This window comes from Equus caballus, chromosome 2, assembly GCF_041296265.1.
Source record: "Equus caballus isolate H_3958 breed thoroughbred chromosome 2, TB-T2T, whole genome shotgun sequence".
Lineage (NCBI taxonomy): Eukaryota > Metazoa > Chordata > Mammalia > Perissodactyla > Equidae > Equus > Equus caballus.
This window is the reverse complement of record NC_091685.1, coordinates 83,808,127-83,874,805: the sequence shown is the minus strand read 5'-3', so window position 1 is coordinate 83,874,805 and position 66,679 is coordinate 83,808,127. Positions and strand designations below refer to the sequence as shown.

General features: G+C 35.8%; 1 long non-coding RNA gene across 1 annotated transcript; it reads right to left on the bottom strand.

Annotated features, from left to right (window-relative positions):
* Positions 1–6,073: 6,073 nt before the first annotated feature.
* LOC138920072 (uncharacterized) lies at positions 6,074–47,638 on the bottom strand. The gene is made up of 3 exons (XR_011430725.1): positions 47,469–47,638; positions 7,590–7,667; positions 6,074–6,228 (listed from the first exon to the last, which is right to left on the bottom strand). It is a non-coding gene; the product is annotated as an uncharacterized lncRNA (long non-coding RNA).
* Between the last annotated feature and the right edge of the window lie 19,041 nt (positions 47,639–66,679).

The window sequence follows — 66,679 nt, the reverse complement described above, 5'->3', positions numbered from 1 at the left end:
GAAAAATGCTTTTAACATCTGGTAGCAACAACAGGTGTAATTTCATGACAATTAGACCACTTGGTTTATGGAGTGACCCTATTTTGCAAATAATTTTCCTTCAAACAGAAAAACGTAGCCACATTTGTCACTGCTGCTGCGTCCCTTTTTTTTTTGCTGTTGTTGTTACTTAGCTTTCCTCTTGCTGTAAGGCTCCCAAGAAGCTGTGAGTTCATTGGTGGCAGATGAAGACTGTTCCAGAATCACATAGAATTCTCACAGTGCTCAATATTCACAACATAGGTGCTCAGTCAACCTCTGTGGTCAACTTTTGATTTAAATGTCTTGCATCACCTATGTAGTGATCCTGACAATACGTTTAACTTGAATTTCTTACTGGGTAGACAATCAGAAGTGTCCTAATTGTGAGAAATTCTGCAAAGCCGCTGTCCCATACACTTCAAAAATACTGATACCGTGAAAAACAAGAAAAAAAAAAAACTGGACATTGTTCTGGATTAAAGGAGATTAAAGAGACATGGTCTCTAAATGTAATCAATGGATAATCTTTGACTGGATTCTTAATTGAAAGAAAAAGCATCCATAAAAGTCATTATTTGGACAATTAGAGAAATTTGAATCCCTATTAGCATATTAGATAATATTGTCATATTTATGTTAAATTTCTTGTATATGATAATTGTATTGTATCTTATTAAGGAAAATATCCTGCCAAATATTTAGGGGTAAAGTTTCGTGTGTCATTATGTCTTCAAACGACTCAAAAGCTTCAACTTATAGGTAGACACACAGAGAGAGAAGACAGAGAGAATCTAGCACATGTTAAAAAGTGATGAATTTTGGTGAATAATATGGATATTCATTGTATATTCTTGCAACATTTCCGTGATTGGAAGTTATTTAAAATAAAAAATTTAAATGGAAAAGTAAATAAATGTAAAAAAAAAAAGAGAAAAATGAAATTGTGTTTTGAAGGTTTTGTTTGTATGTATGCTTTGTTTCTTTTTGGAAGGTAACAAAATATGCAAGAAAAAAGATGATTCATTGTATTTTGTGAGCTAGTAGTCCAATAATTTGAAAATCTCCTTCAGAAGAAAGAACATATATTTCTTTCTTAATATAAATTCCCTAAATGAAGGCATATGGATTAAAGAAGTGTTCCACTTTTGAGAGGGCCAACTCTCAGAAAGTACATATTGAAGGACATAGGCTCATAGCCAGACTCTTCGAGGTCTGGGACTCACTATTTTTTGGGGAAGGGCCTACCATAGAAAAGGTACTTAATAAATATTGTGTGATTCACCTTGAATTAAATACTATTTTAATTATTGTTGTTATAATTTAGTAGAAATTTAAAGCAATTAATAAATAAATATAAAGATAATAACACAGATTTTTTCCCTGTAAAATATGAATACATTTTCAAAATCATTGAGGATATAGCACTGAGAATATGGCAATCAGAAAAGAGCACTTTGATGAAGATGCTCTGGTAGGACCATTAGGTTTTTTTGTTGTTTTTTTGTTTGTTTTGAGGAAGATCAGCCCTGAGCTAACATCTGCTGCCAATCCTCCTCTTTTTGCTGAGGAAGACTGGCCCCGAGCTAACATCCGTGCCCGTCTTCCTCTACTTTATATGTGGGACGCCTGCCACAGCATGGCTTGCCGAGCGGTACCATGTCTGCACCCCGGGATCTGAACCGGCCAACCCCGGGCCTCGGAAGCAGAACGTGTGCACTTAAAAGTGCTGAGCTGCCGCGCCAGCCTCTAGTTTATCTATTTAGTTTATCTATTCAAATAAATCTTCACTGAATGCCCAGTACATCCCAGGTACTTTTAAAAGTTCTGGGGATAAAGCAGGACACGGAAAAGATAAAATCCATGCACTTTTAGGGGATTAAACATATACATGAATTACATCAAAAGTATGTTAGCTGGTGATGTGTTACTGGGAGGGGAGCAGAGAAGCTGGATAGCACCTGGATGGGTGTGGAGAGTAGAGAGGGTGGTCACAATTTTAAATAGAGTTATCAGTAAGGTCTCATGAAAATAATGACATTGCAACCAAAACCTGAAGGAGGTAAAATGTGAGCCGCTTAAGATATGGGAAGAGTATGCTAGGCAGCAAAAAAACAGCAAGTAAGAAGGCCCTGCAGTAAAAACATGGCTGCCTCGTTAGAGCCAAGATGGGAGGCTAGTGAGCCTAAAGAAGAGTGAACCATGAGAGAACCACAGGAGCCGGTGTTGGGAGGTAGTTGGTGGGGTGAGGGAAGGAGGTTGGGCACCTCGCTGAGGTCCTTAGAGACTACCGTAAGGCATCCGGCTTTTAATGCCTATCTCAGTTCTCAGTTTACATACGAAATTGATTACAGAGATTTCTCATTATTTTAACGCCCTTCCCTAGAAGGGGAGTGATATTAATATGCAAAACTATGGATATGAAACAGTGAGTGAAGAACAAAGCCGTTCATAATAAATTCAAACAGATTCAATTTTTATATTGACAAATATTTTTATGAGTAACTTATTCTCAAAGTAATGTCTGTTTCTGTATAAATTAATTACAATATTACTTTAAAAATTTATCTGTTTATCTCTCCCAAGTTATTTTCCCAGGTTGTTTATTTTTCCCAGGTTATTGACAACAATTTTGTGCCAAAAGACTCAAGGAGATTCTCTTATAACTATGATGTGCTTAGTAATGCCAGCGTGCAAAGATCATACATGGAATTCTGTGCATATAAAACCATAAGGATGGCTAATGTTTTCAGGACTTTGAAGAATGAATTTTTCTCCAGTAATTACTAGAACGATGAAACTATCCCTTGCTTTAATAATTCACACACGCTTCATTTACAGTCGTGATCTATTTCTGTTTGCACTGTTTGTGCGGAGAGACAGATAGTAAACTGGAATTATTCTTTTCATTTTGTTGCATTTTTTTGTATATATTTCGCTCACCATACCTTATTTCATCTATTTGTGCAGCTTCTATTTTTCAAAATTAGATTCTCTAGTCATTTTCCTATATTATTGATTTTTTATTATGTATTTATTAATTTTAAATTTTCTGTTCTAACTCATATGTCTTCTAATTTTTCGATTTATTTGTAGATATATTTATAATTTTATTAATCCCTTGACTTCTGTTCTCCTTTAGTTTATTTTGTTCACCTTTTACTAACCTTTCAGTCAGTTTAAATAAGTTGTGCTCGCTTTCTTTTTTACTGATATAAATATATAAAATTATGCACTTTCCAAGTTCAAGTTAATATAAGGAAATAGCTTAGTTATATCTCATTGGTTTTGATATTTTCATTATTATTACATTCTGCAATTTTACTTTATTTTTCCTCTTTGAACCAAGATTTGTTCAAGAAAGAGTTTTCAAGTTCATGTTAGAGGAGATATTATTTTATGATTTTGTCAATAGTTTATTGTTTCATTGGATTTTGATTAGGAAGTATCTTGTGCTATTTTTGACTTCTTTTTGACTTCTTTATGATTTTCTTTATGGCTGAGTATAAGACCAATTTTCATGAGATTTTTGTTTACAGTGTAGAATTAGGTTTTGTCTTGTTATCAGACTTAATCCTTTTTTATTTTAATAGGAGAGTTAAGCTGTTTACATTTATTAATATGGATGATATTTAGTCTTTTGTATTATTTTCTGTTTATTAAACTAATTTTGCTTTGTGGTCTATTTCTTTGCTCTGTGTTTGCATGGTGTATGTGTTTTATTCTGTTTTGAATGGTTTTGATTTATTTTATTCTTTTTCTTAATGATTATACTTTTCTCTTAGATGTCAAAGTCTTTAAAGTTAGTCTCTATTAGTTCCCTATGATGAACAATGTTAAAATAGCATATTTTTTCGATCATTTTTTCATCTCTTGTATCCCCCAATTTTGATAAATATTATTTTTCTTAGTCTTTGACTATTTGTTCTATTCTATTGCTATGCTTGCTCTGGGGCTTAAATTATCCTTATGCTGAATTTCCTTTCCCAATCTTTTACATACATAATTTTCTTTCTAAGTATTCTACTTCTTTTTCATTTCATTTTATTATTTTCATTTCTGGACTCAATATCCTTTATTGTATATTCCACAAAATATATTTTCCTTTGTCTTCTTGCAATATCAACTTTATTTTTATTATGCTTTTTTTCCTCTTAATTTCTTTCCAGAGCCTACCAGCTCACATTTCACCTCCTCTTGATTTCTTCACACCACTCTCTGGAGTTCTTGTGTTTCTGATCAGTGGTCTTCTTCAGTAAACATGATTGATTCATTAAGATGTTTTAATTCATGGCAAAGTGTTTGGCCATAATTTTTAACTGCTCCATGGCAATATTTTTTTTTCCAGTAAATTTTCATCAATTGCTCATTTTTGTGCTCTTTCCCAGTTTCGCCTCCCGCCTTGGTATGTATTTTGGATGTGTCACATGATGTTTTTAAATTCACCATTGAATGAGGTGCATTTCCCAGAGCCAACCACTAGTGAGGGATTCCCATGGAGGGAGAGGGGCCAACGTAGCTGTCCAGGCTTCAGTCTAAAGGCCTCCATACACTCTGTCAGAGTCAGATGGCTTCCTACAGAATTGGCTCCATTGGTAATTCTTCATGCAGCCCTGCCTCTTTTCCCTCTGAATAAAAGCTCTGTCTAGAAGACATTTTCCAATCCTGCTGACCCAGTAGTTTCTTCCCTCATTGTTCCAAAGAATAGATATGGCTTGGCTCTGTAGGATAAGCTATTCACTTTGAAGAAATGGATTTTTTGCTGGCACATGCCTAGATCTGCTGCCTGGAGCCATTGTCCACACTATTTTTCCCTTACTTCTTCCCAAATCACTTCTGTTTCATCACACGTGCTTTTGCAAAACTTCCCACATAGTTTTGCATCTGAAAATATTATCCTTCTCTTAGTTTTGCTGAATATTTGGTTTGGGACATTTAGAAATTCTTGTTATGCAAATTCTAGGAGGAGAACTAGAAAGATAATGATGTATTTTATCTGAAGCCTCTCATATTGACTAAACATAGACCTTAGGGTTAGAATTCCTAAAGAAATTATATTTTAATTTTTTTTAAATCATCCTCGCTTTTTGCTTGGAGAAATATATCTTATAATTTAAAAAATCAATTTCTTTCTCTATTCTGCGATTCTGTTTGGGAAGTAGAAAGTGATTTGTTTTGACCATAGCTTCATATATGCTCATGGCTTCTACCATTTATAAGTGCATGTTGATAGAAATTTGGCATACCAAGGTGAATAGTTATGAAAATATTAAATTACATTCCCTGGGCCACAAAATAATGATCTGATTATGCCAGCTGTCAACAGTATCAATACAAGATTAGAATACAATCTGTGACAATCTGAGTGTGCCTTCCTGGGAATGTGAGAGTTCAGTAACTGAAAATTAAGTCTAGAATTCAGCTGAAGAACCAACTTCCAGTATCTATCTAATTTTCATGATTATAAAAGGCATATTTCAAATTATTGTGTACAATATTGAAGAGAATATATACTTTTAAAAAAACTGTATAATGAAGAGAAAGTGAATGTGTCAATGATCTAGGCTTATGCTAGTCTACGGTTACTGTAACTTACTAAAATGAACCCCAAGTTTACTGGCAGCCTAGAGTAATAACAGAAACATGGATTACACAACAGTAATTATTTGATAAAAGGAGGCTTGCCAGTATTTTAAAAGAGATTAATTTTCTAGGTACTAAAATGGAAGGATATTTTCATGTGGGTCCTTAACCAAAGGACATGGAATAAGCATAGCGGACACTATCTTTGACAGACGATTTTTGGGGTTTTTTTGGCAGTTTGACAATTGTGTTCTTTGATGAAAGCTGAGGGCCTACTGTTGGAATGTGGTTCAGGGAACACATTGCGCAACGGTTTGCTAATGAGGCCCATGAGTGTAACTTTTGAGTGAGTTAGGTTTGGTCATTTTCTGCAGCACATTCCAGGAGACTAGAATCTTCTACTCCGAAGCCTGAGCCTATGAATATGTACTTTAATAACTGAAAGAAAAATTTTTAATAGACTTACCTATAGGAAAGGTTCCCAAACTCTTAATCATTAGCAGTTTTCAGGTCCTTGTGATTTTAATGTTGACACAGTTAGGTTTCTGAGTTAATAATCCATATTTCTTCCATATGAGTCAACTTCAAAGAACATCTTCCACTTAGGCCCCAAGAAACACACAGAAACTGAGGAGAGAATTAATATTTATCAAGTGTACTGGTAACTATGCAAGGTGCTTCACAAATATTAGCTCATTTCATTAACCCAAGGCCTCTGCCACATCTGTGTGATTCCGCTATTGTGCACTTAAGGAAATGTGGGCAGTGGGAAGGTGAGTAAGGATTCCAGGATCTTGACAACAGGAAATGAAGAATAGGGTATCACAAAGGCCTTTCTACTCCAACTCTGCTCACTTTCCAACATACCAGACCACTCTCAAACAGGTTTCCATGTTTTATATATTTGTTAAATAGTGAAAATTCTATTTAAGATTGAGATACATTAAAAACAAAACCTGATGAAGGAGGCACTGGGATTTATTTTTAGGTTATTTCTTTAAGGTCAATCAATATATATTCTAACCATTGCATCCTCATCTTTTTTATTTAGATGAGCCTTATTTTTGGAGGATTAAGTGAGAGAATAAAATTTCAAAGCCCCAATTTTTAAAAACACCAACTTCTGCTCCTGTTAGGTTAATTCGTAAAGGTAACAGAGCTTGTCAATGGGCTAATTTTACACTACCTTTTTAAAAAGTTCAGCCAACCTTTTTTTTTTTTTCCTGGAAAATTTTCCACCTGAGCTAACCTCTGTTGCCAATCTTCTTCTCTCTCTCTCTCTACTTTTTTCCACCCCAAAGTCCCAGTACATAGTTGTATACAACTATGTTGTTGTGTATACAACTATGTTGTGTACAACTAGGGTTTTAAGTCTTTCTAGTTCTTCCATGTGAACTGCCATCACAGTGTGGCTACCGACAGATGAGTGACGTGGTTCTGTGCGAGGCAACTAAATGCAGGGGTGCTGAAGTAGAGAGCACTGAGCTTTAACCACTAGGTCATCAGAGCTGGCTCAATTTTACACTATTTTTTTTGACTTAAGCATCAGAGGACTGAAAACTAAACTGAAAGGTCAGCCATGCTTTTTGTTTTGTTTTGTTTTAAATTGTGGTCTAAAAATGACCACAGAAGACAACAGTGTGCTTTGTTACTTGCTTTTTCTCAATTTGAATTTTTTTTGGAAAGTGATTATGAAGTATGCTATAAAAAAACTCTGGGTCCTCCCCTATCAGGGTCTGGAGGGAAATGTGAAGACAGAACAAGCCCATAAAATTTATCCATGATATGTCGTTACTCTTTAAGTAGCTTACTTTTGGAAACCCACTGATAAGAATGTGTAAAGGCTAAGTGATTAGTATTCACATTGCTAACTATGCCACTGCTCTGACTAGATATGTGATCAAATAATGGATCTCTCAACCTTCTGTTGTTTCTTTATAACATTAACACGTGAATAAGAAGTGAGGACAAGTCAAAATGAGTCTCACTGAAAGGAGTCACATGTGCGCCTTCTAGTGGATTCTTGTGTACTCCATGCCTGCACTCTTCTTATCGCTCTCCTTATTCTACAGTAAAAAAAAAAAAAAAAAAAGGAAGTGGTTTGCAGTTGCACATGTAAGGAGTTTGAAAGTTGCTACTCCATCCTAACAGCAATTAAAACACTGAAGAGACTAAAAAATCAACAGGTCTTGTAGGGTCTTTAAGAGAGGGAGGACACAGGGCAAACTGCTTTCTGCAAGATTGGAGAGACAGACATACAAACGCAGGGGGTCACAGCTTACCGGAGCAGGGACTTTCAAGTAGAAACCACCACAAACAGTGCTGAGGTACGAGAATCTCAACTGTAATTGATGAATTGCTGGAGGCTCGCTGTGCACAAGCCTGAGATATAAAAACTCCAGGGGAACTCAGTTATGAGGGGGGCCCCACATTTTGTGAGATTTACCTCCAGGATATTGATCAAATTCTCATAGTAAATATTGGAGAAAAATCCCCTCATGATTCGGGCAAAGGAAACTTTTTGAAATACAGCAGAGCACTCTGTCCTTCTTAAGAAGATCTGACCTCAGGAAAAACTAGTTAACTAGAGCCTAAACTGCTGGGGTATTATCAGAGCCTAAACGACCTTGAGGAATGGAAATACTCAAATTCAGCTAGCTATAACCATCCTGTCTCACCTAAGCAGGCAGGAAAAACTGAGAAATATTTGTGAAGTTCACAGTTCAGAGACATAGACTCGCTGGAAGACTGACACCTAATCATAGGAATATAGAATACTTCTCCTCCCCCCATACCTCCACACCATATTACTAAAGGCCGGTTTACCATAGTTCCTTTTACCAGGTACATCATGTCCAACAATCAAAACATTACAAGGCACAGCAAAAGGCAAAACCACACTTTGAAGATACAAAGCAAGTATGACAACCATATTTAGGAGAGATGTTGAAATTACCAGACTGGTAATTTAAAACACTATGATCTGGGGCTGGCTCCATGGCTGAGTGGTTAAGTTTGCACACTCCACTGTGGCGGCCCAGGGTTCAGATCCTGGGCACAGACATGGCACCGCTCGTCAGGCCACATTGAAGCGGCGTCCCACATCCCACAACTAGAAGGACCTGCAACTAAGATATACAACTGTGTACAGGGGGTTTTGGGGAGATAAAGCAGAAAAAAAACCCCACTATGATCAATCTGCTTAGGGCTTAAATAAATAAAGTTGACAGCATGCAAGAATAGATGTGCAACATAAGCAGAGATATAAATCTTAAATAAAAAACCAAAAGGGAATGCTAGAGATCAAAAACATTGAACAGAAATGAAGAATCTGGACACAGGTGAAAATAACGCTGAGGTTTATTATCTCAACAGAAACATCCAAAACTGAAAAGCAAAGAGAAAAAAGACTGAGAAAAATGGAACAGCATATCCAAAGACTGTGGGCAACTATGAAAGGTATAACATACACGTAATGGTAATGCCAGAAGGAGAAGAAAGACAGGAAAGAATAGAAGCAATATTTGAAGCAATAATGACTGAGAATATCCCTAAATTAATATAAGACATCAAAGCACAAATGCAGAAAGCTCAGAGAAAACCAAGCAGGTTAAATGCCAAAAAAATATCAGTTTTGAACCACAGAAAATCAAAATAAAGGAAAAAAATTTGAAGGAAGCCAGAGAAAACTATACCTTACCTATAGAGGAGCAGTGGTATGAATTACATCTGATTTCTCCTCAGAAACTATGCAAGAAACAGGTGGAATTAAACATTATACTGTAGAGAGGAAAAAAACCCACCAACCTAGAATTCTGTACCCTGTAAAATTATCTTTTAAGTGAAGAAGAAATAAAGACATTTTTAGACAAAAAAAAAAAAAAAAAATTTAAGGAATTTGTTGCCAGGAGATCTGCTTTGCAAGAAATGTTAAAACAAGTGTTTTAGAAGGAAGGAAAATAGTCTAGGTCAGAAACTCAGATCTCCATAAAGAAAAGAAGAGCATAAAAGAAGTAATAAGTAAATGTAAAGTAAAAACTTATTTTTCTTATTCTTAATTGATCTAAGAATAACGATTTGCCCAAAATAATAGTATCAACAATATATTTGATTATATATGCTTATATATGTATGTGTATATATATATATATACTGGTGCATGCTTATAAATAAATGTAATGAATGACAGCAGTGATACAAAGGATGGGAGTGAGGAATTAGGATTATTTTGTTATCATAAAATATTTACACTACCCATGAACCAATATAGTGTTATTTGAAAATTAACTTGGATTAATTATAAATGTATATTGCAAACTTTAGGGCAACACTAAAAACGGTAAATAAAAGAAGTATTACTGATATGCTAAGAAAGAAGAGCAAATGGAATCATATAAAATTCTCAAAACACAAAAGGCAGAAAAAGAGTGGAAGACAATTATAGAAACAAAGATCAAGGGCGACTAACAGAGGATGATGACAAATATGGTATATATATATATATATTTTTAAAGATTTTATTTTTTTCCTTTTTCTCCCCAAAGCCCCCCAGTACATAGTTGTATATTCCTCGTTGTGGGCCCTTCCAGTTGTGGCATGTGGGACACCGCCTCAACATGGTTTGATGAGCAATGCCATGTCCGCGCCCAAGATTCCAACCAACGAAACACTGGGCCGCCTGCAGCGGAGCTCATGATCCCAACCACTTGACCACGGGGCCAGCCCACAAATATGGTATATATTAACCCAACTATTTAAATAACCACTTTGTGTCAATGGTCTAAATGTGCCAATAAAAGACATAGATTGACAGAGTAAAACCAAGAACAAGACCCAACTATATATTGTCTATGAGAAACCCATGAAATATAAAGACACATATAGATTAAACGTACATGGATGGAGAAAAATATACCATGCTACTAATACTAATAAAAAGAAAGCAAGCATACATATGTGTGTGTGTGTGTGTATATATATATACACACACACACATATATATAATTTTATAATTTTAAACAGAGCAGAAAACATACCAGGGACAAAGAAGGGTATATTACATAATGATAAATGTGTCAATTCTCCAAGAAGACATAATAAACCTTAATGTGTATGCACCTAACAACAGAGCATCAAACTATGTGAGGCAAAAACTGATAGAACTGCAAAGAGAAATAGATAAATTCACAGTCATAGATGGAGACTTCAACACCCTTCTATCAGAAATGGGGAGATCTTGCAGGCAGAAAATCTGTAAGGACGTGGTTGAACACAACAATCCATCAGTAAACTGAATAAATGGACTTCTATAGAATACTTCCTCCTCCTACAGCAGAATGCACATTCTTCTGGAGCTCACATGGAACGTTCACTAGGATTGACCACATTCTGGGCCATAAAACACACCTTCACAAACTTAAAAAAGTAGATGATGGAATGTCTGCTTTCATATCACAATGTAACTAAACTAGAAATAACAGAAATATAACAGGAAAATCCCAAAACACATGGGGATTATGAAGCAACACACTTCTAAATGACACATGGGTCAAAGAAGAAACCTCAGGAACAATTTTAAAATATTTCATACTACATGAAAATGAAAACACAACTTATAAAAATTTGTAGAGTGCAGCAAAAGAAGTGCTTAGACAAAAATTTATAGTGTTGAGTGCATTTATTAAACAAAGAAGAAAGATCTTCAGTCAATCATCTAAGTTTCTAACTTAAGGAAGTAGAAAAAGAAGAGCAAACTCAATCCAAAGCAAACAGAAGAAAAGAATTAATAAGAATTAGAACAGAACTCAAAATTTAAAACAGGAAAGAACAGAGAAAATCAACAAAATCAATAGCTGTTTCTTCAAAAAGATCGATGAAATCAATAAGCCTCTAGCCAGGTTAACTAAGGAAAAGAAAAGAGAGATCACTAATTATTAGTAACAGAAATGAAAGAGGGAACATCATTACAGATCACATGGAAATTAGAAGGATAAATTAAAACAATACTATGAACAACGCTGTGCACACAAATATGATAAGCTAGATGAAATGCATCAATTTCTTGAAAGACACATTTGCCAAAACTCATACAAGAAGAAAGAGACAATCTGAATAGGCCTATATCTGTTAAAAAAATTGAATCAATAATTAATAACCTTCCAAAATAGAAAGCACCAGGCCCAGATGGGTTACTGAATTCTACCAAAATTTTAAGTAAGAAATTTGACCAATTCTCTTCAATCTTTTCCAGAGGATAGAAGCAGAGGGAATTTTTCCTAGCTCATTCTATGAGGTCAGAATCACTCTAATATCAAAATGAGACAAAGATATTATGAAAAAAGAAAACTACAGACTGATACGTCTCATGAACTAGATGCAAAAATCTTCAACAAAATATTGGCAGATTGAATCTAACAATGCACAAAAAGATTATACATCATGACCAGGTGGGATTTATCCCTGGTATGCAAGGCTAGTTCAACATTCAAAAATCAATTAATGTAATCCATCACATCAACAGGCTAAAGAAGAAAAAAACACATGCTCATATCAATAGATACAGAAAAAGCATTTGAAATACTCCAACATTCATTCGTGATAAAATCTCTCAGTAAACTAAGAATAGAAGGGAAGTTCCTCAAACTGATAAAGAAATTCTACAAAAAACCCATAGCTAATATCATACTTGGTAGTGAGAAACTGAAAGCTATTTTACTAAGATCAGATAGAAAGCAAAGATGTTTCCTTTCTGTACTCTTTTTTAACATTGTACTGGAAACTCTAGCTAATATAATAAGAAAAGGAAGTAAAATTATGCAGATTGGAAAAGACAAAATGAAACTTTGCTCTCAGGTGTCATGATTGTCTGTGTAGAAAATCCAAAAGAATTGATGAAAAACTCCTGGAACTAGAAACTGATTACAGTAAGTTTTCAGGTTACAAGTTTAATATACAAAAGTCAAACACTTTCCTAAATACCATCAATGACCAAGTGAAATTTGATACTAAAAACACAAAGCATTTATATTAATACTCCCCCACCAATAAACATTTAGGTATAAATGTAACAAAATATGTACAAGATCTATATGAGAAAAACTACAAAACTCTGATGAAAGATATCAAAGAAGAACTAAATAAATGGAGGGATATTTCATGTTCATGAATAGAAAGATTCAATATTGTTGAGATGTCAGTTCTTCTCAATGTGATTTATAGATACAATGCAATCTCAATCACAATCCTAGAGAGTTATTTTATGGATATAGACAAACTAATTTTAAAGTTTTTATGTACAGACAAAAGACTCAGCATGGCCAACACAATATTGAAGGAGAAGAACTAAGTTGGAAGGCTGACACACTACCCAATTTCAGGACTTACTATAAAGCCACAGTAATCAAGACACTGTGGTATTGGAAAAAAAGACAAATAGATCAATGAAACAGAATAGAGAGCCCAGAAATAGACCCACATGCATATAGTCAACTGATCTTTGACAAAGGGGCAAAGGCAGTACAATGGAGCAAAGTCAGTCTGCAACAAACGGTGCTGGAACAACTGGACATCCACATGCAAAAATGTGCATCTAGAAACAGATCTTTTATCTTTCACAAAAATTAACTCAAAATAGATGATTCACCTAGACATAAAGTGTCAAACTATAAAACTCCTAGAAAATTACACAGGAGAAAATATAGATGATATATGGATATGGATATGGTGTTGACTTGTTAGATACAACACCAAAGACACAATCTCTAAAAGAAATATTGGATAAGCTGGACATCATTAAAAATTATAAACAGGCTCTGCAAAATACAGTGTCAAAAGAATGAGAAGACAAGTTACAGACTGGGAGAAAATATGTGTAAAAGAAACATCTGCTAAATGACCATTATCCAAAATATACAAAGAACAATTAAAACTCATTAATAGGAGAACAAAAAATCCATGCAGAAAATGAGCCAAAGACTTTAACAGACACCTCACCAAAGAAGATATACAAATGGCAAATAAGCTTATGATAGGATGCTCCACATTATGTCATTACAGAAATGCAAATTAAAACAACAATGAGCTAACACTATACACTATCAGAATGGCCAAAATCCAAAGCACTGACAACACCAAATGCTGACAAGGATGTGGAGCAACAGGAACTCTCATCATTGCTAGTGGGAATGCAAAATGGTACATCCACTTTGAAAGACAGTTTGGTGGTTTATTACAAAACTAAATGTTCTGTTATCATATGATCCAGCAATCATGCTTCTTGGTATTTGCTCGTAGGAATTGAAAACTTATGTCCACACAAAAACCTGCACATGGGTGTTTATTGCAGCTTTATTCATAATTGCCAAAACTTGGAAGCTGCCAAGATGTCCTTCAATAGGTAAATGGATAAACTGTGATACATCCAGACAGTGGACTGTTATTCAGCACTGGAAACAAATGAGCTATCAAGCCATGAAAAGACGTGGAGGAAACTTAAATGCATATTACGGAGTGAAAGAAGCCAATCTGAAAAGGCTACATACTACATGATTCCAACTACATGGCATTGTGGAAAAGGCGAAAACTATGCAGACGTTAAAAAGATCAGTGGTTGCCAGGGGTGGTCTTGGGGGAGATAGATGAATAGGCAGAGCAGAGTATTTTTAGGGCAGTGAAAATACTTTGTTTGATATCACAATGATGAATAAATGTCATTATACATTTGAGTAAACCCATAGAAGGTACAGTACCATGAATGAACTCAAACATAAGCTATGGACTTTCTGTGATTATTAGGTGTCAATGTAAGTTCATCAGTTATAAAGGATGTACCATTCTGGTACTCTCAAAAAATAAAATCTTTACTTAAAAAAAGATAAGGAATAGTTTAAACAGTGTTCACCAGATATTGTTGTGTGTTGCTCCAAGGGAAGTGAATGTGGGAGTAGTAGTTCTAGGGACCTGGGCCCTATAGGCAGATGTTCTTGGACAAAGAAAATTAAGATATGGTGGTCTAAAGTTGGAAGATTTAAATGTAATTGATAAGTTATGAAGCATTCTGGTTTCATCTGAGAAAGTACTTTGGTGCTCATTTTGAATTCAAGAAATCTCTTATTTCTTGTTTTCTGTAGTAAAACAAAATTACACAATGATGCAAAATTTTACATCTGTTAAAGGTGCAATATGGTGGCCACTGAATATTATCTCTAAGACACAAATCATTATCTACAAACCACTGACTTAATCACTTAAAACCATCTTGATTGAGGCTTGAGAAGCCACTTAAAATATTGTGGAGCTTAAACACCACCAAAATCATTTATGACTACAGCTGTACTACAATTACGTTTAAAACGGTCCTTGTTATAGAAACAGCAGCTCATCAGCAGAGGAGAATGTTGAGAGAAATGATCTAAATGTGCCAGCAAAAACATCTGGTAAACTCAATTTCATGTGAGACAGTTCAGCTGTATGGAATTAAAATAAGCTTTCATTAATATCTCCTAATAAACTGTAAAATGAATTATATCACAAGTTGTATGGCTTTCTCAGTGAAATAAACATAAAGACTTGCGTTTAATTCAGCGTTATACTTAAATGCGTTATTTTAGGCTTTTGATAATTACAAGACAGCTTATAAACAATCTTGTTGGTTTTACTTTAAACTGAACACGTTTGAGTTTTATTAACAGATTTATGCATAATAAAAGACAGAATACTTTAGAAGTGTTGGTTAAAGGAACATTTCTGACCAACTATTGAGTCAGTCCCCTGTACTCTGCGTGTTACAGAAGGCATTGCAATACAATGGTTTGTATCACTTGGCTTTTCCTATTGCAGATTCTAAAATTAAGGATCAAATTCACCTTATTATTTTTTGATTAAAGATATCTTTTGGTAAGAGATATCTCTGTTGTACAATGAAACTAAAATAAATGGAAGTTGAAAAACTTGAAACAAATTATTCATTTAAAACCCCTCTTTTTCAATAAAAGTAGAACCTTCTGATGGGTAGACTGTTTGTTCCTGATCTGAACTAAGGAAATAATTTAAGTAGTTTGCAATCAAATTTAGGCACTCACAATTATGACAGTTTACTTCCTTTTTTAAAGACTTTATTCTTAAAAGAAGTTTTATGATTACAACAAAATTGTGAGGGAGAGATTTTCCATATATCCTTTGCGCCTATACATGCATAGCCTCCTCCATTATCAACATCACTCATCAGAATGGTACTTTTTTTTTTTAACCAAGGATAAACCTACGTTGACACATCATAATCACCCAAAGTCCATAGTTTCCCTTAAGGTTAACTCACAGTAGTGTACATTCTATGGGTTTGCTCAAATGTGTAATGATGTGTATCCATTATTATAGCATCAAACAAAGTATTTTCACTGCCCTAAAAATACTCTGTATTCTGCCTTTTCATCTTTCCCACCAGTTTTGTCTTTTCCATAATGTCATATAGTTCGAATCAGGCAGTATGTAGCCTTTAAGTTTGGTTTATTTCACTCAGTAATATGCATTGAAGGTTCTTCTGTGTCTTTTCACGGCTTGATAGTTCATTTGTTTCTAGTGCTGCATAATAATCTGTTGTCTCGATGTCCCACAGTTTATTTATCCATTCACTTACTGAAGAAGATCTTGGTGGCTTTTAAGTTTTGGCAATTATGAATAAAGCTGCTACATCCATGTGTAGTTTTTTGTGTGGACATAAGTTTTCAACTCCTATGGGCAAATAACAGGTAATGCGATTCCTGGATCATATCATAAGAGCATGTTTAGTGTTTTTTTGCTTTTTTTGTGGGGATGAGGAAGATTAATCATGATTAACCATTGGCAATCCTTTGCCAATCCTCCTATTTTTGCTGAGGAAGATCGGCCCTCAGCTAACATCTGTGCCCGTCTTCCTCTATTTTATTTGTGGGACACCTGCCACAGCATGATTTGATGAGTGGTGCATAGGTCCCCACCCAGGATCTGAAACAGTGAACCCCACGCTGCTGAAGCAGAGCCCACGAACTTAACATTATACCACCGGGCTGGCCCCAGGAGTACGTTTAGTTTTGTAAGAAACCACCAATCTGTCTTCCACAAGAGCTGTAGCACTTTGCATTGGAAATCAATGAGAGTTCCCCTGCTTCACATCCTTGCCAGTGTTTGGTGTTGTCAATGTTTTGGATTCTAGCCATTCTACTAGGTGTGTAATGAGGTTTATTTCCTTTTAATACTGTTGGGATATTCTTGTCAAACGGCAACCAATTACTTACTTTCTAAGATATTTGTATATTATGGACAGCATTTTATCACTTGTCAAATCTCTTTCTTCTTTTATGAGAATGGAACCAAATTTGAGCTTTACAGGCTCATATTAGACTCCAGACCTTGTGGAAACCACCAGCACAATGTCTCCAAAAGTGTTGCATGTTTGGAAAGTGTGTTTTCAATTGAGTGAGAGAGCTATTTCTTTTCTAAGGAGGACTTTGTGATGGTTCCAAAATAGAAAAGCTGATGCAGTTCGCCAAAAGTTATAGGCAGCAATCCTGCTGTGGAATGGAAAACAAGTTAGGGTAACATGGAGTCCAAAGCAATTCTGTAATGAAGCCTCAAAGGGGCGTGCTTAACCTGAAATTTGCATTTCATTCAGAAGCCAAGGCTCATGGACCACAGTTTTATGAAGATGAATCTAATAATATTTTTAGAAAATGAGTGTATAGATATTTAGAATAATCTGTGTTAGGAGTATAAAGGACACAAAAGAAATCAAAGATGACTCCAGAGTTATGAGTTGAAAATAAGTCCTGTCCCCAGTGGAGAATGGAGTTCCCTAAGTACCCTCGATTCTACCCCCGACTCCACCCTGAGGGACCCATGAACATCCCCGACCCAGTCTTCCCTCTGGAAAGTGGTGCAGAAACACAGAAGGAGTGTGGGTGTGCATTGTGCCTTGAAAGTTAAGGCTCCCTTTGGGGCCAGAGTGGTGTTGTAGAGCCATGTACATTGATGAAATACAGGGAGAAGCTATGGGGGAAAGAAGCAGAAGAATGAAATGGATAATAAAGAAAAAAGATCAGGAAGCCAGACAGAGAAAGAGAGATCCAGAGATGGCACACTCCTTTGGTTTCTGATAATGTTCAACGCCTTAGTTTCAGTCCATCTGTAGCTCTTGTCCTTGGGTTCCATGAGATACTAGTAAATTCTCTAAAAAGATCCTTTTTTCTTACACAAGTTTTAGGGGCTTTATAATTCTTGTAGACAAAGTATTCCCAGAAAAGACAATATGATTTATTTATCTTTATACTAATTCATACATTTTTCTGTCACAGACAATTCTATTATTCTGTGTGTTTTGATGCGAGCTGAGTTAATATTTGGGCAGCCTGTCTGACACTTACAGAGCCAACAGTTTGAAAGATGTCTCAAGAGATCAAGAAATGTAATGTAGTAGTTAAGGATTTTATACTTCAAAGTGTACATCTAGAGTGTTTACTTTCTTATTTATTATTCTATCTAGAAGAATTTGTCTGAGGTTGGACTACTACTTATATCTAAATTAAGATAATAAGCATTAACTATTAGCATGTGCAAGCACTGGGCTCAAAACTAAGCAAACAAAAAAGTGCAAGGTGCAGGGGCTGGCCCCGTGGCCGAGTGGTTAAGTTCGCGTGCTTCGCTGCAGGCGGCCCAGTGTTTCGTTAGTTCGAATCCTGGGCGCGGACATGGCACTGCTCATCAGACCACGCTGAGGCAGCGTCCCACATGCCACAACTAGAAGAACCCACAACGAAGAATACACAACTATGTACCGGGGGGCTTTGGGGAGAAAATGGAAAAAATAAAATCTTTAAAAAAAAAAAAAAAAAAGCGCAAGGTGCAGTGTTTTAACATTAGCAATATACAATCTAGTTTGTAAGCTAGAATATACGCGTCAGACATTATCCACTGTAGTGAGCAACTGACAAAGGAAGGGTATGGAAAATGAGTTTGGAAAAAGATGTCATTTTCAGCAAAGGTGATGAAGAAAGGTTTTATTTGTTCAATAACTTAATTCATACAATATTTATTAAACACTATCAATAGTGAGGAAATGTTAGGACTGGCTGGGTGGCCTACTGGTTAAATTTGCGCTCTCTGCTTTGGCAGCCCTGGGTTCACAGGTTCGGATTCATGGCATGGACCTAGCACCACTCATCAAGCCATGCTGTGGGAGCATCCCACATAAAAAATAGAGGAAGATTGACACAGATGTTAGCTCAGGGCTAATCTTCCTTACACACACACACAAACAATAGTAAGATGTTCCAGACACTAGGAATACCAAAATTAAATGACATAATGTTCTTGAAAGCAAAAATTTATCAGAGAAGAGAACAATTATAACACAATGTGCCAAATACTATCACTAAGGCGTTAATATCATACTGCAGGGCTTCAAAAGAAAAAGCTACAACTCTGCCAAGAGAAGTTAGGAATTGTTTTGAAGTGAAGGAGGTGATAATTTTTGTAAATCAGGAAGCATGAGTGAGACCATGTCAGGTAAAATGGGTGATAAAAAAATGGATTCTCAGCAAAAGGAGATTCTTGGTGTGTGTGTGTGTGTTTAGAGCGGGGAGGGATAAGGTGTTTTGAAATGTAAGTTTTATCTATATTCATGTAGGTTAAACCAGCAGATCGGGAGATGGCTGTCATTGAAAAGATTGTTACGGTTCTCGAGAGTAGGGGACACTGCAGCCATGCAAGGTAAAGCAGGGAGGCACAAGGTTCAGTGAGGGGGCAGAGGGAGAGCGTGGGGAAAGAAGCTCAAGAGTCTTTATCGTGGTTCTTGAGGGAAGGAATGGACAAGACAGGGAAGGCAGACTGACCAGGTTTAGGATTGGCTCCTTTGAATATTTTCAGCAGTCTCTGGGGCATAAGGGCTGTTTCTAGTTGTCTGAGACCTGGCCCTGGGGTGATCAGGGTAGGGCAATAGTGACCCAGGATTGTAAATGCTTGACAAAAGAAACAGTTTGGCTTGGTTGGTTCGTACCTGAAGGCAAGCTTCCTGGAGGGTGTTTGCTATCTCTAGGAATTGGCTAACCTTGGGAGGGGCCATCCTTCCAGTGTCAGCAAGGCCCCAAGGTATGAAAGCATCAGGAAATAAAAATGAATAAATAAAAAACATAATTACTACATAAGGTAAGTAATAAAGTCTGAAGCAACGGCCAAAATGCAAGGGTCTTCTCTGGCCCGGAAGGGGAGCCGCATAACGGAGCAGCCCCAGATGGCGGAGAATATTGGTAGCAACATGCTGAGTTTGGCCATGGACCCAGGAAGAGTTGCTAGGCTCCCCCAGAATCTCCCTCAATTTTCTTATTGTCCTGGATGATGCCTGTTTCCTGGACCCCTTTGATCCCGGTCTGCTCTTCTTCGTGTTGATACTACAAGTTCTATTGGTTAAGGCAGGGAGCGGGAGGGCCAGGCTTTCTCCCACTGTGATTGCTCTGACACGTTCCCACACTGCTCCTCACTCTTCAGTCCCTGAAGAGATAGCCGTTTACTGAAGCTGAAAAATGGAGTTTAAATTTCTTCTGTGGCTCTAGCTTCACATAGAAACTGCAGAACTTGTTTGTTTTTTTTTCTTCTTTTATATAAAAATGCCACCCAAGTAGTTGCTGAATTTCAGGGAAGGGGCTCGGAGAGCTGTTCGTTTGGAATGAACAAATAGTAAAAGAGCCCTTTCAGGAATTTTTGCTTAAAGGCAATTTCTTGCAGGTTTTATAAAACATGTTAATTTGGCATCAAGCAAAAAGATGAAGTGTATACATTTCCATCAAGAATCCTCATGGGCTCCTTGTTAGGTTTCAAGGCTTGACACGTGCTTTCCTTAGCAGTGGCTTTCAACCCAATCTGTAATCACTTTGCGGTTACTGTCACCCGGCAGGTATACTTACTATCTCCCTTTTGCATCTAGAAAACCTGAGACACATGAGTTTCTCCCCTGGAGCGGCGTTAATTTTTAATCTGTAAAAATAGCTAGAATTTACTGGCTGCTTTACATTCTTTATGTCTAAAGAAACCAAGAATTGTAGTTTTGTTCATCACTTCTAGCACCCAAAATTATGGTTCTTATTTCCAGTTTCCAAGTATTATCGACATTACAAGGTCATCTCTAAAAATCTTTATGGAAAGGCCTTCTAAATTTTTTTATCTTTTTTCTTTGAGGAAGATCAACCCTGAGCTAACCGTGGCCAATCCTCCTCTTTTTGCTGAGGAAGACTGGCCCTGAGCTAACATCCGTGCCCATCTTCCTCTACTTTATATATGGGATGCCTACCACAGCATGGCTTTTTGCCAAGCGGTGCCTTGTCTGCACCCGGGATCCAAACCAGGGAACCCCAGGCCACCGAGAAGCAGAACGTGCAAACTTAACCACTGCACCGGCCCCAGGCCTTCTAAATTATTTTAGAGAGCACAAATTTAGTCACAATGAATGTACTATATATTTAAAGGCATTTTTATATCCCTGCGGAATGCTTATATTTTAATATAGTATAAGAATATGGATTTCAATGCAAAGGAATGTGCTCTATTGATTATTATAGCATATCTTCCCTGTTTATTTGAATATGTCCTCTCCTCCTATTTTGAAAATATTCATCAAAAATGTTTTTATTTTTTCCCTTTATATCATGCATTCCTCACCCACCCCGAGCTCTGAAAGACCATCTGCAGCTGCCAGGAGAAGGTGTTAAGGATGGACCGTGAGAATAAGGGCATTTTAATAGAATTTAACAGCTGGAGAGCAGGCACATTTATAAGGGAGTGTTTTTCTAATGAGCTTCGCCTCCTCAGCATCCAGCTGCTTTCCTCAGACCACTGTAAATGGAGAAGGAGAAAGCCAGTGCTATTGCTCAAACCTCGCTCAGATTCTTCTCTCCATCTTCTTTCCTGTCTTCTCTTTCAAGTCTTTTGGACTGTGGGCAGATGGCATACTTGGTGAGCAGTAAACTGTGATAAGTGGCCCTCAGCTGGTTCACCCAAGGTCCATGGCAGTGCCAACTCTACCAGTGGACACTAATTCCATGAAATGGGTCTGTGGCATTTGCATCTCCTTGCACAACTAAACTGAGACTCAAAAATAAAGTAAATTGTAAATATTAGTACATAAGACAGATAGGAAAACAGCAACAAATTTATGAGAGTAAGTGTAACCCATAATAAATCCATGATTTTCTAGGAAAAAGCAATTACTAACATTGATTCAAGAGAGGTAGTTTTATTAGTAGATGATATGAATGTCTACCTCAAAAATCTAGGAGACTCTACTGGAAAATTATTTCAATTAACAAGAGGGTTCACTAATACAAGGTCAACATACATAATAAATAGCTTCCCCATATATCTGTAACGATCACTTAGAAATAAGCAGTGTGGAGAGAATTGGCTATTAACCTATAAAATTAGCTTTCAACATCATTCATGCACATACACAAAAATTCCAAGTAGCCTTAATTGTTAAGTTGTATAAAATTATCAAAGACTCAAAAGAAAATATAGAAAAATATTTTATTGAAATTACAATGGGGATGATTCCTAGCATATTTGCGACTAGGAGAAGAGCATGAGAGAGAGAATTACAATTATTCTTTCATTGCTTTAGGGCAGATTTCAATTTCCCCACATTTTTTGGCTGACACTTCAAACCTGACCTCTGATAGGTGAGTCAAAAAGAAAAACTACAAAAACACCAGCATTAAGGTTAAGTTGCCGAAAGTGAGTGAAATATGGAATTTTATCTGCCAACTTTCACCATTCTCTCATTCAAGCAGCAACATTTTGCAAACAGTAAGATATAAATAGTAGGTTCTAGAGAAAGTTCCATTTGGGTATTTTCTTGGCTAGCTAGTGTTAGAAATTTATTTACCAGTGGATTCTAGAAGAGTAAAAATATTTTTAAAGTTCTGGTTTGCCTTTTGAGCAACATCAAATAGAATTTCATTGACATAGATTTGGCCAAATGAAATTCTAATCTGAGAATGGCCATTAAGATTACAATCATTTGTTTTCCTTTTGTAAATTCTGCCTATTGTTTTTAACCAAAAATCAAACAGAAGGTGAATTTCCAAATCTGCTGTCTAATTTCGGAGTTCTTTTGTTTGTTTCTTTTGCCGTGAGGGATCCTTGGTCACTAGCCACCACAAATACAGCCTTCTATTTCAAATTGAACCTCTTGAAGTATGAGAAAATAATTCTGCCTCAAGGTGGAGCTCTTATATTTTCAGAAGTGAAAAGGACTTGCAGTGCTTTTGCCTTATTCTAGAATTTTTTATAATCCTGAGGGAAAGTTTCTGCTATTTTTAATAAGAGATGACAGACGATTACCATTTCTCCTTCTCTTCTTTTTCTCTGTTATTCTAGAAGACAGTGATTAATGTTAAAGTTACAGTAGACTGTGACCGTCAGGAGTCACTGTCTGTCACTGCATTGTTCGTTCAAGCTGGCACAGGCTTCCCAGGATATTTGGCAAGGAGCATCTTCTGGTGCAGCAGGCTGCATAAAGTGTAAACAAGCATGTACGTAAAGTTGTCGAAACCACAGCTTCTCTTTATCAGGCCTTCTAAACACATGATATGTTATAAACGGAGTTTTGAACATATATTCTCTGTTGGCCTAATTAGAGCTATTTTAGACAATTATGGCAGATTTCCAAATCAATGTGATCCTAGAAATATTAAACTCTGATATGATAGTTTTGTTTTTTGGTTATTTGGACTAGACAGAACCAGTCTTATCAGTGGATATCAGCAGCTGAGGTAAAGAATGTCAGCCGAGTGAAATTAAGCCCGATACAGCTTAACTCATTGGATAAAAAAAAAAGCAGTCATGGTAATTCTGGGAACAAAGAGTCTTTGAGGGATTTTTGTATTCTCCTTACATTTATTTTGAACTATTGAATATAAAATGTAATTTCTACTCAAGATGTATAAATACCACACAATATATTTCTTTGCCATGATATTTTGTGGCCGTTCTCAGCTGATGGAAAAGTCTCATTGAGCAACTTTCAGATGCTTTTTACTTCAGAGAATATTCTCTTTTTTACTGAGGACTGCATAGATTTCTCATCCATCCCCCTCCTTTTTTTTAATAGAGAAAAATATCTTTTGAAAGGTTTTTGTAAACTATAAAGGGCTACGTACTGCCTTACCATTACACTGCAGTAGAATTAGACGTGCTGCTGCATGGAAGAGGGCAGCCGTAAGGATCATCGTTAATATGTCTAATATATTGTCATAACATGCCAAACTGTAGAAGAATTTGAGTATTTTGCTCATAATAAAATGACATTTATTGAAGAGAGTATGTTATTAAAAACAAGGATTTTTAGATGTTATGTGACATCGTGAAACTCCAATACACATATAATGTTCATGTTTTTGAAGAACAGCTAGATGTCAAAACATAGTCCCCAAAACCCTAATTGCAAAGCTCCTCAATCTGCCCTGTGTGGACCATGGGTTAGAGGCAGTGGGAAAGGGACAGAGCAGAGGGAAATGGAAGAGGAATAGAGCTTTTCATTATTTCTCACCTGCCTCATGCTGGTCCTTTCCCAAATAAAACATGTTTGCTCCAAAATTGAGTCCGAATGTAACCTGATCTACGTCTTACCCTTATACTCATTATGCTTTTATTCTATTTTGGTTACTAAAGGAAAGGTCTTAAAAATTAAACTGGATTCCAATATCTATCTCCCTAATGAGGTTATTCTAGTTTTAGTTGTGTAGAATTACCCTCACAAGAACAAAATATCTAAATCAAACTATGCAAATTAAAGTCCAAACTATTGCACTGCTTCTTAGCTTAAGGTTGCTGAGTCACTCATGATGATGTCTGTGGTATTTCTATTACAAGGCTCTTTGTCAAACCAGAAATCCCCCAAAATTCTGTGCCAATGTCTGAGGAAGCCTTCAGTTTTAAGGAAAATAAGAAGTCTATTACCAGATTCCATAGAACTTGAAATTTCACACTGATTCAATGAACTTATAATTTAAAAAAACATCCTGGTGTTTGGTTTTCTATAAAACAGAATAGGTACTCTTTTAAACTCTAATAGAGCACAGATAACTTTCCTATTCCAAACCAAACTATTCTGTTTGTGCTTTTATATTCTTTGCTATACTCTATAGCCACACCATCCAAAAGAACTTTCTTAAATATAGGAAATATTTCTGTTCTGTCCCAAAATTAAGCCACTAGCTGCATGTGGCTATTGATCACTTGAATGTGGCTCGTGTGCCTGAGTGACAAATTTTTAATGTAAGTGTAATTTTTTAACTTAAATTTAAATCGTCACATACAACTGGCTCCTATCATATTGGACTGCGCAATTCTAGAAACTGTTTTAGACTCCTTCAATGCTCACTCTCCCCAACTCTACTATTCCCCCTGCCCAACACTGACACACTTTGAAAACATTCTTCTCTGAGATATTACACTTTAGATCTTGTTGTTTCAAATAAAGCCCACATTTTCAGGAACATAACCTGAACATTATTGAAATAAATAATATATCTGAAAATGACAGTTCTGAGAAAGTAGTGTTAGCTAGCACTCTCTTTTATATAGCAAATTCCTTGCTGATCCCAGATTTAAAAGCTGATTTATTTCGCACACATAAAAATGAGTACTATTTTTTGTCCTTCCTTCCAGATGTAAAGCTCATCCAAATCCCCAGTCAATCAATGGGTTTATATTTTAAATGGCTTCTGATTGAATGACTTATCCTTTTAACCATCTACAGGTGCCCATGAAATAACCTCTTCACCCACAAGTAAACTAAACACATGTTCTTCTAGAAATTCCAAAGAGCAGTAGCTTTTGGGGGCATTGTTCCTCAGCAGTTTTAATTTAGGTAGGGACCATTTCATTGTCAGCCAAGGTGATATTAGATGTGCACATGTTCCAGAAAAGTATTGATTATGGCTGATGGAAATATTTTCTCTTGTCAAATTAAGGAGAAATGTTTGGGTATCTTATTCAGCCATTTTAACACAGATATAAACTTTTAGAAAAGCTAATACTGAAAGTTTCCATAAGAAACCTGAAGAAAACTCATGCTGGTTGATTATTGCTGAAAATAAAATTAAAGGCTTAGATTTAGAGTGGTATCTACTAACTTCTTCTGAGGCACTGTTACTAATTAGCCAATAATTTGCTAATTTTTTGATCTAAGCCAACTGGCTTCCCAGTGATGTTTTAAAGCTAAATATTATATATTCCATTATTTCCTATAATAATAATAATGATGATTTATTAAGCACTTATCATACGCCAGAGTATATATTAAGAGCATTGTTCTAAGTGTTTTATATATACTAACATTTATCATCACAATGATACTAAGAGAAATGTATAATAACATAGTCCATTTTACAGATGAGGAAGCTGAGGCACAGAGAATTTAAGTTGTTTATCTCTAGCCACACAGTAAGTGAAAGCTGCAGGAGTCAAAGTCAGGCAAGTGGCTTAAGTGTGGGTTTGAAATCTGGTTGAACAATTGACACTCTTTTAAAGCATAATTTTTCAAACTGTTATATGCACTTATAAATTACATTTTTAAGATGCAAATTCTAAGTCAGTAGGTCTGGCATGGGGCTTCAGATTCTGCATTTTTCATGAGTTCGCAGGTTCTGTCAATGTTGCCATTCAGGGGACCACTTCAAGTAGCTGGGTCTTCAAGCATTCAGGTTAACATGACTGCAAAAGCTAATAAAAATTTGGAACTTGTATTGTTCTATTCTTCTTTAGATCCCAAGGGGCTCTCAATCTATATTCCATTTATACTTTTAAATCTTTGTAGAAAGATTTTTCTACAAAGGACCAGATAGTAAATATTTTCAGGTTTGCAGGTCATGCCATCTCCTTAGACCAACTACTCATTTCTGCCTTGTTGAGTAAAAATATGTAAATGAATGGGACTGGTTATATTCCAATTAAACTTTATTTACAAAAATAGGTGGCAACTGTATTTGGTCCACCGGCCATAGTTTGTTGATATCTGTTATAAGGCACCAAGGTAATAAGAGAAAACTTATTTAAAGTTGAATTTTTGAATACAGGGTCCTCAAGACACCAAAAACGTCTAATTATTTTCTACACTTCATTTGGTCATGACTGATTCTTGAGAACTAGTTTAAATCCCGCTTCTTCCATGAAGTCTTCTTTGATTAATTAGCACAATTTTAAAATATAGTTAGTTGCATGTGTGCTTCTGATGAATTCCAAAATGAATAAAATACTGTAAAATGTAGTAGATATAAATTTAAAAATTAAAAAAAATTTTTCTCAGTTAACCAAGCACCATTTATGATAAAACCTCTCAACAAAATAGGAATACAGGGAAACTTTCTCAATTCAATAAAGAAAATCTACAAAAACCTACAAATAACATCATATTTAACAGTGACAATGTTGAGGCTTTCTTGCTATGATCAGGAACAGAGTAAAGATTTCCCCTGTCACCTCTGCTTTTCAGCATCAATTGGAAGTCCTTACTAATGCATTACGACTAGAAAAGGAAAAAGGTATCCATTTGGGAAGGAAGAAATAAGATTGTCTTTGCTTGCAGATAATATGGCCTTTCATGTAGAAAATCTGAAAGAATTGACAAAAAAATCTCCTGAACTGTTAAGTGACTAGAGTAAGTTTTCAGGATACAAGGTTAATATACAAAAGTCAATGCTTCTTATATACAATCAATGACCAAGTAAAATTAGATATTAAAAACACAGTATCATTTACATTTTCACCCCCCAAAATTAAATACTTAGGCATAAATCTAACAAAATATGTACAAGATCTTTATAAGAAAAACAGTTCTCTGGTGAGAGATGTCAAAGAACTACATAAACGGAGAGATACTGCACATTCATGGATAGGAAAACTCAATATTGTCAAGACATCACTTCTTTCTAGTTTGATTATAGATTCAACCTAGTCCCAATCAAAATCCCAGCAAGTTATTTTTTGCATATTGACAAACTGATTCTGAAGTTCACATGTAGAGGCAAAAATCCAGAATAGCCAACCCAATATTGAAGGAGTCAGAAGACTGATGTAACTCAACTTCAAGACTTACTATAAAGCTACAGCAGTCAAGACAGTGTGCTATCAGCAGAAGAATAGAGAAATAGATTAGTAGAAAACAACAGGCCAGAAATAGACCCACATAAATATATTCAACTGCTCTTTTACAAAAGAGCAAAGACAATACAGTGGAGCAAAAATATTCTCTGCAAAAGATGGTGCTAGGATAACCAGACACCCACATTAAAAAAAAAACAACAGAATCTAGATACAGATGCTACACATTTCACAAGAATTAACTCAAAATGGATCACTGACCTACATATAAAAGGCTAAATTATAAAACTTCTAAAAGATAATGTAGGAAAAACCTAGAAGACCTTGGGTACAGCAGTGACTTTTTGGATGTAACACCAAAGGCACAATCTTGAAAGAAATAAATTATAAGCTGAATTTCATTAAAATTAAAAACTTCTGTTCCACTAAGGATAAAATCCAGAGAACGAGAATATGAGACACAGAACAGGAGAAAATATTTACAAAGACCCATCTGCTTAAGGACTGTTATGCAAAATATACAAAGAACTCTTAAAACTCATCAATAAGAAAATGAATAACCTGATTAAAAAATGTGCAAAAGACTTGAACAAACACCTCACAAAGGAAGTATACAGATGGCAAGTAAGTATATGAAGAGATACTCCACATCATATGTCATTAAGGAATTACAAATTAAAACTACAATGAGATATGACTACATACTAATCAGAATGTCCAAGATCCAAAACACAGATAACATCAAATGCTGATCAGGATGTGGAACAATAGGAACTCTCTTTTATTGCTCATGGGAATGCAAAATGTTACACCCACTTTGGAAGAGAGTTTGGTGGTTTCTTACAAAACTAAACACATTCTTACTATATCATCCAACAATTGTCCTCCTTGCATTTACTCAAGGGAGTTGGAAAGTTATGTCCACACAAAAACCTGCACGTGGTTGTTTATAGCAGCTTTATTGATAATTGCCAAAATTTGGAAGTCATCATGATGTCCTTCAGTAGGTGAAGGAGAAAATAAACTATGGTACCTCCAGGCAATGGAATATCATTCAGCTCTAAAAACAAACCAGCTAAAGAAATGAACTATCAAGCCATGAAAAACATGGGGGAAACTTAAATGCATATTATTAAATGAAGTAAGTCAATCTGAAAGGTGACATACTATATGATTCCAAATCTATGACATTCTGAAAAAGGCAAAAGTATAGAGACAGTAAAAAGATCAGTGGTTGCCAGGAGTTAGGAGGGAGGGAAAGATGAATAGGAAGAGCACAGAGGACGTTTAGGGCAGTAGAACTACTCTGTACAATATTACGATGGTGGATACATGTCATTGTGCGTTTGTGCAAATTCATAGAATGCACAACACCAAGGGTGAGCCCTAATGTCAACTAAGGACTTTGGGGGATAATGATGTGTCGATGTAGGTTCATCAATTGTAACAAATATATAAATTACAGTTGTGCAAATATTATCATTAGGGGAAATTGGGTAAAGTGTAGATGGGAATCTCTGCATGTGAATCTACAATTATCTGAATAAAACACATATCTTCTTTAACTTAGAATGGGGTTACATCCTGATAAACTTATCGTAAATTGAAAATATAATTCAAAATTGCCACATTTACCAATGTCCAGCTTTCTAATTGTTACTAGATTGTCCCTGACTTACAATTTGGCTTGACTTACAATTTTTCTACTTTATGGTGGTGTGAATGCAATACACATTCAGTAGAAACCATACTTTGAAATTTGATCTTTTCCAGGACTAGCGATATACAGTGTGACGCTTAGCCATGCCGGGCAGCAGCAGTGAGTTGCAGCTCTCAGTCAGCTGCGTGATCACGAGGGTAAACAACCAATACACTTACAACCATTCTGCACTCATAAAGTCATTCTGTTTTTCAACTTCAGTACAGTAATTGATAAATTACACAAGATATTAAACACTTTATTATCAAATAGGCTTTGTGTTAGATGACTTTGCCCAAGTGTAGGCTAATCTAATTGTTCTGAGCACGTTTAAGGTATACTGGACTAAGCTATGATGTTCGTTAGGTTAAGTGTATTAAATGCATTTCTGGTAACAAGTAGAAAGCTGGATATTGGTAAATGTGGCAATTATGTGAAAAATAAGGACCCTTAAGCAACGCTGGAATATCTGCAGATGTAGCCATTCCAGAAAGCAGTAAAGTTGTTCTCGTCTCTCCTATGATTCAGCAATTCTACCCTTGGATTATACTTGCCAGAGAACATAGCTCAGGTTCACACAGAGACCCCTAAGAGGATGGTCATTGCAGCCTGTGTATTGCGGCAAAGCATTGTAAACGACATAGGATTTCCACTTTGCATATAAGACATAATATACACATAAGAAGGAACTCTACACAGAATTCCTGTGCAGAAGAATGACTGATTTGACTTATACAGGCATACCTTGTTTTATTGCGCTTCACTTTATTGCGCTTTACAGATACTGCATTTTTTACAAATTGAAAGTTTGCAGCAACCCTGCATCAAGCAAGTCTATCGGCACCCTTTTTCCAACAGCATTTGCTCACTCTGTGTCTCTGTCACGTTTTGGAAATTCTCACAATATTTCAAACTTTTTACTTATTATTATATTTGTTATGGTGATCTGTGATCAGTGATCAGTTATCTTTGATGCTATTATTATAATTGTTTGGGGTGCCACTAATCACATCCATGTAAGATGGTGAACTTAATCAGTAAATGTTGTGTGTGTTCCAACTGCTCCACCCACTGGCTGTTCCCCACCTCTCTCCCACTCCACAGTCCTCCCTATTCCCTGAAACACAGCAATACTGCAGTTAGGCTAATTACTAACCCTGTAATGGCTTCTTTGTGTTCAAGTGAAAGGAAAAGTCACATGTCTCTCACTTTGAATCAAAAGCTAGAAATGATTAAGCTTACTGAGGAAGGCATGTCAAAAGCCAAGATAGGCTGAAAGCTAGGCCTCTTGCACCAAACAGTTAGCCAAGCCGTGAATGCAAAGGAAAGGTTCTTAAAGGAAATTAAAAGTTCTACTCCAGTGAACACACAAATAATAAGAAAGTGAAAAAGGCTTATTGCTGATATGGAGAAAGTTTTAGTGGTCTGGATAGAAGATCAAACAAGCCACAATATTCCCTTAAGCCAAAGCCTAACCTAGACCAAGGCCCTAACTCTCTTAAATTCTATGAAAGCTGAGAGAGGTGAGGGAGAAAAGTTTGAAGCTTGCAGACATTTGTTCATGAGGTTTAAGGAAAGGAGCCACCTCCATAACATTAAAGTACAAGGTGAAGCAGCAAGTGCTGATGTAGAAGCTGCAGCAAGTTACCCAGAAGATCTAGCTAAGATCATTAATGAAGGTGGATACACTAAACAACAGATTTTCAACGTAGACAAAACAATCTTATACTGGAAGCAGATGCCATCTAGGACTTTCATAGTTAGAACGGAGAAGTCAACATCTGACTTCAAAGAACAGGCTGACTCTCTCGTTAGGGGCTAATGCAGCTGATGACTTTAACTTGAATCCTATGCTCATTTACCATTCCAAAAATCCTAGGGCTCTTAAGAATGATGCTAAATCTACTCTCCTGTGCTCTGTAAATGGAACAACAAAGCCTGGATAACAGCACATCTGTTTACAACATGGTTGACTGGATATTTTAAACCTACCGTTGAGACCTACTGCTCAGAAGAAAGACTCCTTTCAAAATATTACTGCTCATTGACAATGCACCTGGTCACCCAAATGCTCTGATGGAGATGTACAATGAGATCGATGTTGTTTTCATGCCCACTAACACAACATCCATTAGCAGCTCAAGGATCAAGGAGTTATTTCTACTTTCAAGTCTCATGATTTAAGAAATACATTTTATAAAGCTATAGCTGCCATAGTCAGCGATTCCTCGGATGGACCTGGGCAAAGAAAATTGAAAACTTTCTGGAAAGGAATTACCATTCTAGATGCCATGAAGAACATTCAAAAAATTCATAGGAGGGGGTCAAAATATCAATATTAACAGGAGTTTGGAATTGATTGAGTTTGGAGTTAGTTGATGTTAACCTTCATGGATGTCATTGAGGGATTCAAGACTTCAGTGGAGGAAGTAACTGCAGATGTGGAGGAAATAGCAAGAGAACTAGAATTAGAAGTGGAGCCTGAAGATGGGACCAAATTGCTGCAATCTCATAACAAAACTTTAAAGGATGAGGAGTTGCTCCTTATGGATGAGCAAAGAAAATAATTTCTTGAGATAGAATCTACTCCTAGTGAAGATGCTGTGAAGTTTGTTGAAATAACCACAGAGGATTTAGTATATTACATAAACTTAATTGATAAAGCAGCTTCAGGCTTTGAGAGGATTGACTCCAATTTTGAAAGAAGTTCTACTGTGATTAAAATGCTATCAAACAGCATTGCATGCTACAGTGAAATTGTTCCTGAAAGCATGAGTCAATCAATGTGGCAAACTTCATCATTATCTTATTTTAAGAACTTGTCAGAGCCACCTCAACCTTCAGTAACCACCACCCTGATCAGTCATCAGCCATCACCATCGAGACAAGACCCTCCACTAGCAAAAAGAATACAACTTGCTGAAGGCTCAGATCATGATTAGCATTTTCTAGCAATAAAGTATTCTTAATTATGTACTTTTTCTTTAGACATAATGCCATTGCACACTTAATGGACTACAGTATAGTGTAAACATAACTTTTATGTGCACTGGGGAACCAAATAATTTGGTCTTGCTTTTTTGTGATATTGCTTTATCATGGTGGTCTGGAAATGAAACCACAATATCTCAGAGGTATGCCTGGATACCTATCCAAGTTGTGTCAGATAGATAGATAGGTAGATAGATGTCAAAAACATAAAGGTGAGTTTAAGAAAAGGGTAAGCAAGGTAATAAGATTAATAGTCCTCCCTCTGAGAAAAGGAATAAAACAAGGGTGCCTACTCTCACCACTCCTATTCAACATAGTACTGGAGGATTTGGCCACAGCAATTAGGCAAGAAAAAGAAATTAAAGGTATCCAAATTGTGCAGGAAGAAGTAAAACTCTAGCTGTTTGTGGAAAATGTGATTCTGTATATAGAAAACCCTAAAGAATCCGCCAGAAGGCTATTAGAAATACTCAAAAACCACAGCAAAGTTGCAGGGTGCAAAATCAACTTACAAAAATAAGTGGCATTTCTACACACTAATAATGAACTAGCAGAAAAAGAAGTCAAGAAACAATCCCATTTACAACCAAAAAAAGCAGAGTAAAATATTTAGGAATAAATTTAACCAAGGAAGTGGAAGACCTATACAATGAAATCTGTAAGACATTATTGAAAGAAATCAAAGAAGACATAAACAAATGGAAAGATATTCCATGCTCAGGGATTCAAAGAATAAACACGGCGAAATGTCCATACTATCTAAAGCAATCTGCAGATTCAACGTAATCCCAAACAGAATCCCAATGACATTCTTCACGGAAATAGAACTAAGAATCCTGAAACTTACATGGAACAACAAAAGACCCCAAATAACCAATGCAATCCTGAGAAGAAAGAACAATTCTGGAGACACCACAATCCTTGTCTTCAAAATATACTACAAAGATATAGTAATCCAAACAGCATGGTACTGGCACAAAAACAGACACATAGATCAGTGGAATAAAATGAATAGTCCTGAACTATTTATGTGACTCTTAAACACATAAATATACACAAAATATGCATTTTCAAGGATTTATATATATTTAAAAAAAGGAAATAAGAAAGCTGGATTGAAAGAACATACTTGACACAGGACATCATACCCAAAAAATTAGACAAAAGGAATTTGTAGACATTGATGATAATTTTATGCTTGAACTTCACCTCCACACACGAGATTCTTAAAAACAAAACGAAACAAATGAGCAAGTAAGTGGTTTTGTAAGAAATGGTGGCCAGCTTCATTATAGCAGAGTTAAAGGAAAATCGCTAGTCCGAGGGAGAGACCTGAGATTTTTGCTAATTCAGAAGGAAGCAATAAGGAGAAGAAAGCCGTTGATGTGCAAAGAAAAGATGTTTATTTTGAAACATTATTCTGGAGGAAGGCAGAAGAAAACAACATTTGAGTTGCACGTGAAATGAACATCCTTGGCAAGGAGAAAGGTTCTGTTTGCCTTAGGAGGAGCAAAGGAAGAGAGAAAGAGTGAAGACATAAAGATGATTAAAAAAAATTTATTATTGAAGTATAATTGACACAATATTATATTACTTTCAGGTATATGACTTAGCGATTTGAAATTCTTATACATGATGAAATGATCATCTTGATAAGTCGTTACCACCTGTCATTGTACAAAGTTATTACAGTATTGTTGACTATATTCCCTAAGCTGTACATTACATCCCCATGACATTTATTTTATAACTGGAACTTTTTACCGTTTGATTCTCTTAACCTATTTCGCCCATCCCCTCACCCCTACCCTTCTAACCACCACTTGTTGATTCTCTGTATCAGTGAGAGTGTTTATGTTTTGTTATGCTTGTTTATTTTTTTAGAGTCCACATATAGGTGAAATCATATAGTATTTGTCTTTCTCTGTCTGACTTATTTCACTTAGCGTAATACCCTTTATGTCTATGCATATGCTCAATGAATCTATGATATAGAGATATTTTAAGGCAGAGGGAGGGTAAGTGGGAGCAGCTCCCTTTCTCATACTTATTGATTTTCCTGAGAGCATCTCTCAATTTAGCAAAGAAATATATAGTCTTGTCTCACTTTTAAATCATCGCATGTGTATTATTCTTGATTCTTGGATCCTTAAGTATATTGAGAGTAACTTATACTTTCTCAGAAGTTATGGAAAAGTAAATATGAGACTGAAATTAGTCTTATGAAGCACTTCAGGATCATAATTAGCATTTATTACACCTGTATTATGTGCTAAGCACTGTTTTAAAGGTTTTATATGCATTTCTCTCAACAAACCCCATCTCCCCTTTTTTTTGCAGATGAATAAATGAATATCCCAAGAGGCTTAATGAGGGAAATCGCACAGTAGCTAATGACGGTGTTGGGAATACTATTCCAGATGTCTCAACTCACAGGTCTTGGCCTGCTTTTCATCTGCCTAAACCCTACCCCAGATCAGCACCTTCTAATGCTGGCTGATAAGTTAGAGGAATGCTGTTCGCTGAGTGACTGAGGATTAACAATAGGTATGTGGCCTTGTCTTTGAAATCTTCAACCCTCAGGCCTTGTCACAAGTTTCTATCTCAGGCTCTCCTTTTTGCCTTTTGTAAAGCTTCAGTCATATAGAGAAGGATAATAAAGTCAATTCTCCTCTTGCTGAGTTTTTATGAGCTTCTGTGCTGAGGACAGCATGCCAGAAGCTATTTTGGGGTATATGGTTAAAATAATGCGAAAACCAACACAAGCAGTTGGGTGAACTGAATATGAATCAAAGCCAAGTGGCACTGACACACAGGCGCAGCAGGAACTCGCTCCCCGAGGCGTGTACTTCCTTGGAGCTGTTATTGTGCATCTCTTCTCTGAGAGAGCACTTGCTGCATTGGCTCTTTGCTAGGCTTCAGGTGTCCAGCAACAGCTTTTCAGAAAAGCCTCAATGCCAGCAGTTCAGTAAAGAAGGGAACGCCCACTCTGGGCAATGATTTACACAGAATGAGTATGGAGCAATTAATTATAAAATGCTGCGTCTATATTGTTGCTATGGGGATCTGCGAGAAAGAAAGCGTAAATATTGCAGAAAATAATTTGACAGTAATGAGCCGAGAGAAATGGGCCATCACCATCTCAATTATTTCCATTGACACATTGTCAGGGGGAAAAGGTAAAAATCCATGGAAGTGCTGTGCATATTGATTTTCCTTTGTTGGAATATGAATATTTCTAAAAAGTGTAATTCATTTGAGGATTCTACTTTAAAAAAAAGTCTTGGATGAAACTATTAACAGTGAGATAGCTAAAAGTCCATAACTGCTGATTCCTCTCCCAAGAAGCAATGATTACAAAGAGTTGGTTTGTGTCCTTCACAAATCAAGAATACATATAAACACACACACACACATCCACACACCTGTGTGTGTATAATTTGTGTGTGTGCGTGTGAGGAAGATTGGCCCTGAGCTAACATCTGTTGCCAGTTTTCCTCTTTTTTGCTTGAGAAAGATTGTTACTGTGCTAACATCTGTGTCAATCTTCCTCTATTTTATGTGGGATGCCCCACAGCATGGCTTGATGAGCAGTGCTAGGTCCACAGTTGGGATCCAAACCTGCGAACCCCAGGCCGCTGAAGCAGAGTGGGCGAGCTTAACTACTACACCACTGGGCGAGCCCCTAATTTTTAATTTTAAAACAATCTTCTTTAAAATCTTGATAAATTCTAAAATGTCTATGACATGGATCTAAGAAGTCGCAATCCTCCAAAATGAAGAGAAGGATTGAGAGAAGTAAGTCATTCTGTGACAAACATAAGCTCTTAAACTCACATGTCAGTTTTAACAAAGTTTCATAGCTTATTGCATTAGCTTCTGTCTTTGGTTATATCATGTCAAGTCAGGGCATGCCGTTTGACCTGTCACTTCAAAAGAAATACTTATAAATTTTCTTTGGACATCAAAGCTGGCAGAGGTGAAATTTAGAATGATGACATTTCTATCCTCATTGTGGTCAATTGAGCACAGTATGGGTCTTTAGCAATGAAGAAGAATGGGCCTACAGGCAAAAGTAAATTTAATCAAGAGCTTTCTGCAAGGTGGTCACAATGCATAGGTACTAGAGTATTTATTGTCAAAGTAAGATTTTTAAACACTTGAATACAATATGGTCACGTGTACTTCAGAAACAGTAGTTGACTAGCTATTGAATTAAGATGACAAGACAATATTAAATAAATGTAGAAGTTTATACAATTGTAAAGAAACTTAGCTCTTTCAGCAATAAGAAACCTTTATTACTTTGTTTTGTTTTGTGTTTGTTTATAATAACAAGGAAATGCCAAAATCAATGCAAAGCACCAAAAATTATTCTGATATGATGCAGAATTTCTGTTGTCTGAGCTGATTTCAAGGAAGATAAACAATGGCATTGTTAAGAGAAAATGAAATGCTTCAAAATCAATTATATTTTAACAGAGAGAAAGCCAAATATTCTATTTTTTCATTAATATAAATCTGGTAGTAAGAGACTCACACAACTCTTTTTTAAAAAAAATCTTAATAATCACATCAATTAAGAGAACTTTGCAAAAATTTTAACACATTTCATTTCTTCTTTTCAGACATATTAATTAGTTATTATAATCTAAGACAAGTAAACTTTTTGAAAAGCTTCTCTGACTTATTTTTTCAAGTTTTATCTTTGCCATCTTTTTTTCCATTAGTGAATAACCAAGCACTTTACTTTCCAACAAACTTCTCTTGTTTTTTTACTTGATAAACAGAAACACATCAATGACTTTCATAAAGTTATACTTTTTTACCACTATTATTTCTAGGATGGTCTAAATCACTATTAACCAAATTAACTAGCTTCTACTTCACGAACAACACTCTGACATGCATGAGCATTTTAGCAGACCGGCAAAACTCACAACCACACAGTAAAACCTCCTACAGCCACCTCCATCACTTCTGCAACTTCTTCAAGAAGCCAAAATAAACACGTTCATTAATATGATCAGAACCTTACTCACTCTGTAACAAGGCTTCGATATTCTCTTACTTAAAAATTATCCATATATCTAAAAATTATCCATTAAGTGACTTAATTCAGTTTAGTTCACTAAAGATTTTAGACTTCATAATTAAGCAGACACACTGCAGAACATAATTATTGCTGATATAAAGACATTGGCAGAATTATGATTCAATTTGATTAAACACTAGTTTTTCATTTTCACCATCCTGAACAATCTGTAGAAATAATGATATGTTCTGTACGGTAAACCCATATAAAAAATGAAGGCAGTCCCGAATAACGAGCTTTTCATAAAATAACAAACTCAAATTCTATTCAAAAATAAAATGTATACCTGTTTTATACCACATGGTGACAAAGCCAGGAAATTATAAATAGCTCTTTATTTACTTTTTAAAGCAAATTATCAAACCAGTCTTATTTGTTCAAAGATTCACCTCAAGTTAGTGAACTTGAATTTTTGTATAAAAATGTTTCTATCTAATGCTTTCTGTGAGGATTTTTTTTCTTAAAAGGATAGCATATTTAAAGTATTAAAAGTTTGGCTTGTTATTTCTCTGAAAATGTTAGATGTATATAAGAACTTAATTTTTTCTAATAACCAGCTAAGACAGAAATACGTTAATTTGAGAGTTTTTATAATCTAGTATAATAATATCCCCTGGAGGTAAGAAAATATTTCACACTCATACAGTGAGAGGTAAAGGCTTTTTTTCAGTTGCAGACACATAGCTTTCATCTTCAATTCTTCAACCTCAACTATAGATTAAGAATAAAAAATAAACACAAATCTCAGAGGACTGTTCTATCCCCCAGTGTTCAAAAACTATTTTCTTAATTGATTCAAGTTCGCATATGGTAAAATGAGCAAACGAAGGAAGTCTAACTAACCAGATTTTTCTCTCATTGCTCACCTGACAGAATAGACTCCCATCATCGCGGTGGAGATTCTGAATCACTGATGCACAAACCAACTCATGTCTACAGAGCATGTTCCCTAGACTGTGCCATCAAGGAGAGCCTAGTGGTCCACAGTCCTTGCCTCTGGGTTGTGGAGAGAGCTCAAGCCATGAGTTAGATAATGCATAGATAGACTGATAGACTTGACCAAAACCCTGAAATGATAACTGAAAATTTAGGTGCAGAATTCCCCACTTAGAAAGCAGAGTGTGATCAAAGGTAAAGTTCTAGTGTCCCTTGGGATTCTGAGAGCCAAGGAAATGAGTCCTTGGGCCTGAAGAATGATGAACTAACTCTTCTGGCAATGCAGTTGCTTCTGAGTTACCAGAAATTACCTCTGGCGGAAGAGTTAGTTCACTTGGGCATCTTGTGAATAACCTCTCTAAAACTGTCCAAGTCAAAATTTCAAAAGTTAAAAACATAACATATACAAATACTAAATAAACATGTCCAAGACTTTATTCAACTCATTAATTAATGAGAATGCCAATAAAAGGGTAAAAAAAAAAGAGATTAGAAAATTATTTTGAAGAACCGGCTATTTCTAGATATTTCAAAAGAAGAAATGTTAGAATAAAATCTCTAGTTCAATAAAAAAAGGTTAATATCTTATAAGACAATAAAAGTATAACCTTTGGGTTACTTTTTCTACTGCACAGAAATGCACACCTATAATATCACAGTATCTAGTATCTAACCAATTAATAAATATGAAAGTCAAATATAAATTCTCCTAAAAAAAAATCTTTGGGTGATATTTTTCAGCAGTGCTCCAGTGTGACACTCTCTCAAGTTTTGTATATTTCTTTGCGGTATTTAAAAAAGCTGCTATGTATTGTGATATAATATCGAGAGAGACAGATTATGGTTTAAAATAAAAATAACATACGCTTGAAAAGTTAAATAAAATGTATTTTAGAGATGCATTAAAAAAACTGGTTGTAATATAGCCCTCAAATAAATCCATGGAGGAAGATAATACGAAAATCTCCTGATCAGAAGTAACTCAAACGTAAGCATAACGTATCTACTTAGAGTAAGATGGCTCCTTGCTGATTTCAGCTTTCAATAGGAAATTTATACCATTCCTATTTTCATTGCATATTGATACTTAAGGGCTGTATCTCTTAGTTGTAACTAAAATAATAATATAATTTTCTATTGAGCAAAAAAGGTAAATTATACATTTTTATTGTGGTTTTTTTGTGTGTTTATAAGAACTTTGAGCCTCAGATAATTAAAAGATTGTAGTTTTTTTTAAAGACTCACATTCACATGAGGTAGACAATTTATTTTGATGGAATAAATAATATTTTCACATCTTATGTACTACTATTTTAAATTACATAATTAATGTTCTGATTGGCAAAATATAAATTCATTTAAAATATTATAGTAATATTGATAATTTTTCTATTCATTATATGATCAACAGAGTCTGCCTTTTAAGAAGATCCCCAGATGATTTATACACACATTAAATTCTGGAAAACCCTGCAGGAGGAGAAACAAAAAGTAGGACTCAGATTCTAATATTTTCTTTGCCACTTAGTAGCTCTGTAATCTTACACAATTTACTTAACCTACCATAGGCTTTTTTCATCAAAAAATGAGATAATGCCTCCTCTGAGAATTTTTGTGAGCACTAAATCATTCTACATCTATAAATTTCCTGCCAAATACAAGTCTATAAATGTTAGCCATTGCAATAATATTACTAAGAAAAAATTAGACTAGAGTCCAAGTGTCCGTAGAAAAATGTTAGAACTAAGGCAAGTCACTATCGTGTTCAGGCTCCCCATCCCTACGAAATAAAACTCACTGAACTGGGCAAATATATTTCATTTAGGACAAAGTTGCAACTTCTCCAGTAATTGTCTCTAGATTGGTGATTCTCAAATAGTAGTGACTGATTCCGCAGCAGCAGCAGCCGGAAATTTGTTAGAAATGCAAATTAGCCAGCCTCAGCCCCTACCTATTGATCAGAAACTCTAGCGATAAGGCCCAGCTACCCGTGTTTAACAAGTTCTCCAGGTGATTCTGATACATACTAAAGTTCAAGAACTACTGATCTAGACCAACCTCCAGGATACTTAATCTAAGTACTTTTACGAGATTATCTAGTGAAAACTTCATAGCAGCTAGCCAACCCACAAACACCGTGCGTCTAAACTTTGCTTAACGTATTTCATTGGCATCAACTTTTGTTCCCGGAACTGAGCAATCATCATTTAGCTATAATGGCTAGACGACCTGGTTTTAAGCTCTTCGTATTTTCAGTGCAAAGAATTCTGGTTATGATTTATCTATGAGGGAAGAATTTTTCTAATTACTGGCAACCTCAGGAGAGCCACAAACAGACTTTTTCCTGGAGGGCTTTTGGACGCTGTGACTCTGTAGCCAGCTATGCACACAGCGGTAGCATCTTGTCAGAGGGAATCCTAGAGGTGTTTTTGGAGCTGCAGAATATTCTCTTTAGTAACTCTCCTGTGCTTGTTCTATTTACAGCGATTTTCATCCTGAGATTCACAGCCCAGGGTGTTGCTAGGGGGACTTGGCAACAAATGCAACAGAGGGAAGCAAGAGAGAGGTTAAAGAAAAGTGAATTTAAAACGAATTTTTTTTTCTTTTTGGCTAAAATGAATTTACAGGCATTAGTTTTTAAAATTGCATGTTTTAATAATCCTAAATCTGTCTAAAGTTCCTCGACTTGCAAGTCAGAAATTATAGGTACTGAAACATCGACACTGTACTAAATGCTGTGATTCTGACTGTTGAAAGAAATTGCAGATTTAATGAAAACCTTCACCTGACAAACAGGATTGCTTATTTGGATTCCTTAAAGAGGCCTATAAGACAGAATATCAGAGTTAGAAAGAACTTCACAATCACCCGGTTTAGTTAGCCAGCTGGTTAATGGTTTCATTCCCTTCACAACACTCATTAAGGGAACAGTAATCATGAATTGGCTTTCTTCACTGGGAGAGATCATGTCAGCTACATGAATTAAAATCTGCCATCTTATTATGGACTACAAACTTTTCGTAGTCTAACCTCAGGGTACCTCACTGACTTACTTTCCTGTTATGCTTCCTCTAGCTCATTGTGGTGTTTTGTTTTCTTTTGTGAACATGCTAAACACACTCCTCAGGGCCTTTAGACTGGAGTGCTCTTTCCGTATCTAGTGCGTGACTTATTCCCGTACACCATTCATGTGTCCGTTCACATTATCTTATCAGAGAATGCTTCCTGGATCCTCACCTCTACCCGATAGCACCCCCTGGCATTATCAATCACTTACTCTTCTTTATTGATCTTTGTAGCATTTGTCACAATACAACACATTATATTTTGTTGGTATGTCTCTCCTCCACCACAATATAAGCTCCTAGATGGCCAAGAATTTGCTTTTTCTTCTTTTTCTTCACAGTGGTAATACCAATATATGCAATAGAACATGATATAGATTAGGCAGTTAAGTAGCATTTATTAAATAAGTGAATGAAGATATTAATACTTAGAGTTTGTCCAGTTTTGCTTGTGCTAAGCAGATAACTGTCTTGTCAGGCAACCAAATCCAATCTTCAACAATTCTCTTTCTCCAAATATTCTTCTGAAAGATGAGTTGAAAGTCTGTCTACTAGTAACTTTCCCCATTTTTTCCCTCTGATAAAAATAGTAGTTAACACTGATGGAGCTCACAGCACCATCCAGACTCTATGGAAAGTGTCTGTTACCCTATTTCATCCTCATCCAAAGCCTATGAATGCACAGACTTTCACAGTGCCCTAAATATAGTAAGAGATCAATAAATGTTAGCCACACAAAGAAAAATAATCCTTCTTCCATGTGATAGTGCTCCTAAATTTGAAGATAGTTGTCATGAGTTCCTGGGTGTTCTCTTTTCTCTCTAAATGTCTTCAGTTTTTATAAAATTTTCTCCTAATATGATTGAACCTAGATGTTCTCAGTGATTCAGTTTGTAAATAGCCTTTTTATAATGAGTCCCAGGATGGAAAATACTATTTTTGTTACAATCTAACCTAGTGTAGAATTTAGCAAGATAAGATGAATACGATTCTATGAATGTCATCTTAGATTGTAGAAGGTTTCAATTTAATTTTAATGATTGATTCTTAGTGAATGTGTTGGTCAAACAAAACTACATGCTCCATCTCATTTCAACTAATCTTAAACCAACTGACCTTCAGCATTATTGAACACAAATGGTGGAGTATAAAGTATTCTACTATTATTTACATCTTTTCTTTTTCTTAAATTTCAATTTATTATTCCAGGTTTTTTGGAGCATTTAAAATACTAGTTTGAATATCCAAAATAGTAACTATCTCTCCTGATTTTGTATCATCAGAGTATTTTTAACGATAGCAGATACTATTACTTGCCTATAGAACAGCCAATATCCCTTTCTTTCACTCTAGCAGAACTCCAGTTTTGTGGTTGGCCAGATGTCTATGCCCAGGTCATGAAGTGTAATTTGCCTAAACAAACCATATGAATCTCACCTTTCGCTCCAATCTTTCTTACTAGCATGATACACTGTTGTGGAAAGTTGTTTGGCTCGTTAAAAACCACAAGAAGATCTGTTACCCTGTGTGGAGACTGATGGGTGAAGAAGACATAGTTGAGCTGGGAGGAAAACGACCACTCGTTGAAGTCAGCCACCTTTAGTGTACATTCTACTAATTGTAGCTTTTAGCTACAAGATACAAGTTTTGTTCTCATTCAAGGTATTTATATATCATTGAATAAGAAAATATAAACGACAGAGCCCAGACTTCTTTTCAAAGTGACTATTGATCCATTAAGCAAGTCACTTTGGGGGGTACACTTGCTCAAGAGTTTTTGATCTACCAAATCTATCATTATTCCACCTATATCTCTCTTTCCCACATAAAACACAGGCAAAATGATTTCAAAATTTGTTAAATGTCTTGTTGAAAATCAGACACATTATATTATACGTCTTTCAGAATTTCTAATCTAATAGACTTTCTAGAAAAGGAAAATAATATTATTAGTTGGTCATGACTCATTTTTGGTGCTCAAATACTGGGCCAGAGTGATTATTGTTAGAGTGATTACTATGCTAAGTGCTGGAAAAATACTTGTGTTAAAGTCCACTTGTAATTTTTTTTAGGTAGACATTGAAAGCAAAGCCACTGACATATAGAAAATCTTCTTTTATACATTTTTAAATATTGGAAAATATTTTCTCTTTTCTAGTTTTTCAGCAATATTTTTCTCTGTGTAAAATTTATCAAATATTGTCTGCAGTGGTCTCATGATCCAACTTTAGTGTATTTCAGTACGCTAGATTGTAATTAGGAAGACTGCACTGCATTCATTTGAATATATTGAAAGTATCTAGATACTTAACTGCTTAATGGAATTTAAATCACCAGTAATAATGCTCTACTCTTATAAAGTTGAAACCAATCTCTTTTGAAGAAATATTGAAGGTGAGTAAAGCTACATTATCATGATTATTATTTAACATTACATCTGCTTCAGCAGTTAGGGCTATCTTCCTTAGTCATTTTTTTATAAACATCATTCAGTGGAAAAAGACACAAAACCTTTTTTTGTCATACTTAGCATTTTCTTTTGAAAATCTTAACTATTTTTATAGCAGTTTGAGACTCACAGGTACATATTCTTGGTTTATAACCTGACTCGCATATTTTGCATTTCATTTCTAACTACAATGTTTATGTATGTGTACGTGTGCATGTGTGTGTATGTGAGTACATATACTTGGAAGATATTATCAAAAATTTGTTTTTTGAATATGTTATTTATTCGTATAGGAGCAGCACTGATTAATGCAGGTTTGGGCAAGTAATGCGAATAAGTGAAGTGGGCTGGTGGAGACTGATGAAATGATGTGTGTATGGGTATGCCATCAGTATTGACACATAGCTCCAGAAAACTTGCCGTTACAAGAAAATGTGAGCTAAGTGTACCTAGATAATCTACACTTTCAAAAGAAGTTGGAAAGTCATATTTAATGTGAGATAGTCAAAGATTTAAAGTCGTCAAATTCTAATTTTTGAAAAAAACTAACATAGCCTCAAAATCATATCTAAAATCATATCTAAGTGCCAAATCTTGTTCTTGGGATGCTATTTTGAAGACTTCAGTCTAATTTACATAGCAGGAGGTTTAGAATTACTGCTCTGCATTTTCAGCTTTGTTTGCCTGCATCATTGAACAACTCTGAATCTGTATGCTATTTTATAAAGTAGGACAAATTATGCCAATTTTACATTATTCTTTCTTAGAGTCTAGGTATACCTCTGAGGTTTGATTCCCAGCTCTGATCTGCTACAATATGAAATAGCAGTTTTCTACCTAAAGTTTATTACAATTTTATCATCAACCTAACTTTTTTCCTAATTACAACTGAATTCAATTTTTATTATTTTTCTTTCTGCAATGTCTAAAAGGCTAAAGGTTTTATATTGGATTATGAAATTTATTCTTCCAACCAAAATGAAGTAACAAAAAGCATATCTACATTTCCATATGAAATGACTATAAAACCAGACAAAACAAGGTTTTCACAAATTGGATACCAAATTGTGATCCCCAAGAGATCAGAAACAAATGAGATAAGCCCTACAATTTGTTGAGCTTACTGCCTGGAGAGATTTCCAGGCCTCAGAATGGAGTGAGGGAAGCCAGGGATAATCTTGAAGTTTCTCTGAGTTGAGAAGATAGATCTGGAACTCTGGAGAGTCCAAGACAGCTAGAGTTTACATGGCAGAGTTAAGGAGACAGAGAGCTCCACAGAAAAAGAAAAATCTCTGGAGATCTGCAGAGGATGTCCCTCAAGTCTTGAGCTGAATACAGGTCAGCACCCAAGGTTCTCACTAATAAATTTTAAATGCAATCCTTGAAAGAGTCAAATGATTTCCAATTAACTTAATTGCTTTTTAGAATGAAGTATAGTAATAGTTACAGGAATACAAAAACATACAGCAACTGGCAAAGTAAAATTCACAATGTTGGACATCCAATACAAAATTTCCAGCCCAAGAAGGAAGCAGAAATATATAACCCATGAAGAAGAAGGGAAAAAAGCAATCAGTAGAAGCAGAACAAGACATAAAAAAGATCATAATAATAGTGAACAGGGTCTTTAAAATGGTAATTATAATGCTATAGTATATGTTTAAGAGGGCAGTGGAAAGACTGATACGTTAAGTACAGTCATGGACAATGTTCAAAAAAGATACAAATAAAATTTTTGGAGTTGACAAATACAGTGTCTAAAGTGAAAAGCAGATTTGGCACTGCAGAAGAAAGTATTACTGAACTTAAAGACAGGAGTAGAGCTATCCAAAGTGAAATACAGAAAGAAAATACTGAGAAAAATGAACAGAGCGTCAGTGAAATACAGCACAAGTTCAAGTAACCCAAAATAAATACAATTAGAGTCCCACAAAAGGAGGAGAGTGGAAAAACAATTGAAAGAATAATGAGTGGAAAATCTCCAAATTTGATAAAAATTATAAACCAAGAAACTCAATGAATCCCAAGGATAAAAACCGTAAGGAAAACTATGCAAAGACATATTATAATCAAATTGTTAAAAAAGAGTGATAAAAAATCTTAAAAGTGGCAAGAAAAGAAAAACATTATATACAGTGTAACAGTGACAAAAATTACCAATTTCTCTTCTGAAATAATTCAAATCTAAAGACGGCAGAAAAATATCTTCAAAGTACTCAAGGAAAAAAATTTCAACCAGAATTCAAAAAGTTTTTTTCCAAAACAAAGGCACAATAGGAACTTTTTGGATAGATGAAAGCTGAAAGAATTTACCACTAGCAGACCTATTATAAGAAATGTGAAAAGAAATCCTTCAGGCAGAAAGAAAATGATAGCAGAGAGGAATCTGTATCCACACAGTCGAATGAAGAGCAATGGAAAATACAAAAATATGGCAAAATGCAAATTGTTTTTAAAATTATTTTAAAATTTCTTCAAAAGATAATTAATATTTTAAAGCAAAAACTAATAACAATATATTATAGACTATAACATATAAAGTAACATATGCATGACAATAATAGCACAAAAGCCAGGAAGAAGAAGATGCCAGTATATTGTTTGTTTTAAGGTTATTATTCTATCTCTAAGACGGTATAATATTCCTTGAAGGAAGACCATGACAAATTAAAGAGGTATACTCCAAATCCTAAAGCAACCACTAAAAAGAAAGCTAAGAGTAATTGTTAATAAGCCAAAAAGAAGAAGATAAACTTGAATCATAAAAAATATTTAATTTATCCACAAGTTATAAAAAGAGGAAAATGGGAAAAAAGAATGTATGGGACAAATATAAACAAAATAGCAAGATGGTATATTTAACCTAAATATATTAATAATTAATATAATATGTAATAATTGCATCATATATAAATGACCTAAATATTTAAATTAAAAGACAGAGATTGCCAGCTATTTTAAAAGAAGCTCCAACTAAATTCTAGCTACAAGAATTCCACTTTAAATATAAAGATGCAAAGAGATTTTTTAAAAAGGTTCAGATTGATTTCCAGCATGAAAGTATAAAGAACACCACTAACCCATTCCCCAGTGAAACTACTGGAAGTCATAAAATACACTCACATACACACACACACACAACAACAACAACAATGTAAAGCCTTTGGAAATTGTCCTAAGTGCAAATAGCAAGTGAAGAAACATCTATTCAAGAAAATCTACAAACATTCAGTGTAAAAATTGAGCATCTCTGGTATTTGAATAAGACTGCTCCCTTCTTCCCCACTTTTAGCTCTGTGAAATGGAAACTTCACTTCAGACTTCTACAGCTAAGAACACAGAGCTCTCACTCACTCCAGCTCTCGGTTTTCTTCCTGATAGGAAGAGGATGCCAGAGTTCCTTGTCTTGCCCACAGCAACCTGTTACTGAGGCTATGCCCACAAGAATGCAGTGAGAGGCGGGGGCTCTCTTCTACCACCAGGCTCTTATGCACAGAATGGAGGTTCTACCTTTGGTGCAGCATGCTTGCTCCAGCCTGTTAGGCAGTGGTTCCACGCAAGAGAGGAAAACCAAGAGGACCTCAGGCTGTGGCCCTTCCCTCCTTCTCCCCACACGCTCAGCACTAAGCTCCTAAAGAAGGATGTCTCTCAGAGAGAAGCTTGCTATTGTCTTGACTCTCAGCTCCAGAGCTCTGACTCAGAGATTTTCCTGGGAGGAAAAGCAAGCCATAAAACAGATAGCTCCAAATCTCTTCTTGAAGGAACTGATATCAATTGCAACAGAACACAGAGTAATTCAAATGTAAGGATGCCCTTAAGAAAAGTGGAGAATGTGGTAAAAGACAATTAAGAAGAGTCTTGTGGAATTAATGCAGATAATGCCTGACTGTAACTAGCAGTTTCATGAAAGAACTGGATGATAAGACAGCTGGGAGGAATCCTCCTGATATCAAAATAAACATCAAACAGTCTCAGAAATTTCCTTCGAAGGAGCTAGAATTTTATTAGATTGGTTTGTAGAGAAATTTATGTCAGGGCCTTATTTAAAACAATAAAGAAATCAGCCAGCAATTAATGGAGTGTAACAGCTGACATGATCTGGGAAAAAGAAGAAGAGAACCCTAGCAATATCACTGTCACCCAGGATGACTATGGGCATACCCAAAGCTGTGTGTCCCGGAGGGGCAACATCAGAGTCTTAACACGGATGGGGATGAGAAGTAGACTTCATTATGAAACCAGTCGTTATACAGATAAACAAGCAAACAGCAATAACATGTCCCAAGGCAGCAAGAAGAACAGAGCCCAGAGTTGCTACATCCTACTGCATAAAATATCCAAGTTCCAGAAAAAAAAATCTCAAGGCGTGAAGGAAACAGAAAGTTGTGACTCACATACAAATAGCAGGCAACAGAAAATGCCTGTGAGTGTAACCAGACTTGAAATAATCTGTTGTAAATATGTTGAAGGTACTACAAAAAAATCAGAAAAGCATAGCAAGGCATGATGACAATGTCACATTAAAATTTATCAATAAGGAGATATGAATTGTAGAAAAGAATCAAATGGAAATTCTGGAGTAAAAGAGTATAAATTAAATAAAACAAAAAATTCACTAGAGGACAAAAGCAGTAGGTATGATCTGGCATAAGAAACAATTAGCAAACTTGAAGATATAACAAAAGAAATTATGCAAGCCAAAGAACAGAGAAGAAAACGGAGAAGAAACAGAATAAAGGAAAATAAACAGAGCCTCAGAGTTGTGCAGCACATCATTAAGCACAGCAACATACATGTATCTGGAGAGGAGATGGAGAAGAAAGAATAGATATTTGAAAAAACAATGGCTGAAAACTTTCTAAATTTCTTTTCCTTTTGTTTTAACATTGACACCTGTGCTAACATCTGTTGCCAATCTGTTTTTTTTCCTTCCTCTCCCCAAAGGCCCCTAGTACATAGTGGTATATTGTAGTTGTACGTCCTTCTGGCTGTGCTATGTGGGATGCCACCACAGCATGACCTGATGAGTGGCTCCACATCCTCACCCAGGACTTGAACTGGTGAAACCCCAGGCCACCAAAGCAGAGCACATGAACCCGACCTCTTGGCTATGAGACCAGTCCCTAAATTTCCTGAAAAACAATGAGGTACACATCCAGAAAGCTCCATAAACTTCAAAGAGGATAAATACAAAGAGATCCACAAAGAGACACACCATAATAAAAGTGCTGAAATCAATGACTAGGAGGAAGTCCTGAAAGCAGTAAGAGAAAAACAAGTTGTCATTTACAAGGAAAAACAATAAGATTTACAGCTGACTTCTAAGCAGAAACTGTGGAGGAAAAAAACACAGCCATGGGAAAACATATTCTAAAGGTCTAAAAAACTCCCAAAACCTGTCAACAAAGATTTCTATATCCAATAAACTTATCTTTCATAATTGAAGGTGAAATAAAAACTTTTCCAAATAAACACAAACTGAGAGAAATTTTTTCTAGCAGAGCGAGCTTACAAGAAATACTGAGGGAAGTTCTACAGCCTGAAGGCAGATGACTCCAGACAGTATTTTGAATCCACATGAGAAAACAACTCTAAAGATAATTGTATAATTTTAAAGAGGGTAAAATGCATATTCTTCCCCTTTCTTCTTTTAAGTGATTTAAAAACAATTGTATATAAATATTATGCATATAATGTAATGTTGGTGACCTCACAGGCCTAGCCCAAGTACCATGCGCACCTTCCTGGGGCTTCTTTACCCCATCCCCCAACACACTGACTCTGCATGCTCCAGGTCTTGCACTCACAGTAGCACTGGGCCACTCTGTGAATTCACCTACCAGGTTGGATTGCCTGTACCCCAGAGGCTTATTTCCTTTTTCTTTGCTGACTACAAACCATCTCTGGCCTGGGCTACTCAGCAAACTTCTCTGGCATCTCCTGGGCTGCAGCCACATCTTCTCCAGCAAGGTCTAAGCCCAACCCTGGTCAGGGTCCACCCTTCCAAGTTTGTCCGTCCTTTAATACTTTCCCTCAGCTAGAGGGTTCCTTTTAGAGTTTCTTGCATGTATTTATAGTGACTCTCCTCTCATAGCTTAATAATTAATTCTTTAACGTTAAAGTTCCCCTGTTAAAATTACTGTGTTGTTTCTGTCTCTTAATTAGATCAAGGTTGATAATATCCACCTGCAATTAAAAATAAGGAATACTTTTCACAGGGAATTAGTTATGAGCTCTGAAGAGTTGAGAAGCTAAATGGGGGTCTCTGAGGCAACCCAGAGATTAGCATCTGCAGGAAGTTGCTACCTTCACAAATCTGGAGTGACAAAGAAGAGGTGATATTACTAGAACCAAGGTTACCCATTGGAAGCAAGAATTATGTGAGCCTCTCTGGCAAGATCTAGTGCTACAAAGGAGAAGCCATGGCCATCAGAGTCCTTTCCTGGCTTTTCCTTTCCTTCCTCTGATCATTTGCTGTAGGCGTCTCCCATTGGTGGAAACCAGCTGTTGAGGGAGTCTTCGAAAATGCATCTCACAGAGATGACTCCTCTGCAAGATGCTGTCAATCAGGGGAAGGGTTAGGCATAGATTCCAGAGCAGAAAGAACAATGACTGGCACAGACATACTCCAGTCTAAGCATCAGCATTGTGGTAAATGTCTAACAACCAGCTTTCCAGGCAAAAGGAAAGCTCCAATTTGTAGCCTTTGTCCATTTCCCTGGTATATCCACTCTCGGCATGACTGATTTCAAGAAATAAGCATCCATGTCACTGACCAGAGCTGGGAAGAAGTGAACATTAGCACACCATTTTGTAGTGTTTCTGCTGTGCAAATACAATAGAAGAAAACAATCTTAAGAGCGTAGATAATACTAAAATAATAAAATACTTAAAAAGTAATGAGTTTTATGTATTTAATAGTCGTTTCTACTATAATTTACTTGACTGTAAGTTAGTATAATTTAGTTTTTAATTATGTCTGTGTTTAATGATCAGCACATGTGAGCTCGTACAAGCTGGCCCCAGTGCACTGCTTGGCTTTTCAGGCATTCAGTGGGAGACGAGGAGTGGATAATTATATATACAATCAGACACTTAGGAAAGGAGTCTGAAGAGGTGATGGAGGTTTGGGAGTTATCCCTACATAAATGATAACGAAAAATGGTGAGAGAGGGACTCGGAGAATATCAGCGAGGTCGGAGGATCAAATCTTAGCTATTTAAGGTGGTGCTGATGGTTCCAGAAGAACAGGATCCCTGAAGGAGACTGACAAGGAATGTTCAGAGACATGAGAAAAGACCAGGCAGCCTTCACACTGATATTGCTTCCCTACCAAATTTATATCATAAGTTTTAGGAAATTCAATATGTCAAAAATGATATTTGTCAAAAAATACACAAAGAAATCAGGAGCATTTGTTTACTATACCAAAGCACTGCAAGTTACTAAAAGGATTTATCATAGTTCACTTAAGCAGAGGCATTTCTAATGCCTTTAAACTATGGTATATTATTATTATATTAACTATCCATACATTAACATATGTAATATATTTAACACATGTGATATATTAAATATGTATATTTATGTGTTGTGTTTTTCAATTGCATAGTTTGTTTAAGTAAAGCACTTCTTTAATATAAAAAGCATGAAGTGTACATAAATACTGTACTATTTTTTCAAGTATAGGTATTGGTATCTTGAACAAAGAATTATCAACAATATCATTTATTTAACAACAATATGTCTTTTTTTCAGAAGCTGATAACTAGATATTGTAATGGATGTTAGATATTTCAAAAGCAACAAACCAATCCACAATTTAAAAGAATATATAGTATATATAATATTAAATATTTATAAACTTTTGTTCAAAAATATATATAACCTTATATATGGTTAGTGAGAAAATACTCCAGGATTCTAGGAAAACAAACGAATAACCTGAAGGAAAAAGGCAAAAGAAAATTTGCTTGTGGGCATCTACATTAGGCCTATTTCTTCTGGAATATCGTGCTCAGCACTATTTGCCGACTTCATCTGGGCAGGTGGTGAGAAGTAAAGCTGGGAGGTTTGCTTATTTCATCTTCGATTTATATAAGCAGGGAGAGAAACCAGGGAGGTTCTTTATTTTTGACATTATTCTAGTCCCTTACTCAGGAATGAGAAGGTCTCATTCTATCTGTAAGAGGCTGAGAATCTCTCAGGAAGTTATTTTACATATGTATCAGCCTCACCAGCAGCCAGCCCTGGTGGTCTAGTGGTTAAGATTCTGCACTCTCTCTGCTGTTGTCAGGGTTCGGTTCCTGGGCTAGGAACCACACCACCAGTCTGTGGGTTGTTATACTGTGCTGGCTGCGTGTTGCTGTGATGCTAAAAGCTGTACCAGTGGTATTTCAAATACCATCAGGGTCACCCATAATGGACAGGTTTCAGCAGAGCTTCCAGACTAAGACAGACTAGGAAGAAGGAACTGACCACCCACTTCCAAAAAGTTGGCCATGAAAACCCTATGAATAGCAGCAGAGCATTGTCTGATAGAGCACCAGAAGGTGAGAGGATGGTGCAAAAAGACTGGACAGGGTTCTGCTCTGCCGTACACACAGTCACTAGGAGTTGGAATCTACTTGATGACACTAACAACAAATCAGCATCACCAGCTGAGCCCTTTACAAAAGTGAATGCTCATGGTGGTGATTGCAAACAATGCAGCTAACCTCATCCCCACTGGCCTTACTTTTAACAAACGACGCTGCATTTTATACATACCAAATAAATACTGATTACCAGACACCAAACCATCTATTGCAGGCCTACATGTAAAGAAGTAATTTAGATGTGACTGAATGAAAATATGTGTATATCTAAGAATTAGAAAAGTAGTGTACAAAACAGCATAGTCAATGTGATGAGGATTATTTTGGGCTGGTTACTTTTGAAAGCTGCAGACAGGAAGGAAACTCTGAAGAGTGGAATTTGCTTGCCCTTTGATGAGAGACATTTGCATTTGTGAAGGAAGTCTCCATCTGTGGGGGCGGCTCCCTCTCTGCACCAGGAGGAAGGGGGATAACCTTATCTCTAGAAACTCTTATTGGGGAAGCATAGGACATCCTGACTTAATCCGATCTGATTCTCATCTAAAGTTATAGGACCACCCAGTACCCAGACCCCACCTGCACTGATACCATGTTAACGACTTTTTTTTCATGATCTTTCCTCTGTCTTGTAAAGGAATAACTCACATACCTCTGCCTTATAAATTTAGCTCTAACCCTCAACGCACTGCAGCTCTTACTGCCCATGGGTCCTGTCCCCATGCCTGCAGCTCTGACTGCCCCTGGGTCCTGTCCCTACGCTATTCCATGCTATTCTCCGAATAAAAGAGCACTACTGCCAGACCTTGAGAATCCAAGAAATCTTTCTTTCTACTCCTTGACTCACTGAGCCCGGATCAAATGTAATCTAGGTTTGGAAAAATAAGTTATAGTCGGACATATATAGACATACACTCACATGCATCTCACATATTATTACGTATATAAATAGAGAAAGTCCCAGAAAAAAATTCTATTCCCTAAATGGCAATAGGTAGAAATATTAGACAATTTTATTTTTCTTTTTGTTATTTGAGTTTGTAAATTTTCTACAATCAACGAGTTACTTTTTTCTTTCAAAAATTCAACAAATACATGTTACTTGAAGGTAGAAAGGAAGAAGAAACTGAATTCATGGGGGCACATTTTGAAGACAGAACTCTTTAATTACTTTATACCATTAATTCCTACTTTGTTAAGGTCATATCACAGTGTGACATTTGTAACTTACTTGTGCATGCTGACTGAAGCACACTGCTGAACAGCTATAACACAGCTTTTAAAATGGATTAGGGCTAAATTATTCATGCCACCAGCCATACTGAGAGTTGACGGTCCCCAAATTAGAGCTGTGGTCCATGCATTTCGTGCAATTGTCCTTTCCCTCAGAGAAACAGCTTACACATCTTGCTGCATATAGCCATAGGTAAGAAATGCTGATAACATACCCCTGCTGAAATGTCAGGCCTTTACTGTGAAGATAAGGAGCAGCAAGATGTTGATGGCTTGCAATTTTAGGTGCTAACAGGAAGCTTCAACACAATATCCAGAGCGTGGCTCTCCCCTAGCATAAGAAAGACAGGCATTTCTCAACGAATGAAAATGTTTGATCTCACTGCTCACACAGAGCATGATTAAAATACAAAGAGAGGCACGTGCAAAACAGCATGAATTCTTTATCATTACTATTTTTTAAAAATATTATCTATAATGAGCTAGGGGTTACCGAAATTTTGCAAAGTCTGTGAAGGGAATTATTCACTTATTTCTCTAAGTTATAAGAGCAAGATAAATTTAGAAATCTTCTTTTGATTTATCATAAAATCGGTAGTTTGGGGATGGTGTCTATTAATTTGTATGCTTAATGAATGGCCGTTTAGCTAAATGTGAGACACTAAAGTCTTATTTATCTCAGTTAGGTCAATAATCAGAAAAGGCATGAGGCTGCATATATATCTTTGTTAAATAGGAGGATTAGTCTTTAGCTTCTATTGACTGAGATGGCCTGCTCAGAGAATTGCATTGTTATTCTACACAGCTACACCTGGCCAATAATGTTGTAGCTGATAGAGTTTTTTCATTACATTTCCTGTGTTCCATGAAGTTAATAGTCCCAAGACTGCACACAGAAAATGACTAGGAGATAATGCACCACTTTTCAAATTAAGTGCATTTCTAGAAATTGGAAAACAAGTTGAGGAAGACTGCCATCGTGCTTATCTGAGGCTGGAAAATCCAGCTGTGGTACTTGTATCATTAGGGTACAGCTTACTGCCAAACCTCGATCCACCAGCCTTTAAAATGAGTTTGGGTTATATGCATTCAGTTGAAATGTGCTCAGAATAGAACACATTCTGGGGCTGGTGGGTGGCACAGTAGTTAAGTTTGCACGTTCCGATTCTTGGTGGCCCAGGGTTCACAGGTTTGAATCCCGGGTGTGGACAGGGCACCACTTGGCAAAAGCCATGCTGTGGTAGGCGTCCCACATATAAAGTAGAGGAAGATGGGTACGGATGTTAGCTCACGGCCAGGCTTCCTCAGCAAAAAGAGGAGGACTGGCAGTAGTTAGCTCAGGGCTAATCTTCCTGAAAAAAAAAAAAAAAAAGAATAGAACACATTCTTAGGGGATGAAAGCCTGTGCCCAGTGACAGTTGGTCTCAGCTTCTGTAAGCATGGCCTTCCCAGACAGCTATTGCTTTACTACCAGGATTCTTGGGAGTTTGATCTGCATCTTCTGTGAACCATAGTCTCAAGCACCAATCATTAATATTGAAATTGTGGTTTATACATCGCATATGTGAAGGTATTAAAAATATGCTCAGTGCAGCCTCATACCACAGCCTGGATATGAACAACTGGTAGAGGGCAGCTAACTCCAAAATGGCCGCTGGAAAGTCAGTTTAGAAGAAACTACTTTGACTGTGTAGAAAGAGTTCAGACAGTGCCAGCCCTAAGAAGAACTCTGAAATAAGAATTTGTCTTTAGTCTATTCTTGGCTTTTTTTTTTTTTTTTTTAATTCAGAAGGTGGGCCATTTCACCTGGAGCCAGCCAAAGAAGTTCTTTACATCAGCTCAGCCCTGCCAGAGAGCTCTCCATGTTCTGATTCTCAATTTAATTTTATTAAAATATAGGTAGTCTGTGCTCCATTTGTTTCTTTTTTAAAGGCACTTTAGAATGGAGTCAGCTAAACTCTTCTTTACCTATTAGGCTTAAAATTATTATGAACTAATTATAGTTCATTTTCTCTCTCCCCTCTCCCCCCCAGCTAACAACAGGGACTTAGAGGTTGAAAGACTTTTTCAATTAATTCTGCAGGTATTCACTGAATATCCATTAGTTGCTCAGCACGGATAGGCTTCTGGAAGACTATAGAATGATTAGCCACTATTTTCCACAAAGAAGCTCACAGCCTTGATCACAAAGGAACACGTATACACTTGAAATACGTGATGGCAGTTTGGATGCTAAAGAGATTCAGAGAAAACGTGAATTTGGGTGATGAAAGATGTCTGGAAAAGGCAGGATCTGGGCCAGGTCTTACAGGATACACATCGTGTGTGTGAATAAAAGAGAAGGATAAAATATTCTTAAGGGACAGGCGGGGCTTGAAAAGGTAAAGTTTACCATACATTTCATTTTGTATAGAATAAAACTGAATATGACTATTGTCCTGTTAGAATTTTTAGTAGCTTTCCTTCTCACTCCAGAAAGTGTCCCATTTGCATGACAGATTATATACCTTTCTATAAGCAGGGCTTATCAATGGGAGAGTGATGACACCGAAATAACTAGAGGAGAAGTACTTATTGGGGATTAGGGGAAGATAAGATGGAATGGTGGGATTCAGCCAAGTCATGTCACCTCCTAAATTTAGATATGATGTGGCAGAAAAGAGGAAAATGATTATTTACTGGAGTTGGGAAATTGCATAACAAAAGTGATGTTGAAAGGTTAATCTGGTACAAAATAACAATATTATACATATTAATATATAACATTATTATTTTGATATATATATTCCTCCTTATTTATTACTTAAATCCTGCCTACTTAACAAAAATATGATAGCATAGTAGTCAATGGAGCCTTGAGAAAATAACATCAACTTTAGAGTTAGAAATGAGCCTGCATAATTGTTCAGCCACTTCTTATGTTCATATCTTTAACCATACACAACCCTGAGGACTTTTAAATGATTAGATATTGTGAAGAGCTAGACATTAAATGTAATGAAAATATAACACATTGCCTAAAAATGACGCTATTACTGTTCTTGCCAACCAAAGAAATAAAAATAAAATAAATAAAATCGAAATAAAAGAAAGGAAAAGGAATGTAAAAGACTGACTCAAAGATTTCTAGCCTTTGGTATAGGAATAATTTTGGTTAGATTAATCAGTTTGGGGTCATATTAAATAAATGCACTGTACATTAACATATGATTCAATGGGAAACAATAAAAGTGTGCAGTAATCCTTAAAAAAACTCTTCTAGGTAGAATTATTGTCCACATTTTGCAAGTGAGGACACAGCAGATGAAATAGATGGAATATCTTGCCCAGTGTCACTCAGTAAAGGAAATAACCAGGAAGGAGACCAAGAGCCTTTCTGCCTGCAAAGTACATCCCACCACATGCCTCAGCCATTCCTACACTTGAGGTGTAATAATGAGCTGACCAAGGCTTTCGAATATTAAAAAAAGGATGGTTACTGAGAAAGAATTATGAATTTGGTCCTTAGAAGATTATTGGTAATCTGATGATTAGAATGACTAGGTCAGAATTTAAGGGTTAAAGAAGATTAATAACGGGACAATTTTTTATAAGAGTATGCTGATTTGGGATCTATCTCTTAGAAAGGTGCAAACTGTAAGAATGTGCCAACCGAGAAGGCTATATTGGTTAAGAGCACAAAATTTATGATAGATAGCTGCGTTATTCAATCAATATCATGTCTTATTATTGTTGTAAATGTTATTTAAACACACCAAGCTTCCTAAATTAATCTCTGAGCTCAATATAACATCAGTCCAAATTACAGCAGTTATTTTTTGAGACTTCTTAAAATGACCATAAAGTTTCCCTGGAAGACCCAATATTCAAAAATAAGCAACGTCAAATTCTGGGGGAGAAAACTAAAACGGTAATAATGACTTGCCAGTCTACCAGTGGTTCAAACATATTTTATAACTTTAATTTTAACAACATGACATCACTTCAAGGATAGACAGATGAATCTGTGAGTCCTAACAGAGAGATCAGAACGAGAGGAGAAAGGAAGCAATATGAAACAGGAGAGAAAATCAAGATTATTCAGTAAATTTTTCTGGACCAAGTGGCTCACTACTTAGAAATAAAGAAAGTCATAGCCTCATATCAGCCCTTAAAATCAAATACAGATGCCTGAAAACTTTTGAAGCAAAAAAAGGAGTCATAGAAGTTTTAGAACAGTGGTACTTTGTTTTGTATCTTGGTGTGGGGCATGAAACCCAGAAAGAAGAAAGGAAAACACTACCGAAACATTCCTGCAAAATTTCTCCAAGAACGTATATATTAAAAAAATCCCAGATATACAGCAAAAATAATTCCATAACTGAAAATATAAAATTGAGGAATATAGAAGTATAAATTTCAAAACATACAAACTTTATTCAGTTTTTATATAGATGCATTTATCTAGCAGATGCAAACTGTCGTCCTTTACATTAGAAACCACTTTTAAATCAGAATAAAAAGAATTGATCACTGTAATTATTTTTAAAAAGATGAAAGGCAAGAACAGAAAGGAAATATATGTGGCTCATAACAAATAGCATCAATCAAAATAAAATAAATATAAATATATACAATACTGAGGTACTGATATTCAGCTATCAGATTTGCAGAGCCTACACAGATCAATAACACTCAGTATCAGCAGTGTTGGGAGAAATAAGAACTATTATATAGTGTCCATGGGAAGACAATTCAACAATAATTTCAATATTTAAAATGCTCAAACTATTTGACATATCAATTTCATTTATAGATATTTTTTATGGTTGTAGCCACATTATTGATTAAATTTTCCAGCATTGTTAATTAAAGAGAGACAATAACTTGGAAATAATCTAAATCTTAATCACTAGGAGATTGTTTAAATAAATAGGTTATGTTCATACAATGGATCACTGAATAGTCTTTATAAAGGATAAGATAAAATATTATAAATTAATATGGAAGAATATCTACAATGTATTACTAAGTAAAAATATACTTGGGTCAGAATATCATATACTGTATGAGCCCACATGTGTTAAAGCATTATCTTATTTAATATGCTTAAATGCATGTATTGTGTTAATGAAAAAATATTTAGAATGATATCCATGAAACAGCTACTTTGGGGAATTGATTAGAGAAGAAGGAATGGGGCATTATATATTTCACTCTGTGTTTAGATATTGTTTTTATTTTAAGCATTACTCAGATGGCATTAATATCTGATTCTGCATTTAGGTACGGTTTTTGTTTTACATAATCTGCAGCTAGCCACTTTATAATCAAAATAATCTTAAAAATAGATTTATTTTCTTTTAGACAGTAAGCAGATTTTTTAAACTACTTTTCTTAAAAAAATAATGAATATTTAATATTTTTAAGGTAATTTTATTTTTTGTTTAACTTTATACTTTCCAGTTATATTTTCTTTACTATCTACATGTTCTTTTCAGATCTCCTAGCCATATTAATATTTTATTTAAAAAACATTTTTGAGGAGAAAAGAATCCTACATTGCCACATAAATAACTTTACAACTTTGTCATCTTGCTAAAATTTTAATGACTTCTAATTATATATTGAGATAATAGATGTGATAGCCTTATTAGTCACCTAAAAGGATGTTCCATTTGGTTTTATTTAAAGTGAAATTCCTACTTGGTTACAACATGGTTCATTTAGGTTCTGAGCCCCTGGGTCTCTGTTTATTTTCATAGGTCAGCTTATACAACTGCTAAAGTTACGGTTGTTATGCAATAAAGAGATGGTGCCCTAATGATACCCCAATGCAGTGAAATAGGTAATTAACTTTCATAGCTGAGCAATGTGTGCAGGAAGTAGTTTATGTAGTTTAATTACTAGTAAGGCAGCAAAATGTTTACAAAGAGCTTTGAACTCTCCTAGTGAACTAGTGAAGTTATGTAGGGCAACCAGGTGTTTTTATTTAGTGTTCTTTTACTGTTTTGTTACGGAATGAGAGAGAGATTGAAAGACAGAGAGAGAGAGATCCATAACTTCTAGCCAACATGCAAAGAGGCCTTCATGTAAAGCTACATTCTCAAATATTATGGTACTTGAAACTGAAGCAATGCTTTTTGCTATGGTACTTGAGACCATAGATACATCCATATATACATAGGTAGGTATGAGAAGATTCTAAAAAGTGTGATTCTATTGTTTATATTTGAGAATGTTAATGTTTGACGTTAAATAATAACATTCTAGAATAAGTCAATTAGTAATTTCGGTGTTAATTTATACACCTTTCTAAAACTGCTAGTTATACAAATTGCAAGTGAAAAATTACTGTCTGCGTTCAAGTATTTTATTAGAATTTAAAGCAGTTTTAAAAAGCAGATTTTTTAGAAGTGATTTTCAATGAATAGTCAATCAATCTATACTTAGTATCAATTTCCTACTTTAAATTTCAGTATTTTCCATGAAATTTAACATCTTAAACAATTTTGAACTAGTAATTATTTGTATGCACAAAATCTGTTCACATGGGAGGATGTGCAGTGTTATATGGTAGTTTAATTGTGAAGGTAGAACCAACTACATGTGTTGGAAGTAAAAGTTGTGTCATAGGTTTAATGCTGTTTAATACAAGATAGGAAGCATGTGGCAGAGTTTGCAATAAAATCAAATTCATTAACAAAGCACAGAATTCTTTCAAGGTACCAAGATTTGCCGGAGGCACATTAACAAATCAAAACATAAATAATGTAATCAACATGACGGACCTAGTTACTAAGACCACTGATTATTATGGCAAAGTCATTTCACAAATTTGTAATTTATTGAACTAATATTGGTACCCAGGATGGGGAACTTTGGAAAGCTTGCTTTTCTATTCCATTTTAGGAAATTTTATATTAAAAATGTAAGTCATAATTCTGTTACTCTGGGAAAGTAAGGTGTAGGACAAGAGCAGGTTGCAGCATTTATAGACACGTCAACATCAAACACTAGAGGATTTGTCATTGCTTCAGAACCCTAGTGATGATCATTTTCTAGTTAGTACAAAGATTTACTCTCTTTTGGACATTTAACTTTCATTTAATGTTAATCATTTCATGTCAAAAAAAGTTGTCTTTATGATATTAAAGAATTAAGACAGGAAATATCTTTATTAATGGGCTATGCCTTACTTGGACTATCTTTACCCTTAAGCACTGTAAGAGAAATAAGTATGCATACATAATAACCCTGAATTTTTCTCATTTTCTCCTATAATTATAAACATTCCAAAGTGGTGTGTGCCAGTGTTGACATGTATGCTAGATAAGAGTCTTTAAACCTTTTCTTTAAATGAAATGTGACGTTTCAAGTGAATAAAGCACAAGATCAACTGCACTGCAATTCTATACTATATATGTAGCTTTCTCTTTACATCTCTGTGTGGCAGGGTAATTTATTAGGACATTAATTCTCACAGTTCTTGGCATAGTCATCCTTCCTCCATTCCCAATAGATGGACTACATGCTCGCTTGCCTCGGGGGAAATTAAAGACAAACTTCTTTCTGACTTTTGTTATTGAATTTCCCTGCCCCTGGGGAAGATTATCTTGGAATAAGAGAGAGAAGAAGTTACCCAGTCTGGGAGGGGTACAGAGATCAAGAAGGAGGTTTCAAGGTCAGAGACATTGCTTGAACCTGAAGCTCGTGAAACTTATCCTTTGGGGCCTTCGGGTGTGGGAAAGTCTCGCAAGGTCCTGAGCCTAATTTCAAAATTGTATTTTTTTCCTAAACTTTTTAATGCCATATAACATTCACATGTTAAAATATACAAACCCTCAGTGAACCAGTACCAATACACGTATCCAGGTAACCACCATCCAGATCAAGACAAATAAATGAGATATATGTATTTTTTCCTTTTCTCAAAGAACTCTTTTCAAATAGTGTAAGTTCAGGTCCCCACATCACTTGGATCTTAACCTGTTCTAGGTGTTAAACATGAAAGGGACAGGACCTGTGGTGAAGGCAAGAGCACCAGGAGATGGCTCTCTGCATGACCTGCCTAGAGAGGTGCAGGGTTCCCACCATTCAACGAGATCATTGGACAAAAACAGGATTCATGAAAGCAGTCAAGTCTTGACTATTCAAATGCCAGATAGGCCTGGATGGTCTTTCCCAGCAATAATCATCTGCAAGACAAGACCAAAGGGGATTCCCTGACATAGTGCTATGTAAACTATCAGAATACCAGTATAATTTAGGGAACGGGAAGTGAACTCTAATATTGAATAATATTGAATAGCGTTAAGTTCACTGCCAAACCAATAAGATGAGGCCTTCATGTTAAATTCTGGATTCTTGTTCAGTTAAAAAAAATAATAATCTTTTTTTTACTTTGACAACCTGAATTTGTGGAGGTAAATTTGTATTTGTTAGAATGGTTAGGTTATGATGAAATAACATCACTAACAGCAAAATCCTAAGTCCCAGAAGCTTAACACAGCAAAGATGTATTTCTCATTCACGCCACACTGGTTGGCCACAGTGCTCTAGTCATCAAATTCTCAACCTGGCAGAGATGGCCTCTTGATGTGTCCATCTGCGGTCAGTGCAGCAGAGGAAGGAAATGTGTCCAAAAGTGCAGGGGCTCTTAGAGATTGTGCCCATGAGTGACACATGTCACATGATCACCCTCAAGTTCAAAAATAAGTACAACCCTACCATGTGTCTGGGTGAACAGCTCTGATGACTGCTACAAAATTCATTCCAGCTACACAAACTACAGCTTTTCAATTTTCCTCCAGGAACTGTTTGAATGCTAATGCAGGAAAAAGTATATTACCTTTCTTTTCAATTCAGAATATTCTCAACGAACATACTAATCTCTTTTCTGCGCCATTAAACAGTACTTCCATTTTTCCTGCCTGCCAACAGTTAAGGTAATAATTGTTTTTCAATTTCCCAAAGATTACTTGTCACCATAGACATTTTATCAGGTTTCAGAATTGTATGCCAAGGCGATCCGAGTAAGTATTTTACTTCTTTTATTGTCTCTTGCAAATATAGAGGCTATATTCCTTTAGATGCTGATTTTAAGGAAGTGCTTTATAAGAGTTTTCGGTGATTTATGCTTTATTTTGTATTCTGTTTTTATTAGAAACAGACCAGTGGCTTCTAGTGTTTGAATTGGAATTTGGTTCACTGACAGTAAAATAACAACCATTTATCATAAACTCTCAATCCATTCTTGTTCTCTTCATTATTTGAATGTGGATAGGGTCCATAAAAATGAAAAATAGCTTTCACACTCCAGAACAGACATTCCACTTAAAGCTTGAGAGTCGGTAGAGTGTAGTATTTAAGCACATACATTTGAAAGCCAGACTGCCTGGGTTTGAATCCCAGCCTTGCCACTCTGTGACTTTGGGAAAGTGTGTAAATTCTCTACAACTCATCTTCCTCATTTGGGGATAATACTAACAACTACCTTCATAGAATACAGAGTCAATGAATGGATTTTAAATGAATGAATGCTTCCAAGGTGTTGAGAGTGTTTGCTGAGTAGTAAGCTCTTTTGAGCTTTTGCTACTACTGTTATTGTTATTATTGCTGTTATTATTTCAATTAAGGATGAACCTTAAATGAATTTTTGCCAATCAAATGATTTCATAGTATTATATAAAATCATGGCATTGTCACAAGTGATCCCAAGATGTAATAGGATTTGAAATACTGCCAAACTTATTTTCAACTGCTATCTCCTGGAAAAAGAGACAGAAAAGGTTAAGAGATTTGTATACAGTTATGTAGCTCATAAATGGTATTGTGTTTCTGTACCAAGACAGTCCAGTGCAAAATCAGAGCTCTCCATGCATTGTACACTGCATCTTAACACTGTTATTGACAGACGAGGTCCAAAACATGTGGCTGATAAAAAGTGAGCTTTATGGAATAAAAGCCAGCTGAGTTAGGCCTGCAATGGCAACTGAGAACATATAGATATTTTATTCTTAACAGCATAGCAAGAGTACTATGTTTACCTCAGGGCTGTCTATCTCAAGATAGCATTTTTAAAACAACTTCTTCATTTGGAAACAAAGTAGATTCACTGTCTTATTACATACAAATACATTTCCTAATCAAAACAATTTGTGTAAAACTGTTTTCTTCATCAAAATATTTCCCATTCGCTTGCTCTCAGTTTTGCCTCTGGCTTTCTACTTCGCATGTTTCTCTAATACCAACTGGCGAAAGACTCCTTTTTCCTATTGTGTTTTCAGGTGCTGCCTATTCTAAAAATTAATTCTTCTGTTTTGGGGCTGATTTTTGTCCACAAACCCAGACATCTTGAGAAACAGAATCTTGATGCTTGATTATTCTCCAAAATGTGGAATATATGGTTTACTTTCTATAGCTGAGGCCACATCCTTGTTTTTTTCTGGAAAGTTTATCTCAGTGAAACAGCTAAGGATGACAGTCATTGGCTTGTGAGCTCTTGTATTGCGGAAGTAGACAGTGGCCTATATGGAGAGACTTGAAATTAACTGCCAATTGCCTTTGCCCCCAAATAGCTTCCCTTACTAAGCAACCACTGAAAATCCTCTCTCCTCACTTGGCCTGATGATGAATGGATTTGAAAACACATGGTAGTGTATATTAATTCATTCACTAACAAGAATCTGACATCTTCCATATAGAAGATTGTCCAGAAATCTTGGAAAATAATGAGATAAAAGCCATAGTCCCTGCCTTTAGGAACATTACAATGGAGTGGGAGGAAAATAGGATTAAGTTGATGATTATAATAGTGTGTGAAAAATTATATGGAAGTTGGTGTGGGAGAAGTTGAGGAAGCCTTCTTTGAAGATGTCACATCTAAGCTGAATTTTGAAAGATAAATAGGAATTATATCCTTTAAGAAAGTTTAGAAGAATATCCCTCCAGAGGGAGAGAAAGAACAGCATGTGCAAAGATTTAGAAGCAAGAAAAAGCATGACAAGTCAAGGAATTGAAAATAGTGTATGCTGGCTGGATTATAACATGAGACGTAGGGAAAGATGAGGGTTAAACTAAAGAGGTAGGTGTTGGGCTAGCTATATCAGGAACTAGCCGACTCCAGCCTGCTAGCCAAATCTGTCCAGAAGCTTATTTTTGTAGATAAATTTTACTGAAACACAGCCACGTCTGTTTATTTACATATGCTCTATGGCTTTTTACACAGCAGCAGAGCTGAGTAGCTACATCATAGACCCGCGGTCCTCAGAATGTGCAATATTAACTATGTGATTCTTTACAGAAAAAATTTGCCAAGTCATAGGTAAGATTATGTAGGGCCATAAATACCTTTCTAAAAATGTTGAATTTTACCCCGAAGAAAATAAAAATGCTACTGAATAACTTAAACACAGGCGTTAGGCTAAATTTTGCAGAATATAAGGAATGAATGGCAAGTATAGAAGCAGGGACATAAGCTGAGAACTTGTACATGAAATACTCTACAGGCTGAGACTTGAGGTCAAGAAAAGTCAGTGGAAATGAAAAGGAAGAGGCAGATTCAAGAGACTGCAAATTGGTAAGATGTTTGAGAAACCCTTGAGAGTGGGTGACCGATTGTATATACGGAACAAGAGAAGGAGCCCATGATAATGAACAGATTTTGGATTGGGCATCCAGAATGTCATTAAACTCGTTCATTAAGATAGGGAACTCAGGACGGATGGATTAGAAAAAGAACAATATTGATGAATTCTGTTTGAAACCTGTTGAGTTTGAGGTGATTATAGAAAAATAATTGGCCAAATCCAAAAGGCATTTTCATATATGGGTGCAGAACTGGAGAGGAAGTACCAGACTAGAAAGAAAGATTTGGATATTATCAGTTCGGTTGCTGAAACCTGTTGATGAGACCACTGAGGAAGAGTTCCTAAAACAGATGGAGGAAGATGGCTCAAGATTGTGATGGAATAGACTGAGTTGCAGAAGTAGAAGAAATAGCAGGAGAGTGTACTGTTCTGGAATTTAAGGAAGAAACGCATGAACAAGGAAGGAGATGAATAGAAAATGGTCAACAGTGCTAAATTCTGGAGATAAGCCAGTGAGATGAGGTATGAGAAGTGACCACTAGACAATCAACTAACAAGCTGTTGGTAATGTTAGCAAGCAGAAGTTTCAGTGGAATGTTGGCGGTAGAAACCAAATTGAACTGGGCTAAGGAGTGAAAGAAAAGTAAGGAAGGAGAGGCAATAAGTAAAATGATTATGTTAACAAAATTGGCTACGAAAAGGAGAGGAGGAGAAAAAAGACAGTATAATGGCTCAGAAAAAATTTTGGCCTAAGTTTTGTTTAGGGATCTAGCATTTTTATATGATGAAAGGAAATAGTGAGAAGAGAGGGTTGTAATGGAAATCTCACAGACTTTAGAGTTAATGAGCCTTGGTTTGAATCCCTGCCCTGCCATCACTAGCTACATAAATTCTATGATTTGCTGAATCATCCTGAGCTTCAGTTTTCTTTTATATAAAATGCAGACAATAATTTCTCTCCTGCAGGCTTCTATTTTAAGTTGAGTGAAATGAGGTTGATGAAGTACCTGGCAAAATGCCTGCCACATAATGGGAGTTCAATAAACTATTAATTTTATATTTTTACTAATAACAATAATAATTATTTTTATATACTCATTAGTTAATGATAATGTACGTTATATCTTGTTAAACCAATCACTCTCAGACAACTGCAACTACTGAGAGACCAAGGACTCACTTCCAGAACAGAAACATGAGGACAAGAAGATTTTACTTATGGTAACTTGGGCAATTGAAGAATAGTGAGATTGCCCTGAAGGAGGAAAAGTGGGATGAACATTTCTGAATGAAGTCTTCTGAAGAAAGGTGTGTCATGATCAGA